Source organism: Lycium barbarum, chromosome 4 (genome assembly GCF_019175385.1).
Source record: "Lycium barbarum isolate Lr01 chromosome 4, ASM1917538v2, whole genome shotgun sequence".
Taxonomy (NCBI): Eukaryota; Viridiplantae; Streptophyta; class Magnoliopsida; order Solanales; family Solanaceae; genus Lycium; species Lycium barbarum.
The window spans coordinates 136,605,062-136,677,150 of record NC_083340.1 but is presented as its reverse complement, the minus strand read 5'-3'; the positions used below and the strand labels follow the sequence as shown (position 1 = coordinate 136,677,150).

Below are 72,089 nucleotides of genomic sequence, written 5' to 3'. Positions count from 1 at the left end.
AGGTGGGTGGTTGATTTTGTAGAGGAGTATAGTTAGTGTAAGTGAGTGGTTGATTTTGTGGAGGAGTATAGTTAGTGTAAGTGAGTGGTTGATTTTGTGGAGGAGTATAGTTAGTGTAAGTGGGTGGTTGACTTTGTGGGAGAGTATAGGCGGATGATGGATTTGGTGGATTTGCGGGGGTGATCGGAGGTAAGTTGTTGTTGGTAGGTGCATTGTTTTATGGAGGAAAATGCTCAGGAACTGGAGATTCAAGTGATGGGAAACGAGGTGGGTTTGGTGCAGTATTTCTAGGTTCAGGAGGCGGACTTTGGAGTGTGATGGATAAATTGGTCAAGTCCCTAACCCGATTCAGTTCTCCACGTAGATCCTCAATTTCTTGAGTCAGGCGGGCGATATGTTCATCACGTTGAATAGTAGTTCCGTGTTCGGAAGTCTCGGGGGGATCACTAGAGATCACGATGTTTTCCAAACCAGTTGAAATAGATGCGGCTGGATCAGACATAATAATTTCTTTTCCTTGAATAGCCCAACTACGTCGCGGTAATGATGATGTCTTTGACCTTGTGAGGTAAGGATGGTCAGCCAGCTCGAGTGTCAACACGAATCAACTCTTCGGGGAATAAAAAGAAACATAAAGTGCAAATGATGTTAGTCTTATATCTAGGTAAAGTCATGATCACGTAAAGTCAAGTAAGTCATGTAGCAAATAATTCATCAAATAGAGTCAAACAAGTTGTCAAACAAGTATATCAAACAATAACGCGTCCTAATATGCATGTGACCTCTTTGTGCCAGAGGTAGGCCTATCGTTTGTTTGAAGGGTAAAGTGTGCCATAATACGTCATCCCATTGCTTTTGATTAATTAAACAAATTCTATTTCTCAAAATAAAGTACAAAAATAATGTAATATTTATTACATGTCCAATGAGTACAATAAAATGTTTCCTAATCTAAGTAAAGTAAATATGACATCTAGCTCCATTTTGTGATGCCCTTGGTCTTCGTCATTTGTTGATCACGGACGTACTTTAATGTGAAGTCCATACCTGTCATAGAAACGTTAGTCATTCCCTCCCCCTAAAGTTTAATTAGTTAAAGCAAATAGTCCATATTTAGGCACAGTTATCCTTCAAACATGCACATAAAGTATGATTAGTGTCACTTGGGGTCGTGAACCCACTTGGACGTTTGGGTAAAGTTGTCTAATGGGTTTAATACACCAAGGGTATTAAACCTCCTAGGTCATGAAATGTATGCTCTTAATGAAGGGTGTTGGTTTAGCTCTATCCTAGGTTGACTAAAAGTGGGTTTACTATGACACAAGGTTCCCGAGCAGACTACTCGAGTGAGAAGGCTACGCGGTCCCCGTTATTCGAGCACCCCGCGCATGCGCCAACTCTCCTAAAATTTGAGATTTTGAAAGAAATTTGCGGGTGCGCAAAACACACCTCGCGTGTACGTGTGATAGTGTGAATTTCCAGAAGTGGAAGAAATATGAACGGAATGACAATTTATCAAAGCAGTAACACTTAGACAGTTTATATCAAACAATAATTAATCACGCAAATAATTTATAGCATGTAAAACAGTTTAGGCAAAATAGAGTAACTAAGTTAGCACACAAAGCTTAATTAAATCTAAGTCTGTTATGGTTAGAACCTAGGTAGAGTCCCCAGCGGAGTCGCCAAGCTGTTATACCCCATTTTAACCGTGTTAAAGTAGAGTACAACATATTGGTGATTCCTATTTTTGTTTATTTTAAGGAGTCGCCACCTAATTATTTATGGTGAATTAGGACGCCTAAATTTATTAGAGTTATTTTAAAGTTAACTTTGTTTTAAAAGTCTGCGAAACTTAAGATTCTAGGTAAGGGTTCAATTAGTCTAAAGGGAAGGTATTAGGCATCCTTTAAGACCCATTAACAATGGTTAATCCGACCGGACTTATGTTAATTAATTAGACTTTAAAAAAGAATAAATTTAAAGTGTAAAACAGTTAAGGATAAATTTAAAGTGTAAAACAGTTAAGATGCTGCTAAAAGGAGCCTTAGAGAGTTGATTCCGAATTGTAAAAGATCAAATCCTTTGAGTCTGCCAAAAGTTGATTGAAAAGGTTAGGTCATGGTATTTTGAACATAACTCATAATTAGACATTTTGGGTTTATAAAGTGCCAACAAGCAATATGCTGAAAATGACCCAACAACAAATTGTTTTAAAAACGTGATCTGGGCAAGGTCAAAAGCAAGATTTAGTTAGGACAAACTACCATTTACTCATGCGTTATTTGTTTCCAAAAAAAAGTATTTTCGTAACATCTTGTATGAATTTAAGGAGTTATATATAAATTACTACTTTAAAGAAACTTGATAGATTTGAGCATGGAGTTAAAAATACGTTATAGTAATATGTTGATGATATTGGAATACAGGTTTATTCTAAAAAAAAATACAGTGAAGGAGAAAGGTACATGTTTAAAAAGATCTGATAATGCTAAAAGCTCATCTCAATTGGTTAATCCTTCTTCAAATTCAACTTCGGGTAAAACAAAAGAAAACTACTCTTTTAATTTAGCTTGATTGTTTTTAAAAAAAAAAAAAAAACTTCAGCCTACTCTTCTTAACAAACTTTCACATAGCGAAAATTACTTTTAATGACACAACGAAGCTGTCCAAATCCTAAAAACGGGTTTTTATTAAGGAAGAGATAATTAAACCGCACTTCTTTCTTAGTAAGACTACCAGCGATATAAGGGGTTTTAATTCTAGAAAACAAAAACGTTTTAGGCACCATAATCATACCCTTTCTAAGTTTAATTGATAGTATTCTAGGCTATATCCTTCTAAGAGAACCAACATGTTCAATGGACAATCACAAAAGGAACAGTAAGATCGTAAAGAAAGTTATGATGGATGCAACTTTTGTGCGCCCATTTCATTTTGTTCAGATGAGAGGTAGAGAGGAGACGAATAATGAAGGATAGCGGCTTCCAGGCAGCATGGTCTCAAACGAGATTGCTCGGACAATGAGTCTTTATGAAGACTTCTGTTGGTGCAGTGAAGTGGGACGTCAAAGCCTCGAATCTACTCTCATATTGACAGATTCGCAACTTGAGTCAATAATTAAAGTACTTTTGTCGTAGTTAAAATTCTTGCCGAGCAACGACGAAAGTTAATCGAATCGTCAAGAATTTAACTTTCGTCACAAATCTCATATTTTCAACAATTGTATTTTCTGATTCTAAACAAAATCAAGAACAGAATAAAAGAAGCTTAAGATTTGGTGACAAAAATGCTCTGTATCTAGTAATCTCCCCAATCAGTGTTCAATCCCCATTTAGAGTAGTAATGAAAAAAATAGGAAATGTTGAGGGTAATAAATTATCCGGTAGTTCCCCCCGATCAGTGTTCCCTCCAAATACTGAAAATTTTCTCCAAATCTAAAAAAAATCCCCCCTTTTTGTGAATAATTCTTGTACCTTTATAGAGTGAGGAGAGAGAGGAGCGTATGAGAGAGAGGAGCGGGGGATAGAGATGAGTGGGTGACAGAGCGTGGTGGAAGTGGCAGGGAACGAGGAAGGTGGAGAGGAGCGTGAAGTTGAAGAGGAGCGTGAAGTTGAAGAGGAGAGGTCAGAAAGAGAAATGGGGTAGGCGACTGGTTTGAAGAGAAAGAGAGGGATTAGGTTTTTCATTAGGTTTAAGGGGAATAGGGATGAAATGTGTTGTGTTGGGCCGGGTTGGGTGAAGGTATGGGCTGGACCGGGTATTGTGGTGTGGGCTGGAGTATTGGTTGTGAGTGTTGGGCTGGTCCGAAAGTTTAGGGGTAATGGGCTCAGTTGTTTGTTGTTTGGGCCATTAATTTGGCATCTATTGTGATAAATAATTAGCTCCTAGGTGATATAATTTGTGTAATGTGATTAGTAATTAATATGTAGAAAGTGAAATGATGATGAAATATCATATTGCTGGTAATGGTGAAAATAAAATAGTAAAAATAAAGTATTTAGCTTGTTAATAATTTAGAAGCTCCAGTAAATAAATTGAAACAAAGGAGGGACAAAATTGAGTGTCAACAGGAATATTATATTAAAGAATAGCTAGTTACTACAATTGTTTTTTTTTTCTTACACGGATAAATCATTGTATTGTAATTTGAATTGTAGTAGCTAGTAAGTGTGTTATTAGCAATTGTTGTTTAAATATCATGTTCTGCATAATTTGGAATTAACAAGCATGTATACGTTTTGTATGGTTGGGTATAAGTAATGTTTCATGTTTTCCAAAATAAAAAGTGAAATATGTTTTAAAAAACTATGGCCAAACACATTTTCAAACTTGAAAAACTCCACCCAAATCAAGTTTTTCAAATTTTGTTTTTAGGAAGGGAAAAGCGTCAACTATGGCCCTGAACTTTGGGAAATAGTTCATTCATACCCTTCATTATACTATTGGGTCAATTATGCCCTTGCCGTTATACTTTGAGTCCAAATATACCCTTTTTCCATTAAAATTGTCCAAGGTGGACATGAGATATGACGTGGCACTAACAACGGTGAGGTGGACACCACATGGCATGACACCTCACCACCCCAACCCATTTACCCCTCTCTTCCCCTTCTTCTTCCACCACTACCACATCTCCTCCCCTCCACAACATTTGCAACCATTAGCACCACCACACCACCAAGCGAAACCACATTCTTAAACTACAAATTAAAAAATTAATTGATGAAGAATTGAAGAAGCGATATACTGATTGCGTTTATTTTTTAGCATCTCCACTCACTTGCAAAAAGAATTTTTTTTCGATTTTTTCCCCTTTTTTTTCCATTTACATTTGTTCGAATTTCATTTTTTGTTAAAGAATTTAATTAACTCGTTGATTATCTGCAATTTCAACCTTAGTTCCAATTTATATCTCTTTTTTTTTTCATTTTTGAAACATATGTTAAATTACTAATAACATTTTACTATAAAAAAAATTTAGAATTATTTGCCTTTTTGTATGTAATTTCTTTGCTGAGTTCCAATTTATATGTTAATTTTTTTTTTCATTTTTGAAACAGTACATTAAATTAGTACTATCTGCAATTCTAATACTATCTGCAATTCTAACATGCATTTCAATTTATACAATTATTTGCCCTATTTTTATGGAATGTTCTTGCTATTTGTGTTAACACTGATATAATATATACGATAAATTAATTTCTTAAACTTTGTGTTTAGCAAACACTGTTGTATAAAGTTTTTTTCTTTCTATTATTACTCTCTTTTTTCATATGCATTTCTTCATATTTGATGAACACATTTCGCGATGTCTTAATTCGTTATAGTTATTTTCTTGACTCATTTATTATCTGCAATTTTAACCTAGGTTCCAATTTATATGAATTTCTACTGTTATTGGTTGGTGGTGCTAATAGTTGCAAAGGTTGTGGAGGAGAGGAGATGGTAGTGGTGAAAGAAGGGAAAGAGAGGGGTAAATGGATTGGGGTGGTGAGGTGGCATGCCATGTGGTGTCCACCTCACCGAGTTGTTAGTGTCACGTCATATTTCATGTCTACTTTGGACAATTTTAACAGAGAAAGGGTATATTTGGACTCAAAGTATAAAAGAAGGGTATATTTGGACTCAAAGTATAACGGCAAGGGCATAATTGGCCCAATAGTATAACGAAGGGTATGGATGAACTATTTCCTAAAGTTCAGGGGTATATTTGACCCTTTTCCGTTTTAAGAATCTATGGCTAAACGCTAGCTAAATTTCTGGTGGTACCACCTCATACATAGGACTAACTAATAGAGGAAAAAAAATCAATACGAACTAGATCTCTTCTTCTACCTACAGCTAGAATTTCACAAATACCACATACACAATTTCTTCATGACCATTTTGACCCACATGCACCAGTAAAAACCTAAGTATGTAACTTTTTTGAAAATTGCATATTAAAACAGAAAAGCAAAAAAAAAGTAAAAAATGAATGGTACAGTAGACTGAAGCTCACACATGAAATAGCAAATTTGGATAGGAATTTACATATACTAAGGTGCCGTTTGGCCATAAATACCAAAAACAAATTCACTTTTTTTGGAATTTTTGAAGTTGGAGTTGTGTTTGGCCATAATTTTTGAAATTATAGTTTTTGGTGAAATGTAGTGTAAAAAAGTGAAAAAATTTTGAAAAACAAGTTTTTCTTGTTTTTGGTATTCCGGAATACAACTCCGGAGTTGTATTTCGCATATTTATGGCCAAACGCCTAAAAGTAAAAAAAGTGAAAAAAAATTCCGGAAAAAAGTGAATAATATTTATGGCCAAACGGCTACTAAGAAACAATGCGATAAAGCCTTCGGTATATGCTATCATTCACAACGAAAGCTTGTTTGGATGGTTGTTACATGTTGTACTGTATTGTGTTGTTAGTTTAAATATAATTTTTGTTTTGATAGTTACTTTAATTTTATCGTCTCGTATCGTTAAATTCATCATTGTAACGACGAAAAGTCTCATTTTGTGTAACGACCGATTTGATGTAATCGCGTCTTTACCTTATTTCTTTATCTCATTTTGTCTTTGCTTATTGTATCTGATAATCCTATTTTATTCTTTACTCTACCTTTTTATAGTAGCTCTACCCCATGCCCTACTTTTCTTGTAGATTTATCCTTCAAATTGGCAATGTGTGACACATATAACGTCGGAAAACAATACAATCTATCCAAATATTGTATTCATCAAAACAATCCAGTACGATACAATACAGCACAATACAATATAAAAAGATATATATATATATATATATATACTAGTTTCTGGACATACGCGTCGCACGTGTGTGTCTCATCGATGAGATTCGTAAAATATGTGTTTCAATTAACATATTCCCTACGGGAAAAAAAGTCTTCAGTTAGATGCAAGAAAACATTTTAATGTTTAAGAAAAACACTTGAGAGACTATTACTAACATTTTTTTGACATAAGTGAGACTAAAGCATTTCAGCTTAACTATTTCCGGAGAAAAGGTGTAACATATTTTAACCCAAGCACATAACTCCCAAGGTGAAAAAAAAGTAGGGAATATTCCAATGTCCTAGACATGCGTTTCATAAAAATAGTACTCAATTGTGTATATTGAGTGTTTACACTAAATCAAATGATTGCATCATAATAGTTGAAAATAAAGTAAGAATACATATCACCTAACCATGATTAAGTAATAAAGTGTGTCTAAAAAAGACAGATGTCTAATATAATATTCATTGGTTTGATGTAAACATCCGATTGCGAGTAATTTTAACCTAAAAATAAGTCTTCAATTTCAAGATTATAACGTTTTGACCCAACAGTGAAACTAATTTTCCAAGAGATGTATTAAAGGTAAAAGCAATTGGGCTTATATTATTGTTGGAAGAAAGGTGTAACATATTTTAACTCATACACATGAGATGTACTCCCAAAGTGAAAGAGGATGCGCCATATTCCAACTTCAAAGACAAAAGTTTTTAGATTTATACTATCTTGTTTTTATTATTTCATCATACTCCATTGTTCTTTAATTCCATATATGAGACTATCTATGTTAGCAAAAAAATAAAATGATAGTATTCACAAAATTAATTCGCAAGTGTAGTCTGCATACATGCAAAACTACATTTCCACATAAAACGTTATCAAGCTCAATATTCACAAATAAAAAAATATAGCGGAGAATGACTATTTAAATTCAATTTTTCCCACGTTATCAAGCATATATACTATTTTAAAGGGGATCGATTTTGTATATATGTTTTTCTCCCACTATCTCCCTTTTCCTTGTTCACGCATTTCGTCAAATGGTTAATACTACTTAATGAAGTAGCTAACCTTTTTCTTTTCAAATTCTTTAATGTTTGATAAGTGAATTGATGTTTAATGTACCTGTTTTATACTCAACAAAAGAGAAATACTTAACTTGTTCAATTAGGACCATTATATCTAATGATGGAGGCTTTTAAGGAAAAGACAAACATAAAAGTCATATAGTTCAAAGAATTGCTTCAGGACCAGGTGATATGATATGTAGCAATATATTACCATAAAATAAACAAATAATGCGAGCAAAAATCTCTTCTTAAAAGATAGAAGGCCCTCTCTCCTTCTATACAAGTTATCAAAAGAAAAAACAGAAAATTAATAGGAATTAGAGTCCCAGTGTTGTTTATTAGAGTACTGTTCAAAGTGAAAACAATTACCAGTGAAAAAGTGGACACAATTGAATTGGTATCGAACAAGATGTATAGGTAGATTCCAACTCTCAGCAGCAGTCATAAGCCTCACGAGGCACGAGCAACCGCTTGAACAACACCAATGTGATCATGAAAACAACCATAAATAATGCATCTAAAAACACAAACATCTGTTGATGAAACACAAATTAAGAGTATAAAAAGACACAAATGATAGTTATTGCGAACAGAATAAATATTCAGTAAACCAAACAACGTAACATATGCACATAAAGATGGAGGAAGATTATTTGAGGGAAATGAAAACACTTTGTTGCATTTATACAGTTCTTTCATGTTGGTTTTTGGCATTCCTTGAGTTCCCGTTCATCCATTATTAATTGAATGAGTCTACTTTTAATTACATTAAAATATGACTCCTCAAATTCTTCAGGTTCTTTTTACAGCAGTGAAAAGGTTGGAAAACATATGGTGTGGTTAATGTGCTATTTTATGAAGGATTTATTTATTTATTTTTTGGAGGTTATACTATTTAATTAAATATTTTATTAGATTTTGATTTAGTGTAGGGGCAAGATGAAAAATATCCATGAGTTTCAACGTTGTAACTCCCAATTGAAGAGCCACGTTCGGATTTTAATGATTAAAATTAAAAGCAAGAAAGTAAATACATCATCTATACATAATATATTATAAAATATTATGAGTCTTTTTGGAATAAGACAAAATGGTCAATCAATTTTGATGATGGACTTTTTCGTAATTCAACTTTTAGCTTAGAGTCTTCCACTTTTAGTATTATATGATATGATATGTATATGAAGGGTGGGGCGCGGGGGGGGGGGGGGGGGGGGGGGGGGTTGAACGTCTGCTTTCTAATGAGATCACCACACTTGGCATATTTAGTGCCCGCTGCACAAGCAGTAGCAGAGAAGAACAACGTAAATATCCGCAGCATAATGCAACTATAGAACACTTTAGCTTTCAGGAGAAAAAACTCACTTCTGTCCTCATTGCACCAGGTCTATGATGCCTTTCCTTGCCTAAATGAAAGGTATAGCGAATAATGTCAATTATATGTGGTCGGATTGACTGTTCGATTTTAAGGCTGTTTGTGGACTTTCAAGCAAACCAAACAAGCCGATTCTCGATTTTGTGATTGTTGATAATCATACAATTAGCCGTTGTAGAGTATTATGAGGATATCTACAAGTTGTCAGAGGTACGATGATTTTCAATTTCTCTGTTTTTATTTAAGTTTCCAATTCCAAACTAGCTGAATATGTTAGATACAGCCTACAGGCCATAGCAAGATATATTTGATACGAGATGTTTGTTAAAATGAAATGACTGTAATCAGAATATTGCTTACTCTTTATGGTAAACATGTGCCCATTGTTATTGTTACAACTTTCACTTCAAAAATGCAAATTTAGAACTTAAGAAATGTCAATTAGAGATGTTTAATTCAAAACTCGACCACCAGGCATGACACCAGAAGCACCTATTTGTTGGGTGTGGAATTGGCCAAACAAGTCAATTCTTTTGTTCACATAGTCGTGATGTAAGCGCTTACCTCATGATAGTCGTGATGTAAGCGCTTACCTCATCATAGGAAATTCATTCCTATAAATAGGTAGCTTATGGTTCATTTGTAAAACACACCAAATTGAAGAAGACAACACATCCCAAAGAGAAAAAAAAAATCTAAGAGAAATACTCTTAGTGAAAGGCCTAAGTAAGAGAAGGTCTTTGAGAGAATTTTCTGTGGTAAAATTCTTGAGTGTAATTGGGATTGGGGTTGTGAGGTTGAGTGTTGTAAACACTTGTAATATTTCTTCTTTAATAAGATCTGCAGCAGCAACGTAGACGTAGCTCTCACATTGAGGGTGAACCACTATAAATTTGTGTGTGCTATTTATTCTTCGCTTACATCACGGCGTAAGTAGGTTCTGTCTAAGGAGGTTGGTATTTAAGTGGTCCAGCTGTGACCCTCCAATCTTTCCTGGGAACCTGCTTACAAAGGTCGGATTTGGGATTCAAATCCTAACAACTGGTATCAGAGCAACAGGTTGTGTTGTGATTTAGAAACGATGGGAGGCGAAGATGGTACGACGCACGGCATCGGTAAATTTGATGGTACAGACTTTGCGTTCTGGAGAATGCAAATTGAAGATTATTTATATGGCAGAAAGCTTCATGAACCTCTGAGTCCGAAACCAGAGGAGATGAAGCAAGCAGATTGGAATCTCCTCGACAGACAAGTTCTGGGAGTCATTCGGCTGACGCTGTCGAAGAACGTTGCTCACAACGTGGCAAAGGAGAAGACCACCGCTGATATGATGAAGGTATTGTCTGACATGTATGAGAAACCTTCAGCAAATAATAAGGTATTTCTCATGAAGAAACTATTTCATCTAAAGATGATGGAAAATGCTCATGTTGCTGCACACGTAAATGAATTCAATACCATTGTAAATCAATTGTCATCGGTAAAAATTGACTTCGATGATGAAGTGCAAGCTCTAATTTTGTTGGCATCCCTACCAAATAGCTGGGAGCCAATGAGAGCAGCGGTTAGTAATTCTGTCGGTAGTGAAAAACTAAAGTTCAACGATGTTAGGGATCGTATCCTTGCTGAGGAAGTGCGCAGGACAGATTCTGGAGAGGCATCGACGAGTTCTGCTTTTAATGTTGAAAACAGAAGCAGAAATTATGACAGAAACTACAACCGAAATAGGGGCAGATCGAAGTCAAGGAATGGCAGGGGTCAATCCAGACCAGGACGAACATTTGAGTGTTGGAACTGTGGAAAACCAGGTCACTTCAAGAAGAACTGCAGGGCGCCAAAGAAGGAGGACAACAAGGGGGCTGGAATCAACGCTGCTACGGAAGACATTGGCGATGCGTTGTTGCTATCGGTTGACAGCCCGATAGACTCTTGGGTGCTTGACTCAGGAGCGTCCTTTCATACCACCCCACATCATGATATAATGACAAACTACGTGGCTGGGAATCTCGGCAAAGTTTATTTAGCCGATGGAGAGCCGCTAGATGTTGTTGGCACGGGAGACATTAATTTGAAGATGTCAAATGGATCCTCGTGGAAGATTACAAAAGTTAGACATGTTCCAAAGCTGATGCGAAACCTGATCTCAGTAGGTCAGCTCGATGATGAGGGATATGATCTCAATTTTGGTAATGGGTCTTGGAAGGTGGCGAAAGGTGCTATGGTAGTTGGCCGAGGAAAGAAGATTGGCACTCTCTACATGACGACTAGCTGTCGTGATACTGTTGTTGTGGTTGACAACACAAAGAAGACAGATTTGTGGCATTGTCGGCTGGGGCATATCAGCCAGAAGGGGATGAAGCTGTTGGTGACAAATGGCTTAATTCCGAAGCTGAAGACGGTGGACCTTCATACGTGTGAGAGCTGCATTCTCGGAAAACAAAAGCGAGTAAGCTTCTCAAATGCAGGCAGTGAGTTGAAGGTCGAGAAGCTGGAATTGGTGCACACAGACGTGTGGGGACCTACCACTGTCCCCTCTCTTGGAGGATCACACTACTACGTGACCTTCATTGATGATTCAACCAGGAAGGTATGGGTTTATTTTATGAAAAATAAATCCGATGTGTTTAGTGTATTCAAAAGATGGAAAGCCATGGTTGAGAATGAAACAAACCTCAAGTTGAAGTGTTTGAGGTCCGACAATGGCGGAGAATACACTGATGGTGATTTCAAACGGTACTGTGCCGATAATGGGATCAAGATGATGAAGACTATTCCTGGAACGCCGCAACAAAATGGAATAGCCGAAAGAATGAACCGAACGTTGAACGAGCGTGCTCGGAGTATGAGAATACACTCTGGACTGCCTAAGACATTCTGGGCAGATGCAGTCAATACCGCGGCCTTCTTAATTAACCGAGGACCGTCAGTTCCCTTGGATTTCAGAATTCCAGAAGAAGTCTGGAGTGGCAAGAAGGTAAATCTTTCATTTCTGAAAGTGTTCGGTTGCTTATCATATGTTCATAATGATGATACGGCTAGAAGCAAGCTTGATCCAAAATCAAAGAAGTGTTACTTTATTGGCTATGGTGACACCGAGCTTGGTTACCGATTTTGGGATGAACAAAATCGGAAGATCATCCGAAACAGGAATGTTGTCTTCAACGAAGAGGTGTTGTACAAAGGCAAGTTGCAAAAAAATTCAGAATGTCAGGACAAGGAATCGGAAATAGTCGATTTGAGGGACTTCCCGACACCTGAGTCGCAGCCAGGTACAGCCGAGGCAGAGGAACAAACAATCCGAGAAGGTGCTGATGAAAGTGCTGATTCTGAAACAAATGAACAGACGCCAATCACAGAACTGCGTAGATCATCCAGGATCAGGAAGCCGCTTCACAGGTACTCTCCATCCCTCAACTACATTCTACTCACTGATAGAGGGGAGCCGGAATGTTATGAAGAAGCAATGCAAGTCGATGAATCGACTAAGTGGGAGCTGGCAATGAAGGATGAGATGGATTCACTATCGGCAAATCATACATGGGAATTATCCGAGTTGCCAAAGGATAAGAAGGCATTGCAAAACAAATGGGTTTATCGGATAAAGGAAGAACCCAATGGAAGCAAGCGTTATAAAGCAAGGCTGGTTGCAAAGGGATTTCAACAGAAAGAAGGCATCGACTATACGGAGATCTTCTCTCCCGTAGTCAAGATGGTGACTATCAGAACTGTTCTTGGACTGGTAGCAAAGGAAAATCTACATCTGCAACAGATGGACGTGAAAACTGCATTTCTTCACGGTGATCTAGACGAGGAAATCTACATGCGACAGCCGGAGGGATTCAAAGGAAAGGAGAATCTGGTGTGCAAACTTCAAAAGAGTCTGTACGGACTAAAACAGGCTCCAAGACAGTGGTATTTAAAGTTTGACAGCTTTATGAAGAAAGCTGATTTTTCAAGGTGCGAGGCAGATCACTGCTGTTACTTCAAAAAAATTTGAAGACTCGTACATGATACTGCTACTCTATGTCGACGACATGCTAATCGTAGGAGCAAACCTACAGGAGATTGATCGGTTGAAAAAAGGGTTATCGGAAGAGTTTGCAATGAAGGATTTGGGAGCTGCAAAGCAAATCCTTGGGATGAGAATCGACCGAAGGAAGGAGGGCATCAAACTCTCACAAGAAGAATATGTGAGGAAAGTTATCAAAAGGTTTAACATGCATGATGCCAAGCCAGTCAGCACTCCCTTGGCTGGACACTTTCGGTTGTCAAAGGATCAGTCGCCGACAACCGAGGATGAGAAGAAGCAGATGGACAAGATACCTTATGCATCTGCAATCGGTAGTCTTATGTATGCAATGATATGTACAAGGCCAAACATTGCACATGCAGTGGGAGTTGTCAGCCGATTTATGAGCAATCCGGGAAAGCAACACTGGGAGGCTGTGAAGTGGATATTCAGATATCTGAAAGGCAGCTCGAGTTCAGCTCTGTATTTCCGAAAATCAAAAACAGGATTGCAAGGGTATGTTGATGCTGACAACGGTGGTGATATTGATAGCAGAAAGAGCATATCCGGGTATGTTTACACATTCGGAGGTACTGCAATCTCTTGGGTTTCCAAGTTGCAAAAGATAGTAGCTCTCTCTAGTTGTGAGGCTGAGTACGTTGTTGTGACGGAGGCCACAAAGGAAATGATGTGGCTACAATCTTTTCTGCGGGAATTGGATCAGGACCATGAGGGAAGTGTGCTATATTGTGATAGCCAAAGTGCCATTCATTTGGCAAAGAACCCGGTCTACCATGCTCGAACGAAGCACATACAACTCCGGTACCATTTCATTAGATCAGCTTTGGAAGATGGAGCGCTAGTGCTTGAGAAGATCGCAGGGAGTCAGAATCCAGCAGACATGCTGACAAAGGCAGTGACGATAGACAAACTGAAGCTATGCTCAGCTTCAGTTGGCCTGCACGAAGTATGAAACTAGGAAAGAGCTGCTGCATCGATCAAAGTGTGAAGACAAATTAAAATTAGTCTTCAAGTGGGAGATTTGTTGGGTGTGGAATTGGCCAAACAAGTCAATTCTTTTGTTCACATAGTCGTGATGTAAGCGCTTACCTCATGATAGTCGTGATGTAAGCACTTACCTCATCATAGGAAATTCATTCCTATAAATAGGTAGCTTATGGTTCATTTGTAAAACACACCAAATTGAAGAAGACAACACATCCCAAAGAGAGAAAAAAATATCTAAGAGAAATACTCTTAGTGAAAGGCCTAAGTAAGAGAAGGTCTTTGAGAGAATTTTCTGTGGTAAAATTCTTGAGTGTAATTGGGATTGGGGTTGTGAGGTTGAGTGTTGTAAACACTTGTAATATTTCTTCTTTAATAAGATCTGCAGCAGCAACGTGGACGTAGCTCTCACATTGAGGGTGAACCACTATAAATTTGTGTGTGCTATTTATTCTTCGCTTACATCACGGCGTAAGTAGGTTCTGTCTAAGGAGGTTGGTATTTAAGTGGTCCAGCTGTGACCCTCCAATCTTTCCTGGGAACCTGCTTACAAAGGTCGGATTTGGGATTCAAATCCTAACACTATTGACCTCTTAATTCTGCAATACTTAACTTAGATTCCGCTATACATAATTTTTCACAATTAATTTTCAGCATGATGCTCTTTGTTTTCACTTGTGAAGGTTGAGTAGTCTTCACAGGCAAGAAGGGATAGTAAGAAATTTAGATGTATCTCGTGAGTTGCTACTTATTTTACCTTCTATTCTGTGCTTCATATGCATATTTGACGATATTCACAGATTTCTACAATTTCTGTTTCAACAGTAATATAACGAATTTCACTGTTTTTTTCTATTCATTTTACATGAGACCAGATGTATTCATTGTCGTAGCCTTTCCTCTCTGATAGTAAAGATAGGACTTGAACAACCATAGTTAGAACTGAAAGAAGCTCATTTTAAGGAATAAAATGTATTCTTTAACGATAGAAGTCTTCAATTTTCAAGAAATGTCATGGTCGCATCTATTTTCGTCCAATTAAATGAAGTTAGTACTTATACTTGCTTTTAAAGTTGATACAAATCTTTAACTTGAGGGATGGTGGTAGATGTGGTGGATGATGACATTCTATAATTGGACATTGATCTCTGAATATTTTCATTAATCTGCAGGTATGATTCAACTCTCAAATTGAAAATTTCAAAGGTCATTGACTCTGACCAAGTCTGCTAATGTGCTTTTTTCTGTAATTTTTTTGCTTTATTTTGGAGATGGGAATTTGGTGGAATGTGGAATGAAGTTACAACTTACACATACCATGGTTTTGATATTTGTTCACTGCCTGTTCAAAGCCTTCAAGTTAGTAGTATGTTAGGTTCTGGTTGTGTGAGTTGTTTGACTGCATTTTTTAGTTAGAAGTTTCTTCAGTTAAAGTTTTCATTAGTTGGACTAATAGAAAAGAAGGCACATGTAACAGCTACTCTCAATGCACTTTATTGTTCAGTTTTAGTTGTTGCTGAGCTACTCTAAATTTACTTTATTGTTCAGTTTTTTTTTTTTTTTTTTTTTTTTTTTTTTTTTTAATATTAAACCAATTCCACAAACTACCTTTGTCTATGGCCATTGGGGGGTTTGGCATTGACTCCTACCTTGTTAATAACACATTCACAGATATACATGGGAGGAGGGCTACGCCATGACTCCCTCTTTTACATATGTGAGGACTAACCTCTTTTACTACTTGCCCCTATGAGCTAGGAGAACACTACTAATTAGATTAACCTCCAATTAGTTAAGTTCTCATTACAACAGCACCTCATGGGACATCATAACTATAATACAAAAACAACCTACTCATTTTACATAGGACTTGCAACACATTCCTAATGAAGGTGTTGCCAATAGTCCAGCAAAAAATGACTAACATTCTGTCCAAAAAATCTTGTTCCTTTCTTTGCATTTGATTGATATCTTCCTTCTTCTTCTGCTTGCTGCTCCTCCTCTTACTTTTCTGATTGTAATTCGTCTTCTTCTTGTAATTCTGATTTTGAAATTTGCTAGTTGAGCCTTATCCATCTTTACTGCTCCTCTAGCCTGCCTTGGAATTTCCTGCATTGAGTTACACAAGTTAGCTATCAAACTAAACTGTGCATTACTACCAAATTTAGCTAAAGAATCTGCTGTTGTGTTTGCTTCCCTGAAACAATGTTGCACTTTGATGTTTCTTTTGTCAATGATCCTTTTCATATCTTCAACTACCTTCAAGAATTCCCAAGGGATGCCATATGTACCATCAAGCCACTTAACCACCAGAATTGAGTCGACTTCCATAATACCATTGTTGATATCATTATAATCAAACCAGTTAACACCAAAGCTTGCAGCCTGAATTTCAGCACTGTTATTAGAGCAAAAATTAACTACTTTGGCAAATGCCATAATGATGTCTCTTCTAGAGTTTTTGGCAATTCCTCCAATTCCTACTTTGTTGCTATGTACCATACTGCTACCGTCAGTGTTCATCTTGATGACATTGTTTGGAGGTTTGTTCCAAACAATAGGTAGGCTAGTTAAGACAGCTTTATGAGCTTCCATGATGCTGCATATCCTGCTCCAATTGTCTCTTAAGTCAATCTTGTAACCTTTTTTTAAGCATGATACCCTTCACATGCTGAACCACTTCATAGCAAATCTTAGCCTCGGAATACTTCTTGTTTCCATATTTTACAGAGCTCCAAGCTTTCCACAACTCCCAACAAATAAGGACAGGAATGCACTGGTATGCCACTCTTAACATAGAGTTCTTTGTGTAAAAGTTCCACCATGTTAAAAACCTTGCTTGAATAGTTTGATTCTGCATATTGATGCCCAGAGACTGACCAAAGAATCCCCAGACCTTCATAGCTAAATCCCCTTCAATGAAGACATGGAGAATTGTTTCCTCCTTAGGATGATTATAGCAAATGCACATAGGATCAGAATTATTAGAGAAATTCTTAATTCTATCATATATAGGCAGCTTATTCTTGATAATTCTCCAGCTGATAAAAGCCATTTTAAAAGAGTTTCCTTTATTCCATATGCAATTACATATAGGAGATTCAGGCATTCTTTTCCTCAGGGCTTGGAAGGCACTGGCACAAGTGAACTTTCCTGATGAATTATCGATCCAGATGGCTTGGTCCATTTTGTTTCTCTGTCCAATAGTCACCTTCTGAATGACATAGCATATATCTGGTGGAACCAACTTTGAAATATACTCCATGTCCCAATTGTCTCCTTCTAGGCAGTCTGTTACCATAAGAGTATCAGGATTACTATTAGAATGATGATAGATAGCTAGAGGACAAAGACCCGTCCAATTGTCCTACCAAAATGAGATTTTTGCTTTATTAATCCTCCATAAGATGTGAGGTTCAGTGTCTGCTTTAATTCTCAACAGTTCCTTCCAAATGAAAGATTGATAACCTTGAACATTTCTTGCAACTACATGATCCCTTTGGCAGTATTTTGCCATCATAAACTGAGACCATAGGTTATTTTATACTCTTAGCCTCCACCATCTTTTAGAGGCAAAAACTTTACAGATGTCCTCTATGCTTTTGAAACCTGTACCTCCCTCAGATTGAGGGTAACACATATTTGTCCAAGAACTCCAATGATACCTCTTTTTGTTGTCAGTCTGTCCCCAGAAAAAATCTGCAAAATACTTTTCAAGCTACTTTATTATCCCCTTAGGGGGGGGGGGGGGGGGACATTGCTGCTAGAGTATGAAGGATCTGGGACTGGAGAACACGTTTAATAATGATAGCTCTTCCTCCAGATGATAGAATGTTGCCTTGACATCCTTGAGCCTTGTTTATGACACTTTTAGCAATGTCAGCAAAATAGGATAATCTCTTCCTTCCAGGAAAAATAGGACATCCCAAATACTTCATGGGAAAAAACTGATGTTTGTACCCAGTGATCCTGCTAAGCATCCTTCTTCTATTCTCAGGTGAATGAGTTGCAGTCAGGAAAACACTTTTTTCAATATTGATCTCTTGTCCAGATTCCTTCTCATACCGCTCTAAATTTCTAGTGATCATTTTGATCGTTCTCTTGTTTCCAAATGAGAAAATGACTATGTCATCTGCATAACATAGATGATTGATCAATGGCCCCTTCTGTTGCATAGTGTAACCAATATACCTTTCTTTGTTGTGTAGATTATTCAGTGCCTTGGACAAAGTCTCAGCTGCCAAAACAAAAAGTCCAGGTGACAGAGGGTCACCTTGCTTAAGACCTCGGGTAGAATGAAAGAAACCATGTCTCACACCATTGATCATGGTTGAGTACCAAACCTCATAGATAAGTCTATGAATGCCACAATAAAAATTTCAGAAAAAACCCATTTTTCTGATAGCAACTTTGAGAAAGAGCCAAGAAACTTTGTCATATGCTTTGGCCATGTCCAGTTTCATAACTATATTCCCATACTTGTTATTCTTCTTGATGTCCTGAACTAATTCTTGAGTGAGTAACACATTTTCAGTAATCAGTTTGTCTTTAATGAAACCATTCTGATTTTGAGAAATCAGTTTAGGTAATAGGTTAGTCAGTCTGTTAGAAATAATCTTAGAAATTACCTTGTTTGAGAAGTTACTCAAACTAATAGGTCTCATCTGAGAGAAACTACTAGGGGATTCCACCTTAGGTAATAAGATCAGGCAGGTATGGGTAAAAAACTTGGTGAGTTTTCCCCCTCTGAATAAATCCCTTACCATGTTATGAACATCATCTTTGATAATCTCCCAAGTAGCTTGATAAAATTTACCATTAAAACCATCAGGCCCAGGGGCACTGTCAGGATCCAGGAAAACAATAGCTTGGTAGGTTTCCTCCATACTAGGAATAGCCACAAGATTCTTATTATCCTCATTAGTCACCTATTTCTCAATATTATCCAGGATCTTAAAATCAGTGAGTTGATCAGGCTGTGAGAACAATCTATTGAAATGTCTGATGGCAGCATCAGCAATTCTATCATCCCCTTGGATCCATTTATCAACCTCATTTTTGATCTTGTATATATGAGCTTTCTCCCTCTTATGTCTGATAACACTATGAAGTATTTAATGTTACTATCTCCTTCTTCTTGCCACTTAATTCTGGCTTTTTGTCTGAGAATAGCAGTTTCCTTGTTCATCCAAAGTATTTGCTCAACATATTTAGCATGGAGAAGACTTCTATTTTGGTCAGTGTTCTGAGATGTATATAGAATTTCTTCCCTTTCCACTTGACCTTCAAGATCCTTCACGTTATCAAAGACATTGCCAATTTTTCAGTTTTAGTTGTTGTTGTTTCTCATTAATGTAAAAGGGGGATTTTTCTATATTTTGCACCAATTTTTTTCCTGAATAATATGATCCTCTATTGTTGGGTCCGTGCTGCGCACGGGCCCAACATTTTAAATTATAGTGTATTTATATATATGCAGTTGTGTTAGGATAGTGATAATATGTATATTTTATATTGCTAATAAACACACATAAGTTTGCACTATTTTTATGCATATATATATATATATATATATATATATATATATATACTATGCTCAAAACACGATTAATATAACATTTTGGTTTGTGCTCCGTATCTAAAACTTTATTATATTAGTGTTTAAGCATCAGATACTTTAAATTTTAATTCGATTAATTTAAAGGTGTAAAATACTTATTATTTTTTATCAAATTTTGATTTGGATAATTCTAATTCAAATTATTAAATTAATTTTACATGTTTAAAACGAAATAAAGTAGAAATTTGATTTTCTATTTAACCGAAGAAATACAATTTTTTTTTATATTTGGTAAATATTCTCGGTTTAGCTCATTTTACTTGTCATGTTGTCTTTTGCATGATTTTTTTAAGGAAACGTCAATTAAAATTATAATTTGACTAATTTACCTTATTCATTATTTGATATTATTTTTTCTTTTGCGACATTAATCTCTTTTCACATTTATTAGAGTAATAATAAAAATAAAAAAGTAATTAAATTCTATCTTCTTTTAAAATATAAATATTTTAAGTATATTTATTTTAGTAAACATAACAAATAAATGACATGGCGGAATAGCAAATACAACAGTTCAATATCTAGATTAGATCTCAGACTAATATAAAAAAAACTTGTATGATTTGGCTACTTAACCTTTTGAAGAAAAATAATAATATGGGGTCCATATTTTTTGCTGTACAATAATTTCATTTGCTCCCACTAATGGGTTGATACGCATGTGGCAATGAATCCATCATTATTGACTTAATGGGATACTTTGAAAATTACACGAATACTGTTTGATTTTTTAATATGGGATGCACTTTTTTTTTTGACATTATTACTTTACACTATATATATATATATATATATATATATATATATATATATATATATACTATGTTCAAAACACGATTAATATAAGATTTTAATTTGTGCTACGTATCCAAAACTTTATTATATTAGTGTTTGCTACGGATACAAAGTCTGCAAAAATTTGTTAATACTTTTTAAAAGAGAAGACTTTTTTAAAAGGAAACTATTTTCCTCTATTTGAGATAAAACAATAGCAATAGTTAAGCATCAGTTCATACTTTCAATTTTAATTCGATTAATTTAAAGGTGTAAAATACTTATTATTTTTTATCAAATTTTGATTTGGATAATTCTAATTCAAATTGTTAAATTAATTTTACATGTTTAAAAAGAAACAAAGTAAAAATTTGATAAACACGATTAATATAACATTGTAGTTTGTGCTCCGTATCTAAAACTTTATTATATTAGTGTTTGCTATGAATTCAAAGTCTGCAAAAATTTATTAATACTTTTTAAAAGAGAAGACTTGTTTAAAAGGAAACTATTTTCCTCTCTTTGAGATAAAACAATAGCAATATTTAAGCATCAGTTGATACTTTCAGTTTTAATTCGATTAATTTAAAGGCGTAAAATACTTATTATTTTTTTTTAAATGTTGATTTGGATGATTCTGATTCAAATTGTTAAATTAAATTTACATGTTTAAAACGAAACAAAGTAGAAATTTGATTTTCTATTTAAACGAAGAACTACTATTTTTTAATTTTTGGTAAATATTCTCGATTTAGCTCATTTTACTTGTCATGTTGTCTTTTGCATGGTTTTTTTTAAGGAAACGTCAATTAGAATTATAATTTAACTAATTTACCTTATTCATTATTTGATCTCCATTTGATATTGTTTTTTCTTTCACGACATTAGACTCTTTTCACATTTATTAGAGTAAGAATAAAAATGAAAAAATAATTAAATTATATATTATTAAAATATAAATATTTTAAGTATATTTATTTTAGTAAACATAACAAATAAATGACACGGTGGAATAGCAAATACAATAGTTCAATATCTAGATTAGATTTTAGGCTAATATAAAAAAAAAAAAAAATTGTATGGTTTGGCTACTTAACCTTTTGAAGAAAAGCAATAATATGGGATCCATATTTTTTGTTGTATAATAATTTCATTTGCTCCCACTAATGGGTTGATACGCATGTGATAATAAATCCATCATTATGACTTAATGAGGTACTTTGGAAATTACATGAATATTGTTTGATTTTTTAATATGGGGTGCACTTTTTTTTACATTATTTTTTTTTTAATATGAGATCTATTTTTTTTTTTTTTATATTGCTTCATTTTATTAATATGGGTGGAGATAATGGGTTCCACTTTTATTTTTTAAATTGTTGGTGTTTAGGATGGGATCCACTTTTTTTTTTTTTTTTTGGGGGGCGACGGACGACGATTCTATATAGTTAGAGTATTTTTTTTATTATAGAAATGACTGTTGATGGGACAAACACGACAATCCCAATTTGTACTTCCTGCTTCATCTGTATGTACACTTTGATGGACGAACACTGCATAAAAATAATTGTACCTAAGATTATATAGATTGTACGGTATTGTTGGGCCTCTCATTTTTCATGCGTGGGCCGATCCATGGGAATTTCTTGTTGAACACGTGTATGGCACTGCATTCAATTTTCCTCTTTTGAGGTGACAAGTTTTTGCTTCTTAAATTTGAGTTGCACATCTGGCTTCCATTTAGCTTTTCTTTGTGCTTCTTCACTGCACGAATGCATAACAAATGAAAGATCTACCCACTGTTTCTTCTCTCAAGTAAAAAAAACTGTTACCAACCTTTATTTCTCAATCTCTTGATATCCCATATGGGTAGCTCTTATATATTATGGGTTTATGCACAGTTACATGGGATTGAAATGCATCTTCGGAGAATTTATTGTGATATATACGTATATATACAACCTTCAATTCACATTAGTGTGGTGTTAAATTAGGGTAAATGCCGCAGATATCTCTTTAGTAATCAGTCGGTGAATTAAAGTAGATAATGAGCCTATTTTATATATGTCGTTCTTGTCTGGGGTGCTGGGAGGTCTTTATGATGATATATTCACATGTGAATTCTTTGCTAGCAAATGTTCGTTCTCATTTAAATTGAGGGATGATATGTTATATGTTGGAGCAGATATTTCCTAATATAGACTTGCAACTGAAAAAAATAAAATAAAAAGATCTCACTACAAGAAAGTATAGAAATCGCAACAATTTTTTTTTATATTTAGCAACAACTTAGTTTTATTGTTGACAAATGATTTTTTTGTTGCCAAAGAACTTAATTTTGTCGCTATAGTATTGATTATTGTTGCAAAAAGTACTTTTGGCAACAAAAATAAAAATTATTGCACGTTGTTGCAATAACAACCGTTGGGAAAAGTTCATGCGATAGAATATATTTTTTTGTTGCCAAAAATACTTTTTGCAACAATAATCAATCTATAACGACAACAAAAAAAAATTGCCATATATTTTTTCTTGTAGTGAGAAACCATAAGAAATGAATGGTGTCATTGAATTAGATGATTGTCAGTTTGTTGAAGTTGATCCTACTGGAAGATATGGAAGGGTATGTTATTGTTTCTATTCCAATTGTAAATTCTTGGAGTTGAGCCTCTTTATGAATTTGTTTCACTTTTTTTTTTTTTTCCATTTTCCCCCATCATATTGACTTCTCATTTGCTTCCTTTTTTGTTTTTTCAGTCCAGTACAATGAAATTCTTCCTAAATGGGCTTCAAAGACAGTGTATGTGCGTCTATATCTTTGTTTGTTTCTGCAAAAATTGAATCTTTACATTTTTTGCATATGGAGTACTAATTCAGAAGGAGGCATTGCGTTTATCTAATGTAAAATTTTCTTTTTTGATCTTTTTTCTTTTTTCATTTTGGGTTAATTTTTCTGCAGTTATAAAGCTTTTGATGTGTATGAAGGGATTGAAGGAGCATGGCATCAGGTGAAGCGACTCTCTACGAGGGAGTCGATGAGGTCAACATAGTGAAGGTTTTCGATATTGATTCTATGTATTTACTCAATTCTCGGGAATGAAATTATACAGGGTCTTTGAGTAGAGATGGACTCTTAGGGGTCGTTTGGTTTAAGGTATAAGCTGGGTTATCCAACACTAATTTTTATACCATATTTGGTATAAGGTATAAATTAGTGTTGGGATAAATTTATACCTTATACCAAACATGATATAAAAATTAGTGTTGGGATAACCCAGCTCATACCTTCTTAACCCATTTATACTGGGATTATTTTATACCATCTTTTAGATGTTATAAAATAATCCCAATAGATGAGATAAATTAGTCCCGGGAGTATGAGTCCTTAAACCAAACGACCCCTTAGAATCATGGATATTGCCTTTTTTATTTTCTTTCACCCTTTTCATATTTCTCTGTTGGATTCTTCATGTAGAGCCTTTACATAATTGCATTTCCCTCTTTCTTCACAATAAGTTTTGCTTAAAACCTAGTGGTGAACAACAATTCATAAACTTATAATGTTTTGTTTTCAATTTTCTTTTTACTTGATGAATCCTAATGAACGAGCTTTATAGTGGAAACAGCCCTATTCCTTCTGCACTATTGCTCTAAGTGCATTCTTTTAGAAATACGCACTTTATTGATAATGAAATTATTTATCTCTGATTCAACTGGAGGGTTTCACTGATTAAATGGTTTCCAATTATGCACATTTAACAAGAAATAAAAATACGAAAGAGTTTAGTTCTCAAATGATTTCCAATACGAATATGTGCCTTTTTCAGTTTATAAGAGAACAACTATAGTGAACTCAATGTCCTTGTTCTTTTTCCTGGTTTCCGGCAATAAATAGTTGTTGGGAACACTAAACTCCAAATCCCTTATGAATGAAGGGTGTCTTTATTTTAAATTTAAATTCATAATGAAGAAGGTATATTAGTTCATTGGTTTCTATATAAATCTGTTAAAGATCAAAACCTAAATTTGCGGGAAGTTGATCATCGTCAAATTTTATGAGTAACTTTGTCCTTGTGGTTTGCAGTCAGAGTTAGTGTGCTCTTTATAAGAACAAGAATAGAGCACAAAAGACTTGTCTTCTTTTATTGAATCAATGCAGCCTTTATATACAAGAAGGAATAACCACTTCCTAAACTAACTCCTTTGAAAGAGGAGGACTAAACTACTTGCTAAGCTAACTCCTAGAAAAGGGAGATATTATTGAAAAGATAAAAGACAACAAACTCCTAATGACTAGCTAAAGAAGTGGTCAACTCAGTTCTGATCAGCAAGTAACATGTGCTCCAATACGCCCCCCTCAAGCTAGGCAGTGTGTAACAACGCCTAGTTTGAATAAGTGTCTCTCACATGCTGGCTTTGGTAGAGCTTTGGTGAGTGTGTCTGCGAGCTGATCCGTAGCATGCATATGAACAATGCGCACTTGTTTCTGCTGAACCTGCTTTCGAACAAAGTGAAAATCCACAGCAATATGCTTCATACGGCTGTGGAAAACCGGATTTTCGCACAGATACGTTGCACCAATATTGTCACAGTAGATGATTGGTGCTTGTGGAATTGAAACATTTAGTTTGTGCAGCAGATTTGTCACCCAATTTGTTTCAGCCACTGCACTTGCAACTGCAAGATACTCAGCTTCAGTTGATGAGCGAGCAGCTGTCCGCTGTTTCCTAGATGACCAGCTTACAGGATTTTGTCCGAAAAATAAAATGTATCCAGTAGTGGAGGCGCGATCACTGACATCGCCAGCCCAATCTGCGTCAGAGTACATGTGGAGTTTAAAATCATTGGCTTTCTGAATGCGAAGACCAAGATGAATTGTTCCTTGCAGATACCTAAGCACTCGTTTGAGTGCTTTCCAGTGTACTTCAGATGGGGAGTGCATAAATTGTGACAATTTATTTACTGAGAAGCTGATATATAGACGAGTGAACGATAAGTATTGGAGTTTTCCAAGAACTTTCCTGTAGCGGTGGAATCAGTCGGTTCTGCTCCATCATTTAGTTGGAGCAATTCAGTGGCACTCATCGGAGTTTTAGTCGGCTTGCAGTCCTTCATGTTTTCTTCAGAGAGGATTTCATTCACGTAATTGGACTGTGATAATGTAATTCCATCTGCAACACGGAGCACCTCAACTCCTAGAAAAAAATTAAGGTTCCCGAGATCCTTGATGGAGAATCGTCCAGCGAGACACATTATAGCCCATCTACATCTGATGTAGTGTTCCCGGTGATGATGATATCATCAACGTAAACCAGGACATACAAAACACTATTCGACACTGTGCGAATGAAAAGTGAGGCATCAGATTCCGACTTGACAAATCCCACATAAAAAAGAAACTCCTTCAGTTCATTATACCAAGCCCGAGGAGCTTGTTTCAGTCCATATATTGCCTTCTTCAGATGACAAATATGAGAGGGGAACTGCTCGTCCTCAAAACGCGGTGGCTGAACCATGTACACTTCTTCTTCCAGATGTCCTTGCAAAAAAACGTTGTTGACATCAAGTTGTCGCAGAGGCCAATTCTGCTGGACAGCAATTAAAAGCATCATATGCACAGGTAGTGATTGTGCTGGAGAGGAGACATTTGAATTTCTTTGGACAACTGTTCGAGCTGGCAACGGGGGATAAGATTGGGGATCATTGAGAGAAGGAGGAGCAACAGAATTTGTTGGGGAAGAAGAGGGAGACGTACCTGGAGCAGACTCTGTGGGAGCGCAGGCAGAGGAGACGGTATCTTTGTGAGCGTTATTGTTATCTACAGTTGGGAGAAGTATAGGGTTGGGTAATTCACTTATTATAAGAGGAGAAAAAAATAGGAGATTGTGTAGGGTTAGTTTCAGTGGGGTTTTCCCACGTGAGAGTTTTAAAAGTTGAAGAAATATTGGAAAATATATGTTGAAAAGGAAAATTATTTTCAAAAAAATTTACATCTCTAGATAAATATATTTTTGAGGACTTCGGATCAAAACATTGATGACAATAATATTTTAAAGAAAAACCTAAATAAACACAGGGTGTGGAACGTGGCTCTAATTTATTCGTGGAATATGGTTTGAGCCAGGGATAACAGAGACACCCGAAATTTTTTAAAGAACTGTAATCCGGATTTTGACCAAACAATATTTGAAAAGGTGATTTATTCTGTAAAAGTGAGGTTGGTAGGCGATTGATAAAATAAACTGCATGTTGACAAGCAAAAGACCAAAGAGTCAGTGGTAGCGATGCTTCGTGAAGTAAAGTTCTTGCCGTTTCAATAATATGTCTGTGCCGTCTTTCGGCAAGGGCGACTCTTCGGGGGGGTGTATGGCGGAGATAAAAGATGTTCAATACCTTGAGAACTTAGGTATGGATCAAGACTTTTATATTCGCCACCACCATCTGTGTAGATAGAAAGAATTTTCGTATTAAAACGACGTTCCACTGATGCTTGAAAATTTTTAAACATCTCTTTAACTTCACTTTTATTCTTTAATGTGTAGAGCCAAGTATATTTAGTGTACTGATCAACAAAAATGCAGTAATATAATTTTTTTTCAATCGATAGAACCGGAGAAGGGCCCCATAAATCATTAAATATTGTTTGAAATGGTTGAGTACTTGATAAAGTAAGCTGCTGAAAAGGATGGCGATGAGCCTTATTTGATTAACACGAATTACAAACTAGGAATTTTTCTCGCGAGCAAGGTAGCGAGAATTTATTCAAAATATAATTTAAAACTCTTGCGTGTGGATGACCCAATCGACGATGCCAGGTGAAAATGGATGTGTTGGTGGTGGCCAAATGCGCTTTAGGATAAGGTTTGGAAGGTGTGGGTGGCCACTTATAGAGACCATCTTTACTCCGACCGTGCACCAACGGAGTCCGCATTTCCAGGTCCTTCACAGAAAAATGAAAAGGGAAGAATTCAATAGAGGTTAGGTTATCTTGACAAAATTTAGAGACTGAAAGTAAATTGCGTTTAATCTTAGGAGCACAGAGAGTGTCAGAGAGTTTGAAAGCATTGTTTGATGCATGTAATTGAGTTAAACCAGTGTGAGTAATTAGTATTTTGTTACCATCACCCATAGAGACCCCTTCATGCCATTGTATTCCTGCAAGTTGTGAGGTTCAGTAGTTATGTGATGAGTTGCTCCAGAGTCGAGAATCCAAGGATTGGCTATTGTAGGGGTTCCTGAAACATAGTGAGCCTTGGCCTCCAAATGATCGTGAGATTTGGATCTACAAACACTTGCAGCATGATCGTGCTTGTTGCACAATTGGCAACGAACACCATCATAGGAGTTGTTGCTGTTTGGGGATCGCCACTGGTTGGGTGAATTAAAGCGATTGTTGGATCGCCATTGTTGGTTGCTGCCCGTGTTATTATTGGGGCGACGATTGTTGCGATTGTGCGAGGTACCAGTCTTGTTGAATGTAGCAGCAGCAGCAGTAATCGGGCTAGGAGCTTTCTTAGACTCTTCATGTTTAAGGAAAAGCTCATGATCAAGAAGCTTTTCATAGAGTTCTTCATACGTGATAGTGGAGTCATGAGCACGGATTGCAGCTGAGATCTCACGAAATTCTGGACCTAGACCACTCAAGACTTTAACAATAAGTTCAGATTTTGTGACCGGGGCACCAGCAGTAGATAGTTCATCGGAAATAGATCGAATCTGCTGCAAATAATCAGTGACTGGTTGGGAGTCTTTTGTGCTCTATTCTTGTTCTTATATGGTATCAAGAGCCTCAACACACTCTAACGAGTAAGATCCTAACTTTTTTTTCCAAACCCACCCTCCACAAATGGCCATATTGGAGCACATGTTACTTGCTGATCAGAACTGAGTTGACCACTTCTTTAGCTAGTCATTAGGAGTTTGTTGTCTTTTATCTTCTCAATAATATCTCCCTTTTCTAGGAGTTAGCTTAGCAAGTAGTTTAGTCCTCCTCTTTCAAAGGAGTTAGTTTAGGAAGTGGTTATTCCTTCTTGTATATAAAGGCTGCATTGATTCAATAAAAGAAGATAAGTCTTTTGTGCTCTATTCTTGTTCTTATATGGTAGCTAAAGAAGTGGTCAACTCAGTTCTGATCAGCAGGTAACATGTGCTCCAATACTCTTAAGGTCGAGCTTTGCTCCATCAAGGTAATTGCTTTGTTAATTTTTTATTTTTTTTAATTGAGTTGGTGATTGCGATTGTATCATACGGTGGTTCTGTAACTATTGGGTAGGTACTTTTGTAATTTGAGGATGTCAGAATGGTATAAATTGCGAAGGAGCTTTATAATCATATTCAAAATATAGAAAAGGGGATGTGGTTCAATTGGTAGAGCGCTCATTTTGCATGCAAGAGGCGAGGTTCGATCCCCTTCATCTCCACTCTACTTTCATCATGAAAAAAAAAAGGCTTCAGAATATATAACTTGCAGTAGAAATTAATACAAGTTAATCTTGTGAATGGATGCTGGATAACTTCTCCATGTGGTCAGAACTATGGCTCTACTGGTTAAATTTCACTTACATTGTAATTTCATAATGGAGTGTATGTGTTAAAATCTACATGTTATAGACGCACATTCTTGCTTGCAGACGCAATCGCACATACTCATGGAGTAGAAATCAAGATCTTAAAGATGGTCAGGCCTTATTAGATGATTTGTCTAGGATGACGTCTGTCACTGATGCATTCTCATATACTGTTGACGGTTAGGAGATTTATCCTTTCATCTTTGGGCAGATTGTTGATGGTTAAGCGCTTAATCCTTGCTCATTTGGTGTATTCATTCCAATGATGCAATGAGTATGTTTAGGTGTATATGTGGATAGATCGGTACGCTTGCACTAACATGTCTTATCTTTGTCTATCTCAAACATCAGTTGTTTCTTCTGATTAAGGGCAAAGATATAGCTGATCACTTTTGCATATTTGGAGCAGGTAATTGAATAAGCATGGTGTTGAACTCTAGATTGCGTAAAACAACCATACTTAAACGAGCAAATGTTTATATTGTTAGTGTCAACATTAAGAACATGTACTAACTAGCATATCATCGCAGAGAGACGTTTGTTTTTATTTAAGCTTAAAGTGATTTCAGTTTGCTGTGATTTAAGCTTAAAGTTGTTTTGAGACATTTATTCTCCTTAGTTTAACATTTGTAAAGCTACAACATTGGGTTGGCAGAACATTTATAAGTTCCCCAACAATTGGTGCCCACTTGTGCACACCAAAATCTGAGGGCATACTTGTCAACTGAGGCCAAGTTTGAGGGCCTGTTTAGGTATGCCATTATTATACGCTCAAAGCTATACAAAAAGGTATACTTTGTGGAACCACAAGAATGCAACATGAATCAATAGGATTTTGTTTTGACAATGGCACAACACAAGCTATTTGTAGGCCATCAGATTAGTCATTTAGAGTAAAGGAGTTGAGTCTTGCACCTTCACATTTTATAATGAAGTGGTGACAACTAGAGTCATGCCTTCTTCTCTGGCTTTGAACTGATAGCACTTGGAAAGAAAGTGGCTCAGCGTCACTAATTGAGCTGAATATGCAATACCAACTTACAAGACAAGGCAACCGTATAATAAGTGCTTTTGAGCAACTATACAGTTCAACGACATCAAGAGAGTGGAACAACCTTGCACGTTCAACGGAATGCAATGAGTGGAACAACCTTGCATCAAGTAACAAGTCGAAAGATGATGCTGTAAATGAGGGTATAGGTTGGTGCTCGACTGTACTTAATTATGTCCGTCTTTCCACATACATATTGTAGAGAAGAAGCGGATTATGTACCCAAAACAAGGTCGTCCATCAATAGTTTCAGAGATCACGGACAAGATTTCCAAAACGTTAATACGTCTTTGCTCAACCAGGCCGTCCATCAATAGTTTTAGGGATCACGGACAGTACAACTATTTGCTAGAAGGGCACTGCTTATATGTATTTTTTGGCACCTACTAATCAAAAGCCAAGTATTGTATTGAAACGGGCAATTTGTAGAATTGGCCTTCTTTTGGGTGGTCTTTAAATTTGTCCCTCAAATTGCTGGTCTTTTAGTTTTGTCCTTCTTCTAAAACTCATGGGTTCTGGGTTCGAACTCTCGCTCAGTCAAAAATTTAAAAAAAAAATCGCAAGGTAGAGTTTGAATTTCGCTCTGCCACCTCCGGCAGACTTTTAGTTATGCTTAACTAAAAGTCTGCCAGACTTTACCTTGAGGCATATATATATATATATATATATATATATATATATATATATATATATATATATATATATTTATATTTTTTTTTACTTTTCAAGGCAAACTTTTAGTTATGCCTTAAAGAAAAGTTCTGCCTTATGGGGCAGACTTTTAGTTATGCCTTTAACTAAAAGTGTGCCCCATAAGACATAACTAAAAGTATGCTCCCTAAGGCGGAATTTTTCCTTAAGGCATAATTAAACGTTTGCCTTATAAGGCAATGTCTATGCCTTAAGGAAAAGTTCTGTCTTATAGGGCATACTTTTGGTTATGCCTTTTAAAAGTCTGTCCCATAAGGCATAATTAAACTATGCCTTAAGGAAAAGTTCTGCCTTATGGGGCAGACTTTTAGTTATGCCGGATCCGGCATAACTTTAGTTTTTCCTTAAGGAGTGTATGCCCGCGTCTCAGCCTTGTCTTGCGATTTTTTTTTTTTTATGCCTGAGCGGGGGTTCGAACTCAGAACCTCAGGTATTTGCCCACCTTTTTAAGCGAAGGGAACTTAAAGACCACAAATATGAGGAGCAAAATTTAAAGACCACCCCAAAAGAAGGGCAATCCGCGCAAAAAAAATAAATTGAAGATAAATCATATCGGGCAAAATTTGGTACTCAAAATGGTTCTGACATATTCCACCAAGAATTGGACCCTCTAATCAGGGGGCCCTTCGTCGGATTTTTTTTAATACATGCATGATGCATATAAATAATATGAAGAAAAATAAAACAATATAAATGGAATGAAATGACGCTGCTCGACAACAAAGACTATTTAGTTTAGCGGTAAAGGGAGCCTAAGGTGTTTGAGAGATCGGGAATTCAATACTCTGCTGTAAGTACAACGCTTTTTTTTATATTCTTGTCGTTTGTAATGAGAAACGAAACCAGTTTTTAGCTCCTATTTGCCTTGTATGATTTGTCTCACTATTTTTTCTTCTTCCTAATTAAATTTCTTGAAGAATTCATTGTTTTTAGTTTGTTTGTTGAAATCTATGAAATTATTTAGAATTTATCCAAATTATTTTTTTAACTAATTCTAGGAAGAGATATTCTTCTAAAGTATCTTCCAAACTTTTAAAATCAAACTTAATATCTCAAAATTCATCTAGCTTGGAAGAAAGGGTGAATTATAAGTTGGAAAAAACATTGATAACGTGAGAGAATTGATTTAAATTCTTTAAAAGTTTATCCTATAAAAGATTAGCATTCGAAAATATTATCTAAATAAGAAAAATATGACTTAAAACGTACATTTTAACCTTGAATCACAAATTTTCTCTAAAAAAATAAAAAAAATTATGGTCAATTGCGTCGTTTTAATCTTCGATGGTTTAATTTGTTGAGATAGATTTGACGATAGTGCTACAAAAGATGCAATCTTTTAATGTGGTGTCATTGTACGTAGCGATTTATTCATTTGTTTACTTCTTTAAATGCAACCTCTCTTATGAAAAATGCTGCCTACGCCACTACTTTCAATAATCACCAATATGTTAATTAGTGGAGACACTAACAGCCTTAAGCTGCAGAAGATCATCACTGATACTGCTCATATTATTAACAATGCAAATGTTCAGGTTTCTCATTGACTTTGAGAGCTAACAGGGCTGGTGATTTTCTAGTAAAGCCGACATCTTCCAGTTGAATCAACACTTTTACCATTCTATGTCTCAATTACCAGGAGAGGTGAAGGGTTGGTTCAACTAGATAGATGAAAAGTGCCTAATATAAGAAGATATGACAAATATAATTTTTTTTTAATTAGTTGGTTATTTGACACTCTGTAGATGAAAAGGTTCGTGTTAGGGGTGGACATAAACACCGAAAACCAAAAAACCGGACCGAACCGAATTAGTTCGGTTTTTCGATTTTTCGATTCGGTTTTGATTTTTTTTAAATAAAAACTTCGGTGTTCGGTTCGGTATTCGGTTCCGGTTCACCGGTTCTTCGGTATTCGGTTAAACCGAAAATACCGAAAATTTAGTGCCCAAGTTCGATTCCCAGAAATTTGAGGCTCAAATATGATCTTGATGGCAAAAGAGAGAATCTCAAATGCCAACCATCCACTGATTTGCCAGGCCAAGATACAGGTCAAATTGTCCAATGTCCATATTCAGCTAGTCCAAAAAGTGAAACATCATCATTGCTGCCTCTTCTGTACAATTGCACAAGAGCAGAAAAAACAAACTCACCTGCTAACCATGTCGCTCCACACAGAAAGGAGGCTGAGATTTGCCTACCCATGGCTGCAAAAAGCAGACGCCATTGTGCTGCTTATCACTATGGGATAATGAAGTATGTGCATGTTCAGTTCTCCTCTAGCTTTCTTGTGCATGAAGTAGTCATTTTACAAGTAAAAAACCGAATTAGAAAAATCGAAACCGAACCGAACTTCAAAAAATCGAACCGAATCGAATTAATTCGGTGCGGTGTTCGGTGTCCACTTTCAAAAAACCGAAACCGAAAAAATCGAATCGAAATTTGAAAAATCGAACCGAAGAACCGAACGCCCACCCCTAATTCATGTAATTGATATCCCTTTCGCACTTTTGAAGGTTGACTTGTTCAATCTTATTATTGTTTTTGAAATATAATCATAAAAAAGAATGAAAAAGTAAGCATACAGAATGAAAAAGTAAGCATACCCCCTCTTTCCATGTTATTTTATTCTTTTATGGAATAGACATTGTTGGGGTTATGTCAAACCCCACCAACTCATCCCCACCCCACCAAGGGCACTGTCATATGGTGATGGTTTAATTAGAAAATAATTTATTTAGATATTCAAATTATGGTATGTGTGAATACTTGAACATATGATAAAATATTTTTATTATTAGACATTTTGCCTCAATTTTTGAAACAAATTTGCGTGTTTTCTCAAATGTCCATTTGGCAGTCCCTAAAATATGCTACCTTCTTTCATTATATACGTCAAAATCAATTAGAATATGACGTTTTACGGACGCGCATAATCTTTAAAACATGTCATAGTTCGAGTATTTAAATAAAATTTACGGCTATTAATGTATTCGTCTCTCTCTTTCGTCTCATTTGGTAGAATCGATTTACTTCTTTCTAAAAGTTATCCTTAAATACGATGCAAATAGCAATTATGCTTATGAAATCGAAGCTGATATAATCCAAAAGATGGGAAAAAGTTGATTTAATAAATCAATTCACCGGTCATTTCCTAATGAGTATATATTACTAATAACAAGAAAAGACCATTATTAAGAGAAAATAATATAAAAAAGGATCAGACCGTGGGAGTTGTTTTTTGATATAGTTCTATGAGTCCGGAATCTAAATTTTTTTTACTAATAAAAAATACCCCAAGAAAAAAACTTGATACCAAACTAGCCTTAACGAAACAATAGAAGTTAAATTTCGACCATCGAGCTTTCTTCCCCACCACTGGTCCTCCACCCCCATTTTTTAATGTTGAAAACGCCATTGAAGGATAAAATCCGTGGGCCCGCATTCTAAATATGGACATTTCGCTTCAAATTTCATCCTTAAAGTCATGATTCTCGGTATATTCAAGTTAAGGAACAAGATTCGAAGGTTAGATTCGGAAAAAAGCGACGTAAAGCTCGATTCAAAACCCTACAAGAAGCTTCGATCAAGGTACTTTACTATGAACTTTTTAATTATTTTGTTAAATACATTATAATTCTAAGCATGATCAATGTTTCATCGTCACGAATTTTAAAAAAAAAACTTTTTTTTGCTATGTTAATTTTTTAAAATTAATTGTTAATTTTTAATTGATTGTTTAATTAGAAAAATATAGTAATCTCCTATTATTTGTTAATTATGTCATTGTTAATTTATTTATTTGTGAAATTAATTATCCTATGTTAATTGTTAATGTGCTAATTGGTTATCTAATTTTATGTGTTAACTGTTTAATTAATCATTAATTAGTTAGTTAATATAATTTCCCGTTAAATGAATTAGTTCGTTACTACTTTAATTATAGGAGAATAATTAGTTAACAATTGTTAATTAGTAATTAATTAGTTAATATAATTTTCCGATAAAGGATTAGTTAGTTAACATAATTTCCCGTTAAATAAATTAGCTATTTAATATAAAGTTTTAGTTAAGTAATTTATAATTAGATATAATTATTCACAAAAATATAATACAGCATAATTCTCATAATCCACAAATTTTGAATAAAGAAGGACAAACTAAATCCTGAATAATGAATAACTAATTAAATCCTGAATAACGAATAACTAACTAAATCCTGAACAACGAACAATAAACTAAATCCTGAATAACGAACGTTAAACTAAATCCTGAATAACGAACGTTAAACTAAAGCCTGAATAACGAACGATAAACTAAATTCTTAGTTTTGGATTGAAAATCATTAATAAAAAAATTCTATAAATGATTAGTTAGTTAATATAATTTTCCGATAATGGATTAGTTAGTTAATATAACTTTCTGATAATGGATTAGTTAGTTAACATAATTTCCCGTTAAATAAATTAGCTATTTAATATAATTTTTTAGCTAAGTAAATTATAATTAGATATAATTATTCACAAAAATATAATACAACATAATTCTCATAATCCACAAATTTTGAATAAAGAAGGACAAACTAAATCCTGAATAATGAATAACTAACTAAATCCTAAATAACGAACAATAAACTAAATCCTGAATAACAAACGATAAACTAATTCCTTAGTTTTGGATTGAACATCATTAATAAAATTTCCCTATAAATGATTAGTTAGTTAATATAAATTTTTGATAAAGGATTAGTTAGTTAACATAATTTTCCATTAATTTCAAGAATAATGAATAATTTAGTCTGTACAGATACGACACCTCCATGGATCTCAATGTTCACCTGGGGCCCGAGAATAAATCAATACTTTCTCTACAAGATAATCATCGGTCTGAGCTAATATGGACTAGGGTATACAGATGGGGCCGTTGCTACATCCCGTAGGCTGGCTATGGTGTGGAGTCTTTTAAGCGAGCGCCCCCCACCTTCCCGCGTCTTAGAGATATTGTATCAGGTCGGTATTTATCGTTGCGTCTCCTTTGGTGGGGTACAACATGATTGGGCGCTTGTGACGGCCATGGTTAAGTGGTCGAGGCCGGAGACACACAACTTTTATCTTTGCACTGGTGAGGCCACAATCACGCTTCAGAATGTTGAGGTCATGTTTGGATTGCGGGTAGATGGCGACTCATTACATAGTCGGGCTGAGCCTCCCCCTGGTAGTACATAGACGACGGAGTTGACTGGGCTCACCGATTTCGTGCCTGTGGGCCCACCACTATCTCAGGACAAAGTCGAGTGAGGATTAGTGCCCTCTGTGCTTATATACGTTGCTTGGATCTTGTTCACGATAGCACTGAGCAGGTGGTTGTTGATCGTCATGCCAGTTTGTAATTGCTCATTATATTCGGGGGCATCCTGTTCCTAAACGCATCGGGTGCCTATTACAGCTTACGGTATTTGATCTTCTTGGAGCATCTGGATCGCTTGGGAGACTACAGCTGGGGCAGTGCTCTTTTTTGATACGCCTGGACATCGTTGAGGACCACGTGCCCGACCGCGTCTTACGACAGTTTAGGCATCGACAGAATATACCCCGCCGCGTTCATTATGAGTTCCGCCACTACGTGCAAGACGATTGATCGACCATTGATGACGCATTTCTAACTTTCATGAGTGTTTAGCTCTACCATTAGGAGCACAGGTTGCAGAGTTTTGCGGAGGTCGGTCATGCGACTCCCGTCAAGGATTACATGCATTGGTACCTAAAGATCACACGCGGCTTGATTAGCAACCCCGCTTTACGTCCCCCGAGGGATATAGGATACGCAACATTCGCGGGGCAGTATGAGGCGTTGGTAAGTTTATCGCACTTGGATTGATTTAATAGTATTAATTATTACATTAAAAAATTAACTAACAAATGCAGCTGGTGACCGTACAACGACTGTGCATATTGGGGATAAACCATATATCTAACCCCGAGCAGGCGGGGCTTGCTGGGGAGGTTGTACGGATATCCGAGGATGGTATCCGGCTGGCAGAAGATATTAGGCATACGCATGATCCTGTTCAAGAGGGTCAGTATCAGGCGACGCGAGGAGGCGGACAAAGAGTACAGCCAGGCAGAGGAGGTGGCGATAGAGGACATAGTGGCAGACAAGGTGTTGATAGAGGATGTGGTGGCAGAAGGGGTTCGAGCCCAGCTGCAGCTCAGCTTGCCCGTCTACTTCATCCTGACCGTCGACACCAGTGTTTACGCTGGCGTGTCTATTTGCAGATATACCCGAGTCTTCATCTCTGCGGAGCCAGAATAGGTACCTTGGGATACGTGATGACATTAATTGGGCTGGTCTTAACGCATCATTACGTGAGGAGCGGCCAGTGAGAAATGTAGACGGTCCCAGGTTTCTTGATTTCTCGGAGTTTATGTTTGCACTTTCCAAACACTTATGGAGGTAGGATGCTAAAAGATAAGTCAATGAAGAACAAAAGGGTAAAGCTTGTAACATGGTTGCCAAAGAAAAGGTTAAAGGCTCTAAAGGGGTTGACTAGGGAAAATATGCAAGGGTGGGAAATTAAGGGCACAAAAACAATCCAAAAAAGGCCTAATGTCATTTTCCAAACTAAGTTAATCTAGGATTTCGCCTTAAAACACATTCCGGGCAAGTTATATACCACAAGATATGCAAAAGTACTCACAAATAAACCTCACCACATGGCACATGAAAACCCAAGTAGAATATGTATCCAAAACCCAATTGAAACAAATGAACTCAAAAAGTTACTTCTAGTCTACAGAGACTATTTAGTGAACAAAAGAGCCAAAAATTGAGTCTAAAAGTCACAACAAGAATCCTTACTTCAATCATTTTTCTTTTTCAAAATTCAACAATTCATATGCTAATGTTTAAATATGTTGGTACCAAGCAAGCCAAAAATTGACCAAAGTGCAAAAAGCACATCCCAGCACCATTCCTACAACTAAACTAAAGAAGCTAGTCAAAAAAAAAAAAAATCATACTAATTTAAATGTCATTAAAAAAATACCAAAATAAAATCAATCTACCAAATTATCATCCGACAATATCACACTCATCCCAACATATCTATCAAAATAAAGCCTCCCCCAACTTAAAAATATTTGCATTGTCCTCAATGAACTATATAATTAAAGCAAAGTAGAGGGTCTCCCTGAGAAATATGGTGTCTGAGATACTCCCTTGTTTCTGCTTCCCATGAATTGTTTCAAGTGCATGGAGGCCATTTAATATCAATAGTACCTCAACATCTTCTCCAGTTTGCACCAGATTCCAATTAAAACTCAAAGTCTCCATACAGTTGGACCATGCTGCATCATCACTTTTAATTCAAGAAGACCAGATGTTAACTCTTCTCTCCGCAAAATGCAGATCAACCACATAAAATCCATGACCTATATTATTAAAGTGGTTCCAAAAAAAAAAAAAACTCCAGTACGTGCAGCTTGTATACATGAAGGCCAAATAGTCTCCTTTAGTGTAAAAACTCAGAATATCACCATCCATTTTTAAACATGTAAACTATGCCATTTTCTTATCTCAAACATCAACAATGTGGTAAGAAATTATACCCATCCAACATGATCATTGATTTAAACAGAATGATAACCTCATCACTTCCGTGGAGAAACCAGCATGATTCATTTCATTCAGTTAGTTTCAAACTCATAGAGCTACTACGGAACAAGCCACGATGAAAAATCGCAAGCCTAGCTACACTTTGAGCCCGTTTGGATCTTATAAGATGTTTTCAGCTTTTTTGAGTGTTTGACTGGCCAGCTTAAAGTCATTTTGTGTTTAAAATAAACTCAAAAAAATAATTGACCCCATTTGATTTAGCTTATCTAAAGCAGTTTATAAGCTAAAAGCAGCTTATAAGCCAAAAAAAAAAAATAAGTTAGACTATTCCTAACTTATCTAACTTATTTTTTTTAGCTTATAAACTGCAAACAGCTTATAGGCATAAGCCCATCCAAACAGGCTCTTTGTTGGCCAACAGGGTGCCATTTTCAATTGTTGCATTGTACAACTCATACAATTTGCACAAAACACTTCAAAATACTCCACATTTACTCCGACATGTCTCTTAATATCGCTCGGTTGCTCAGACTTTCCCTCTCAGACAATTCATCGAACAGGTTAAGTGCATAAATTTAGGCAAATCATTTGTCACAGCTAGGAGCTTGAATTACCCTCCCAAGAATATGGGAATTATAGTTCAAAGAGTCGCTCTTACATCTCAATCAGCCAACAACAAGAATCGCACAATTTCAGCACCAAACTCCTCATAAAACAACCCATAGAAAAAGAGAAAAAAAATCTGCAAGCAGAGAGAAAGTGAGGAAGAGAGGGGATTGCGCTGGTACATGGTCTGCAGCGTTTCTAGAAGCACTTCACGGTTGGAGAAGGTCAGGGTTGGGATTGCGGTGCGTGCTACTGTGTGTTGTGTAGAAGCAGTGCACGTTTCTTGTGGTTCTTTTTTTTTGTTACAGAGGCAAGTCTAGTTACTTGAGCCCAACTTAAGAATAACCATCCGAAGCAGTTTTTTTTTTGGCCTTTTTGCACTTCTAGCCACTCCAACACCTTAACTCATGTCCAATTCAATTTCAAAAACCATGAATCTTGGTAGATTAATTAAAAATAACAAAATAAACTTATATAAAAATTAAAATCACAAAATTGAACTAAAAATTAAAGAAATATGGGTTGCCTCCCATAAAGCGCCACATTTAACATCGTGGCATGACATGAGTTAATTTTACCACTTTTTCCTCCAGTCCCAACTTTGAATCAAGATTACGCTGAAGCTCATGGGGCGGTGGTAGAAAAGCAAAGAGGTCAACTCTCAGGTGTCGCATTTTGCACTTCTTGGCTTTCAATGAGGAATGTCATTTTGCCTTCTTGGGTTCTCAAACTTCGAAATATGTGGCTTTAGTCTTTCCTCTCCGCCCTCCATCACGAATTCAGGTGTTTCAATTCCCATATCACCACACAAATCCAATATTGAAAAATGATTAGTATGAGACATCAAGCTTCCAACTTTTGATTTTTCCCAAGTCTTGACATCCTCTCTTTCCCCCGAACTAGAGTCAATATCAACCATATTTTCCGTGACACCAGTCAACTCTAATTTCTTTACTTTTTCTTCAGCATATCTATGTAGCATGAAATTGGTTGGCAGATTTTCAATTCTTGATTCCTCATTTTCAAGATTGACCACCAACATGGGCATTATCTTCTCATATTGAGCAGTTGAGAATTCTTCTTAATTTTGTGCAAATGCCCATGAAGGATTTTTGTGTTCAAGTGCCAAACCATCTTGGAGACTAGTTTCCAAGTACTCCTCCAAGGCTTTTTGACTTTTGTTTCCTCCTTCAAGTAGGCATTCCATCATGAGCTTGAGCTCTCCATTTTGACTATGCTCGAATTCTCTCACTTCCATATCCCTATCATTATCACAATAAAAGAATCGTCATAGTGGGGGCTCGGGGAGGGGAAGGACATATAAGCACAATTAGCCCAATGACTATTTTGATCGCCACACCTATCACATATGCTCCACTCATGGGTTTGAGATTGTGCGCACAATCCTCCTCCGGAAGACTTTAAACAAATTTGCCAAGAGTGGGGTCCTCCACAATAAGGACATGGGTCATCAAAGTATGAACAACTACCATCCGATCCATTTTCATGAAATGATGCCATTTTTCAAATAAAAATAAAATAAAACAAAGAACACAAACAAAGACAAAGAAAACACCTACACAAATATTCACAAGTTTGGATCACAGCAAGTACGCTTAAATCTCAAACTAACTCAAATACACCAAATTGTTCCCCAGCAACGACGCCAAAATTGATAATGTCAAAATCCACTCCTTAAAGAGAAAGTGTACACTGTCGTCACAATATAATTTACCCAACTATGAGTTGGGGTCGAATCCACAGGGAAAACTGATCCTATATATTCCACGCGGGTAAAATGATCAATGGCCACAAGCATGGATACAAGGGACTCTCAAGTAATATATTTTACGATTTTACAACTAAGAGAAAGTCTATGTTAATAGATAATGATTTCTAAAATCTCATTAAAAGTCTTCCAACCTAATCACTGAATTTCACTTCACTCTAAGCTTTTCCAAGCCATAGAGTGTGATATTAAGCACAACCAATTGAATCTCAAGTTAACTTTACTATTCCTAGCTCAAGTTATTAGATGAGGTTTAAAGCCTCAAATCCTTGTTAATTAATCTTTCTCAACCTCAATTTTCCTCTTTCGAGCTTAAATCGAAGTAAATGGGCGAGTCCTGGGGTTAACTAATCCCTTAAGAAACATTAAAGAACAAGATTAATTGAAGAAACAAAGAGCCACTTCAATAGAAATAAAAATCATTTAATACATAAGCAAAACAAGAGATTAATCCAACACTTGATAATGAATATTCTCATAAACAAAATTCTAGTGAAAGAATAAAATACTACACACTTAAAAATTCAATACAAAGCAAGGAATTAAAGAAATGAAGTAAAGGTTCAAGAAATTGCTCAACCAAATCTTCAACACCCAAATGTAGTGTAACAACCCTAGCTCCAAAAAGTCTTGTAGAAATGGCCAAAGATGTGGGAAATTTCCCCTAAATCTTCCTCTTATAATTCCCCCATTTTCCAAAGTCAAAATATGACAAAATAAGCCTTTAACTTTTAGTTTTGCAACTCTGATCCGTTTTTGCATTTTTAGCCACTTTTTTCGTTTTCATCAATTTGGCCTCTTTTGACTTGTTTTCTCTCCCGATCACTTCTAAATCACATAAACATGTAAAATAGAAGTAAAAGACATTAAATGAACTACTTTATCAATCAAACATAGCAAGAATCTAAGATTAAAGAAGAGATTTTTACCAACTTATCACGTACCAGTAGTACGAGATCCCAAGAAAAAGTACGTTATACTCAAGGGTGCAAGGGGGAAGGGAAAAGCGGATGATCATGGCTTAGAGCACCCTGTTATTAAGAGGAGAAAGGGGTATGGGGATGATGGCGAAGGCGGAGAGGATGGTATTAGCCTTAGGCCTCAGGATAGTCTCAAGCATATCACATGTGGGACCTATTCATGATAGTGTATATGCAATTAAGTTCTGCAATTTAAGTAAGTATTATATATATTTTTTGAGTATCTATTCATATTTATTAATATTATCTTAGTCGTTATTATCATTTATAACTAACTTATGTGACATCCTAAATTAATCATAAAAAAAAATCGTGACATATTCGAAATAAAGTTACGCATGAATTTAAAAATAACACGCTTATATTAAACCCTAAAAATTTTAAAACTTAACGCTAATGATAACAACTTTTCAAACAAAAACTTACTTTGAGCACTTTTCAACCACTAAAACAACGACCCGAACTTTTGCGTTTCCTTGATGTATTGAGCCTACATTATTAATCGCACAAAAAAAAAATAGGGTTCTATATAAAATATTGACGTTCCAGAGTCTCGAAGCATGATTAATCTATGACCAAAGTACGGAAAAAGTGTGAAAATTTAAACAAAAGAGAGTAATTAACCCCAAAAGAGAATTATCAAGGCCAAATAACGCATCAATTTGCTGCGTTAAATGACGTCATTAACGCAGTAAATTCCGGAGTTAATCCTGTTGTTACGTTTAACTCCTTTAATGCATAATGCAAGAATTTCCTACTTTAAAGATGCTATGGTAACCTTTTTTTGTTGTTGGGATATTTTGGTTTAACTTCTCTTTTGTTGAGTCATTTGGGTTCCGGACGCATAGTTCTATTAATGTCGATATATGAGAAAAAAAGATAGTAGGAAAGAGAAAAAAGAAAACAACTAAAACACAAACAACCGAATAACACGAGTAGGGCTGCGTATCGAGTGGTTTTGTTCTGGTTTGAAAGTTATCGGTTAAATTTATCGGTTATCGGTTTGTAGACATGTTAAACCGTTAGGGTATTGGTTACTGGGTTATCGGTTAATCAGTTATTGATCGTTATTAGTTCAGTTATCGGTTTAACCGTTAAAGATTTCACAAGAAATTTTTTCAAGAAGAAAGAACCCATAAAAATAATGGCTTGACCTACAGCTACATAATAAAAAAACAAGAACAATAGCACAAAACTTAATTACAGACAATTAACCAACCAAACTAAACTTCCAATTCAGTCAAATACCTCTACTAATTCTTACTCTTACCATCTTTGATGGCATTATCTACAACAATTACTTTGAACTTTTTGTACTCATCAAATTCCTTACTAATACTTTTCATTACTGCAACACTTTGTACAACAACATAACAGGCTAACAACATTACTTGCATTAGCTACTGGCTTGACCATATAAAATGTACCTCATGAAATTGCAACAACTTTCTCACTAAAAGCTTCACACATGAATTGATATAAAGATCAGGCCACTTGAGAGTTGAGACTAGAGAGAAAAGGGTAAAACTGAAAGCGACGTTTATGAAATGGAAGTCAAGTAACCCTAGTCCAACTGTCCAAGTGACTTTATATACGAAAGGGTAAAATTGTAATTAAATAATTAGTTATCGGGTTATCGGGTAACCCGATAACAAAAATGGCCAAACCATCACCTGATCCAATAAGCCAATAACCACAGGGCACCACCCGTTACTCGAATCATTAATCCATTAACCCAATAACCCATTAACCGATTTGAGTTATTGGTTTAACAGTTAATATGCACAGCCCTAAACACGAGAGAAAGTTTTCTATTAATGTCGATATATGAGAAAAAAAGACAGTAAGAAAGAGAAAAAAGAAAACAACTAAAACACAAACCACCGAATAAGACGAGAGAAAGACAAACTCAACCACTATAAATCCACCAATTACACTGGAAAAAGAACAATAAGAAGACACCAAAAAACTTTTATGTATAGACAAAATTCAAAAAATTTGAATGGACTAAATGGGAAAAAACGTACCAATGCAATGGTTCCATCCAAATTAAACATACCAAAAGTATTGACCATTTTCAATATTTACAATAAATCATCAAAATATAAACTCTCTGGAATCTCGAACTTCATAAAATTACTACAATAGCTATCTCTCTCATCTTCTACACTACTTGACAAAGGTGTTGATGACAAAATTGAATCGAAGCTGAAATTCTGTTCGCATGCGTTTTCTTTTAAATTTTGGCCATAGGTTTGCAATGGTAGCATCACTTTTTCAGGTAACTTTTGGTCACTCACCAAATATGGTCCCACGTTTGATTGTGTGCATGTTGGTATTTCTTGAGTCTGATTATTATTAGGTTGGAAAATAGTTGGGGTATGATTTTCTAATGGGGCATTTGAAAATTGATTTTCTTGAAACTTTTGTAGCAACTCTTCTTGCCCTTCATGGTTTTGAATTTGTGTGTTCAAAAATTGGGTTTCTTGAAGTTTTTGTAATAATATTTCTGGATTAGTTTCAGTGTGAGATGCAAAAACATTAGAGGCTAAAGTGGCAAGTCTCATGACTTGAGGGTTTACAAGTGCTTGTAGTCCAAGTAAACTTGAAAGGTTGAGTTGTGTGGAGTTAAGGAGTGATGATAAGTCTAATATATCAAGACGAGGGCTGTGAGTAACTGGATCAAGTCCCATCTTTAAAAGTCTTTTTCTTATATGAGTATTCCAATAATTTTTTATTTCATTGTCCGTTCTTCCCGGCAAACGAGCCGCTATGGCAGACCACCTGAAAAAACAATAACAAAGGATAAGTTTTAAGGTAAATTTTAAGTAAATTACTCAGTCTTTTTTAGTTTAAATGACGGTGTTTGACTAGCATAAAGTTTAAGAAAGAATATTTTTTGGCACATACCAAAATTATCCTTAGAACTTGTGATCTTAAATATGTCACAATATTTTCATGGAAATAAGAACATGTCGTCATTAGTAAAATTAAAAGGTTTTAAATATATAAAAGCGTCATATTTTAGAAAGAGACTAAAGAGATTAAAGGGTGTCATAGAAAATGAAATCCAACGAGAGAAGAATTAAGATATCTTACTTGTTGCCAAGAATACTGTGAAGTTGGATAATAGTTTCTTCTTCCTCAAATGAGAATCTTCCTCTCTTAATATCTGGTCTCAAATAATTTGTCCAACGAAGACGACAACTCTTTCCACACCTTTCAAGTCCTGCATATAATTTTTCAGTTAATAAAAGATTAGAATAAATCACTTGTTATCAGATGAAAAAAAAAATAGGACATGCAATTCATATACCAGCATTTTTGGGGAGGCTACGCCAGTTTCCAGGACCATGAACTTGAATATATTCTATGAGCTTAACATCTTCCTCTTGGGTCCATGGACCTTTCTTGAGTCCATTTTTATCATTACTAGTTGGTGATCTTCCCATTTCTTGTGATTTTTTCCACTTGTAAATATTTAAAGATTACTTATACGGGTGTAAGTGTTTGAAGGAAACAAATAGAGTTTTTATAGATGAGCTATGTAAACAAAAGTGCACTTTTAGGTTCCTATGGGATGAAATTAAGAATCTTATTTATAGATTTGAAGGAGGTGGAAGTCAATGGTATTTGGTGCCGGCCTTATTCTATGAATCTACGTCAATGCTTCCTTCATTTTGCTGTGTGCCTAGGGTGAAATGTTTAAAAAGTTACCTGAAAATAACACGTATGTTGTGTTTGTGTATAATCGAACAAAAAAAAAAGACGAGTTTTTCCTTTAGAAGCTTTTGGATTTATCTGAGAGAAGCAAATTAAAATGTGAAATGTTAGAGGTCATGGACAAGTGGCAGCTAACTAATGGTTTTGACCTTTGCATTAAAGTCTTCCAAATTCAAATAGAGGCTGATTAGTAGGTATGGTTGTTAGACTTCCCCTACCAATTATAACAATGCATGGTACTCATGGGGTTTTTCAATAAGGATACAGTAAGCTTGGTTATAAGTTGTTTGGTCAAATATTTAAAATCTTCTTATTTGAAAAGTATCTTTGAAAAATAATCATTTGTGTTTGATTCATCTATTTGAAAAATATATTTTTGTTATTATTAAAACAGTAATTTATGAACGACTAAAATTCAGCTTCTGAAAAATAACATTTTCTACTTACTAAAAAGATTTTTTTTTCTTGCAAGGTTGGCCAAATAGAAAGCACAACAATAAAATAATGCCCGTGTGCCTCAAAGATAGTATAGAAAGATATCGTCTTCACAGGGATTGGACTAATTGTGCCTTTCCAACAGAACAGACAAATTTATGACTTTTGGAGGCTCGAAATGTATGGGGAAGGTTAAAGTATACGTGACGTTGCAATATGAATAATTGAAAAAGTGTCATTTGACCCAACTAGCGAATCTGTTTACTGAGTCAGCTTAGCACGCTAGGAGTGATAGCTTCAGGTAGAAGGCAAAGTGTGAAAAGAGGTTGGTCGTAATAAATATTCTTGGCTAAAGTGAAAATATAAAGATTTGATATGTTTTTTGTAAAGAACTAAAACAAAACGTAATTGTGCTCTTATAGTTAAACTCATAATCACAGAGTTTACGAAGGGAAAAAGAAAAGATAGAAAACTTGATTTGAGATAATTACTAAAGAACTTGCTCTTGTTGATTAATGTACTTATTATTGATCACTTATCTCGAATATAATCGTCTATCCCAAGAATCAATTAAACTAGTATTCTCTCGAATAACTAAGCAATAACACACACACACACAAAAACAAAAAACAAAAACAAAAAAAACAAACAAAACAAAAACTTTTGACTTCTCAAAGTCAAACAGCCAATTAGTATCCTTACTAATCAAGAATTAACACGTGCCAATGATTCAATGGTGTCAAAAGTGTGTTCATTAAAAGACGTTTCACAAGGTGATACGTATTACGTACATAGATTTAATTTGTAATTATCTCATAAGTCATTTGTTGTGTAAATATTTATACAATATCACAGCTAGCTTAAGCTCCTCTATTAATTACGTTGACTATCATCAGCATATCACCTATACACAGAGGCGGACCCAGGATTTTGAGTTCGGGGGTGCTGGATCCAGGAATTTTGAGTTCGGGGGTGCTCTATTAACTATTTATATCTGTTTTCTTTATATTTTCTATATAGTTATACACTCCGTAACTGAATTTAATGGGTGCCGGAGCACCCAAAAATTCTACATAGATCCGCCCCTGTACAACATCTAGTTTTTCATCTCCGTGTCACTTTTTAGAAGCTGCCAAATTTCAACCAAATCTTGGAGACAGATATTTGATCAAGTGAATTGAAATATACAGTAGTCATTTTACAGTCTTTGCCTTGTATACTTTACAGGAAGCCACTCTAACTCTGAGATTAGAATAATTAAAAGGGGAAACAAGTGCGTAACTGTGAGAAGAAATTTAATTATTCCTCATGACTTGCAGCCACTTTTCTAATGTAAATAAATATTTTAATCTAATTTCTTTCAATTAAACAACACGTACGTATTTATGTGGATGTGTGAGACACAATTTCTATATGGGAGAGGTTGTGCGGTCAGCCAATACAGGACCATACACGTACCCAGGGGCCGATCCACCCTATAGCTTGGAGTGGCATGGCACCCCCTCGATTAATAAATTTTTTATATACTTATGTTTTAATTTGTTTAAATTAGGTTAAATATTTGATCCTGTCACCTCAGTCATAAATTAGACAAAGGTGTCACGGCTGGTAGACAAGCTTGAATCTATCTTGAACATTTTTCGACTCTCGTTTTTCTTTGCGCTTTTTACTTCCTTTGTACCAGTAATTCCCTTTTTGGCCCTCCCAATTTTCTATTTATCTTTTTATTGTTTATATTGCCTTTCCTCTTTTCTATTATTTTATCAGTGAACTCTAGCGAGAACACACAAATAGAAACTTCAAAATCCCTTAAATTAAGCATCTCTTAATCTCAAATCTGTGAGTATTTAAATAAAAAAACTTGGGTCTCATTGAGATCAAAATCCATTTTTTTTTATAATTTCTTTTGTTTATTACTCCCTCCGTCCATGTTTACTTGTCTATATTTGACTTGGGACACTCTTAATAAGCAACAAATAAAATGAGAAATGAATTGGAGTACTTAATAATAAGGGTAAAATAAGTATAAAATGGTAAATTATATCTTGGTTTTTCAAACTATATAACTTACAAGTAAAAGTGGACATATATTTTTAGTATAATGGACAAATAAAAATGGACGGAGAGAGTGTATTATTAAAATTTATGCTATTCTATAATTGTTAAATTCAATTTAAATCACTTACTACTTAAATTGTGATGAAAATTTAGTAAGTACTGCTTAGAAAAAACATGAAATTTATAATTTATTTTTGAGAACTTGTAGTATTTCTAATTCTACATTTACTTACAGGGAGTATTTACCCATTGAAGAGTTTTTCTATTATTTTTCTTATTTTTATTGGTGTAATTCCCTTATTGAAGATGTTTTGTGCAAATTCATTTTTTAATATACATAAGAGATGCAAGTCCCTTGGTGAAAATGTTGATTTTACTTCTGTTGTTAATGGGTGTTAATGAGTGTGATTCCTTGTTTAAGATGCTAATTATATTCCTTTTTTGATTTTTGATATGTAATTTTCATATTTGTAAATTAAAAAAAAAAACCTATTAAGTTGATTCGAATAAACTAAAAAGAGATGAATCCGACCCATATACACGTTCCTAACAAGATGTACATTGAAGAAAATTGTGACACCGGCCATCTTCAATTCCTAGATCCGCCTCTCCACACCCTAAGGTAAATTTTTTATTTCTAACTTCTAATTTCCATATATTACACATGGCTCAATGTTGTTATTTTTAGTTATCAGGCCATCAATGTGGATATATCTTTCAGACGTTCAACTTTATTTTCAATTTCAAGCATAATTGCAATTTGCATGTACCGTTTATAGTCGTTTTCGAAGTCGTGCATAGCTTTGCTTCTTTACAAATGGTTTGGAAATAAGACTGCATTCACTTTTCACATAGCGTCCGTCCCTTTTGACTTTTACTTTATTGCACCTAGGTCAGCTAAGTTAATTTTATCCATGTATCATAAAAAGTTACTATTAAATCACATAGAGGGTGTTTGGCTAAGCTTATAAGCCGGTTAAACCCGCTTATAAGTACTTTTCGGCTTATTTTTGTGTTTGGTAAAAATAAAAGTGTGTATAAGCTAAAAATAAGACATAAATCATAAGTTGGTCTCCCCAAACTTATTATTTTTGAGTTTATAAGCACTTTTAGTTTGACCAAACCTTTTACTATTCTATCTCTAATATTATTTCGTAATCCCTGAAATACCTTTACTCTAATAAAACCTTAACCCTCTCCATCACATCACTTCCTCACCCCACGTCTTTAAAACCCAACAGCTCTCCTCTACCAACATTAAAAACATACCAGAATTTCATAAATACAAACATTGAAAATCCAGAAAATCAATGAGATAATACCCTTGGATGGCTGCTGGTGATTTGATTGCTCAAGATATTCATAATAGTTGAATGGTTGCTCGTGATTTAATTGCTTAAGATATTCATAATAGTTGAATGGTTTGATTTAAGTAGAAACAAACAGAATTTCATTAATTGCATATGTGTTTCTTCAATTCAAATATTGTGTACTATTTGAGCATGTTATACTAACGAACTTTAGTATAATTATTAACTATTTTTTATACCTTATGATTGTAATTTAGCTTATCATAAAATAATTTATATTCTTAAGAAACAATTTTATCTAATTAATTTTGTATTTAAATAAGACTAGGCATAAATTATTTCGTATTTTAAATAATTTGGTATTTAAAAACTTATAAAATTAACGTTCTTATAAGTGTAAACGATTTTAAGGGTATTTAAGTCATTGTAACAGAAAAAATGTTTATCAACACTTTTTTTGCAAAACATTTCAGCAGCTTATTATCAGTTTCAGTACTTTTATCCAAACGCGTAACTGTTTATTTATCAAATCAGCTTTAGCACTTAAAAATACTTATCAACTACTTTAAATCAGTAAGCCAAACGGGCTCTTAATTTTGCCCAATATAATTAAAAAGTCACTAGTGATCACAACACCTTCTCATGCCTGAGTATAATCAGTGCCTTTAATTGTTTGATACTTATGCAAACTTGAGTAATTTTTAATTACAAAAATAGTTTAACGAGTTTTGTAATACATAAATAAAGTTGAATGACTTTTTTATTACAAAAAATAGTTTAATAGCTTTAGTAATAAAATGAATGATAAGTGATTATTGTTGAAATATGATGTATATTGGAGCACATATTAGTGTATATCGAGTGTAGCGTATATCAATGTATATCACATGTATATCGCGTAGTGTATTGAAGTGAAGAGTAGTTAGTCGAGTTAGTTAGTTTGTTAGATGATCACATGTGGTTGATGGCCAGCTGTATCAGTTACCAACTACAAATACTCCACTCTCTTGTAATGATTAATTCAATTCAATGAAAATTCTCCTCTCTTCTCCTCTAACTGTTTTCCCCTCCAAAATGTCAATTCACCATGGATGAACTTGAAGATCAATTCATGGTTGTAATTCAATAATTTCATATAGTATCAGAGCGGAGATCCTTAGATTGATATATATGAAAATAAAAACTCCATTGGAAACAAAATTGAAAGCTCGAATTAAGCAAAATCATGACAGAAGCAGTAGCAGTCACTGTTGATCATCATCATCCATTATATTTGCAATCATCTGATGTACCAGGACTTGTGTTAATTCCAACTAAACTCACAGGTCCTGAAAGCTACACATTGTGGAGGAGATCAATCAAGTTAGCATTAAGAGGAAAAAGTAAACTAGGATTCATAAATGGCACTTGTATGAAGAGCAAGTATAAGGGAGATCTAGAAGAACTGTAGGAGAAATGTGATGCAATTGTGTTAACGTGGATAGGAAATACAGTTTCGAGTGAATTGATGCCTAATATCATGTATGCTACTAGTGCTAAGCAACTCTGTGAAGAATTTCAAGAGAGATTTCATAGGTTAAATCTTACAAGGATCTATCATCTCTGCTAAGAAATTGTCAATTTGAAGCAAGGTAATGATACAATTACTAGTTACAATACTAAGATGAAGGTTTTATGGGATGAATTAGATGTAATGGTTCCATTAACATCTTGTTGTGCTGTGTCTAAGAAATACACAGATCACCTTAAGTAACAAAGGTTGATACAATTTTTAATGGGATTGAATGAGAGCTATTGTAGCACAAGAAGTAACTTGCTTGCAAAAGGCTCTAGTGTTACAGTAAATGAAGCATATGCAGTTACTGCACAAGAGGAGAGTCATAGGTCTATAGGAGTAGTTGATGTGCATAGAGAAACACTGACTAAGCTAGCAGAAAATACACAAGGATATAGATACAAAAAACCAGTTCAAGACCAACTGGTGGAGAGTGTGGTTACAAGGGTCATAGAACTAAAGATTATTACAGGCTAGTTGGATACCCTGCTGACTTCAAAAGAAAAAGAAGAATGGACAAAGTTCTTCTCAGATGAAGCCTTTTGCCAACTCAACTATAGCTGGAGATATTAGAGAATCAAGTAGACCACATCACAAAGGTGGAGGCCTGTTTACACCACAACAATACCAGGAAGTGTTGAACAAACTGGATGAGTCTGCTTCTAAAAACTATGTTGCTAATATGACAGGGATATCCTCTCTATTATCCAATGTTGTAGTATATAAATGAATAGTGGATTCACGAGCATCACACCACATTACACCTCGCAAAGAGCTTTTAATTGCACTTAGAAGTCTAGGAACACAGAAAAGTAGCAGAGTGCAAATTTCAAATGGCGACAAATCACACATAGTACATGCAGGGAATGCTACTATTTTAGGTAGTCACACAGTTAAGAATGTGCTACTTGTGCCAGACATCAAATTCAATTTGTTGTCAATGTCAAAATTAACCAAGGAACTATGTTGTGCAGTATTTTTTTGGCCTGATTTCTGTGTGTTACAGGGCCTTTTCAATGGAAAGGTAATGGGGATTGGTAGAGAAAGAGATGGATTGTACATTTTGCAGGATTCTGATCCAATAAAAGTTCCAACAGCAAGCAGCTCTCTAGTTACAAATAATACAGATGGACACCTTTGGCACATGGGATTGGGTCATGATTCTTGATGTGCCGCGGATTTGTGGCACATTCGGCGCCTTTTTACTATGACTTTTGGTTGTTTTCAAGTAATTCTGGTTCTTGTTAATATATTTTTGTTGTGTTTTAGGAAAACAATGGCCCAAAAGCAAAAAAAACAAAGAACAAAGGAAAAATTGGCCAGTAATAAAGAATCGACGTCCCGTCGATCAGCCGACGGACCATCCTTCGAAGCGTCGATAAGCTCGATTTTCCAGTGATGACCTTAGTTGAAGACGACAAAGGACAGAGACATCGACTAAGCGTTGAACTGATCGACGCTTCGTCATTTGTGTCGTCAATCAAGATCTGTCAACAAGAAGAGAGAAAGACGGAATACTCGACGGAGCGTCGAACTGGTCGACGGCACCGTCGAATGGATTACATCGCTGAAGATACAAAGGACGGAGGAATCGACGGATCGTCAGTCGCTGCTGTGCATTTTTGGAGCCTATTTAAAGAACATTTTAGGTTATTTTTAGTAGCCAGTTTTCATTTTATGCACGTGAACAAAGTTCCATTAGTGTGTGAGCATTGATTACTCCACTTTTGGAGCTTAGTGAAGACAATAAAATTCCATTGTCCATCATCTTTATCACACTTTGTAAGCTTTATGTCTCACTTATTGCTTACTACTTTTGAGACCATCATGTGTGAGTAGTTTCTTTAATCAAAGTTGTGGACCCAAATGATGGGTGTTATGTAATGGGTGTCTAACATTGTGTGTGTGTATATATATATATATAATGGGTTGTGATGTGTTTTATTATTTCTCACATTCATTGTTAGTTAGTGGTTGCAAACACTTGCTTATGCACAAACCCTAGTTTATTTGGAAAGATGAACTAGGGTGTGATTTGAAATAATATAATAAGGACTCGGGGCGCTAACCCTCATTTAATGAACTCACTTAGGGATAAGATGAGTTCTACTTGGCATATTTAATCGATCTTACTTACAACTTTTCTACATTTGGGAAAATCATGAAAAGAAATACTTTCTAACTATTGGAAAATATTAGAAAGTGCATTAGAGATTAAGTGCATACAAAACCTCGACCCATTAGAAATATATCATATTGATACCCATAGCATAACATCTAATCACCGCGGGGACACAACTTTGGTTCTCTTAATCCAAACAAATTCCAACTACTTCAAAATAGCGAATACAAACCAAATCTCTCCTCTATACTATTCGGAATAAAATTAAAGTTTCTAGAGATTAGTTACATAAATAATTAGTACCTTTTTCGCTCCATATTCCCTGTGGGATTCGACCCCAACCTTGTTTGGGTTACTATATTTGACAACGTCTGCTTTACGCCATTAATAGGTGTAATTTGAGCGTATCAAATTTTGGTGCCGTTGCCGGAGAATACGATTTTGAAATTATTGATTGTTGTGTACTCTTCTTTAAAACTTTTTCTATTCCATCACACCTTGTTTGCTGTTGTGGTGAACCAGGTGAACATGGTAGGAAGACAGAATCAAAATCAAGGAAACCAAGGTGTACTCCAAGTGAACCCACCTGCACCAGAAGAGGATGAATATGAGAATATATTTGCGGAATTCATCAATGAAGTTGATTATGCTTCTGCTGTGGTCCCTCCTAGGACTGGAAATGCTACTTTCAAAATTGATAGTTCTATCTATCAGCTACTGAAACTTGAAGGCTATTTTTGAAATTCTTCGGAGGATTGTCCACTCCGACATTTGAAGAACTTCCTGCATGTGTGTGCTCAACAATCCCAAGGTGCTGTTTCTGCTGATGCACTTCGGTTACGGGTCTTTAAATATTCCTTGGCTGGCCAAGCAAGGGAATGGTATGAAAAGCTCCCCAACAATTCTATTCACACCTGAAGAGAGTTAGCCAATACATTTTTGAAGAAGTGGTTCCCACCAACCAAAAAGACTGAACTTCGGGATAAGATCTTTGAGTTCAAATAACTTCCGGGGGAACAATTATATTCGGCATGAGAGCATTTCAAGTACTATCTAGCTCAATCTCCAACTCACGGGTTTCCGGATGCTATTCTCACCGAGAAGTTCTACAAGGGGTTAGATACAATGAATCAAATTGCTGTCAATACTGCAGCTGGGGCATGCTTCATGGACAAATCATTTGTTAACATCACCAGGTTGCTCGATAAGCTCACCACCCACAATCAAGCTTGGCACTCAAATGATAGTGAAATCTTGTCATATGGTAGTCCCTCTGTTGCCGCGGTGGCCAAAGAAAATCATGAGCGAGATCTTGCTTTTGCTCAATTATAAACCACCGTGGATTTTCTGTCAAAGAGGCTTGCGGAGAAAGAAGCTAAAAATGTGAATGTTGTCGAAGAGATGCCATCTCATGCTCCCGGAATGTACCAAGTCTCGGAGGAAACTTATCTAGAAGGGCAGCCACAACGTGAGGATGCTAATTATATGGATAACCCTCAAGGGGGTTATCAAAAGCAATAGAGACCCCAACAACAAAGCAATCAATATGGCCGAAATGATTATGGTGGTTCGGATAGGAGGGATTACAACAACAATAATTATGGTAATCGAAATTCCAATGACTATGTTCCACCAAAGGGCCGTTCTTCTAACTCTCAAAATTGGCGAGAGGGTCCTTCTAATGATCAAGGGACCTCTCGAATGGAATCTATGCTTGAAAAGATATTGGACAACCAAAATAAGTGTGACAAGAAGATGGAAAATTTGACCGAAGTGGTAGGCTCTCACACCGCTTCGATTCAAAAACTTGAGTCACAAATGCGAGATCTTTCTCGTAAGCGACATCCACCACAAAGAGGAGGCCTTCCTAGCGACACAATTTCGAGCCCAAGGGGTAGTGGAGGTGATCACATTGCCTCATGCGAAGCTATTTCTACTAGAAGTGGAAAGATCCTTAATGCGGTGAATCAGAGAGTGGTTGAACCTATCATTGTTGAGCCAATTGTTGATGAGGTTATTGAGTAAAAAATTGAAGAAAAACTAGAGGCACCAATTGAAGTGCCTATTATTGTTGAGAAAGAGAAGGAGGCACACCCTATTGTTCTCGAGGGTGATGAGGAGCCAAGTGTTGAAAAAACTACAGGGGGTAGCACCCAAAACAGCAAGGTCACGGGGCAATTAAACCCTTGACTCAAACATATAAATATCCTCCCCCGTTCCCACAAAGATTGATGAAAAGAACAGAGGATGCCAAGTGCCAACGCTTCTACGACCAATTGAAAGGGTTGTCAATGAATATCCCATTTCTTGATGCATTCCAAGAAATGCCAGGATTTTCTAAATACTTGAAAGACTTATTGACGAAGAAAAGACCAATCACGCATGATACGGTAGGAGTCACCCACCGTGTGAGCACTATTATTTCGTCATCAAAGGTTGAGAAGAAGGGAGATCCCAGGGCTTTCACTATCCCTTGCACCATCGGTCATCATGATTTTGCTCGTGCTTTATGTGACAATGGGGCTAGTATTAATTTGATTCCACTAGCCATCTTTAAGCAATCCGGTTTGGGAACACCTAGACCAAGGAGCATGCATCTCTAAATAGCCGATAGAACCATCAAAATACCGGTAGGGGTTGTTGATGACGTCCTTGTTAGAGTGGGGGAATTCTTATTATCGGCAGATTTTGTCATCCTTGATTGTGCGGTTGACAAAGAGGTCCCAATCATCTTGGGAAGGCCATTTCTTGCCATTGGGAGAGCTCTAATGGACTCGAAAAATAATGAAATAAAATTCTGGGTCAATGATGAAGAGGTAATTCTCTTATTGGCCGGGGTTCGTACTCTTATGAGCTGAAGAAATTATCTCTTGATCTTGATAAAAGAACTACTCCTCCGGCTAAGCCTTCGATTATTGAGCCTCCAAAACTTGAGCTCAAGCTACTTCCCTCTCATTTGAAGTATGCTTTTCTTGGCCCAGATAATACTTTACCAGTTATTCTCTCATCTTTGTTAAATGAGGAACAAACTCAAAAGGTGCTTGAAGTGTTGCGGGCTTATCGAAGATCTATTGGGAGGACTATTGCGGATATTATGGGGATTCCCTCCGGTATTTGGGAACATAGAATCCAACTTGAGGAGGATAGTTCATCAAGTGTAGAGCATCAAAGAGGGCTAAACCCTCCTATGCAAGAAGTGGTCAAGAAGGAGATAATCAAATGGTTGGATGCGGGTGTTGTATACCCAATTGCAAATAGTCCATGGGTTAGTCCGGTGCAATGTATGTGTTATATCCCGCATTTTCAGAGCATGAGCGTGATACGTGCTTCCTCAAAAACATTGACAATCATGTTGTTGCTACATAATTTAAGCTCACGTTGATAGTGTTGTATCCCGTATTTTTGAACGTCGGATTATTTGTAAGCTGAGGTGGGGCCCACACGTCAAGATTTTTTTTGGAACATGTGATAAGTTATATGAATCACATATGTAAAGTTAAACACAACTCATGAAGGACCCTTGGGCCAAATCAAAGTGGAAGCCCTCCAAACGAATATTTTTAAGAAAACGTTTTCGGGTGACCTGACTTCGAGGGGAAAAACGGTATTATAAGTTTGGAATTTGGAAAATTACCAAGAAATAGAAGTTGTAGATAATAGAAGTAGCTTTCCAACCATAGGTGGTGGGTTCCCAGGTGACGTCGGTACAAGGAGATATGAATGTTATAAGGTCGAAAGGTCAGTGGGTTAGGCCCAAGTCGGGCCCAACCGGGTTTGGCCCATGACCCATTGTTATTTAAGTAAAATTTCAGCCTTTCCCCCCCTCATTTTCACACCTAAACACCCAGAAATTTCTGGAGGAAAAGAGAGAAAAAATCTTAGAGAGAAAAATCAATTTTTGACCAAAATCCGAGCCCCGAATTCCGAAGCCCATGAAGAGAAAAGTGTTGTACGTCGCGTTGTCTTCAATTTGAGCTAAAAATCAACCAAGGAGGAGAGTGATAACGTGGTGGCTGCTTGCTTAAGGTAATATGAAGGTTCCTTTTCATTGTTAACAAGTTTATTTAAAGATTTAACGGATTAGAACGGAAGAAATAGCGATATAAATTCGTTTGCTGATGTTGATGTGGTAGCCGTATAGGGGGATTTTTTGGTGGGGTATGGTGAGCTAATTTTATTTAGTATTTTGATTGTTGTTGTGTTGTGGATTTTATGTTGTTAAATGAAGATTTAATGGCTTGAAATAAAGTTGTAATCATTTGCGGATTATGGAAGAAGTTAACATGATATTAGTATGGTTTCTTATAATTGTAGGAAGATAATGTTGTTAGTGTGAATTTGGAAGGAAAGAAAATGTGTTGTCATTGTTATTGTTGCACCTTGAGGAGTTTTCGGGTGAATTATGAATTTTGGTGGAATTTTTGCATATTTTGTAGAATGATATGAAATACTTTCGAATTGTATTTGAATGATCTTGAATTAGTAAATGAATATGAAAACGTTGATATTGGTTTGAAAGTGTGAAGTTGGAGTAGAAGTTGTTGCATTATGTAGAAAGGAAGACTACTTATGTTAGAATGTGTTTTGTATTGATTGTTGGTGTTGTTGGTATTGCTGTGGGTGTTGTTGTTGACATTTTGGCCGAGTTAAATTCTCGGGGATGTTGAATTTATAGGGGAGATGCTGCCCAAATTTTTGTAGAAAAGTATGGATTTAAGATTTGATTTCTAAAGGCTTATAGTTAACATTTGGTAAATGTGACCAATTGGATAAGCGTAAAAGGCAAATAAGGTATGTAAAGCTTTACCTTTCCTTCTCTTGGCATGTCTTAGACATAATAGGTTTGGATACGAGCCTCGGGGACGACTCTATTCCTAGAAATCCAAATTTGAATTTGACCCTTTTTCATTCAATAGAATTGAATTAAATATGTTATATCCCATATTTTTATACATTGGAACGTTTTAAACTAAACGCGACAAGTTAAAGACAAGACTATTTTAGGATACGAAGTAGAGACTTTAACTTCCGGTTTCGTTTCAAGTCACAAGTTACCTACAAATTTCGTTTGGTATAGAAGCATTAATGGGAAATTGGGATTAAATTAACCATGATTAGATTATTAAGTGGGATAAAAAGAATCAAATCAGTCCATTAAAAAATAGCCATAGTTGGCCGTGTAGTTTAGTGGGATGGTCAAAGATAATTGACCCAAAATTTAAGTGGGACACATGTCCAAGTCTTGTAATGCATATATAAGGCAAAATTCTGATTCATTCTACACTACACAACTCATTCTTCACATTACAAAGTCAAGAAAGTTAAGAGATAGAGAGAGAGGCTCTCGGCTACAAGCTAGCCGAGAGTGAGGTGCTCAAAAGTTGATCCAAAAATCAGTTTTCCAAGCAATTCAACTCCCTTATAGGTGCATAATAACGTGTAGCATTCATTGGGGTAGCAAGAACAAGTGTTAAAATTCAAGAAGTGAAAGTGAAGGGCTAGCCGATTGAAGTGTTGAGTTACAAGGTAAGAATTGATCCCTTCTCATGTATTTTGTGGTGAATTGAATGTTTATGATGTTGCATGTTGGTATTGGACTGTTTTTCTTGAAGTTGTGGTGGGTCGTGTGCTGTAGACTTAGATGGAATAATGCTTAATCTTCTTGTGAATATATTGGGAATGAATTGAATGTGTTGTAGTATGGATAAATGGATGAAAATCATGAAGTTGTTGTAGTTGTGTTGGAGCCGTGTAGGGGACTGATTTAAGGGAATTAGTGGACTGTTTTGTGTCATGTTTTGAATGTTGTTGTTATGGACATTGTGGTATACTGTATGCCTTATGAATATGTGAATTGAGGTGTAAAAGAAATGATTTATGTTGAAGTATAAAAACAGTCCAAACCGTGGACTGTTTTCATGAAGGGGGTAAATTAGTGTATGTTGAATGCTGATTATTGTTATGAACGTATAGTGAAAGTGAAGTTTAATGATTCAAGTTGAAATTGAAATAGTTTGTGGGCTATTGTAAGAATAAATATGATGCTAAAACAGTTCCAATAATCGTATAAGAAATGTTGTAAACGTGTTGTTGTCGTTGTAGTTGAAGTTGGAAAATTGCGAATTGAAAATGGTAATGTTGTGGGTGCTGTTTGGCCGTGAATAAGGGACTGTTTTGAATGATGTACAAGCTGTCCAAAGTTCCGTTAAGTCATGTTTAAACAAGTTCGGATTGATACTTGAAAGTATGATTAGCAATATTAGTTTGTAAGTGCTAGTTGGATTGAATGCGAACGAAACGTCGTCTAAATGTTTAGAAAGGGATTTATAACGTGAAAATACATATTGAATTCCCTCGTAGACTAATCGTAGCTCTTGATATCTTGATATAGGATAAGTACCATTGGGCAGCAAGTACAAGTTGTAATACGACTAAACGGTAAAGGTATGTAAAGCCTATTCCTTCTTTTTCTTGGCATGTCCTAGATGTAAGTAAGAAATGATATGAACCTTGGGGTAAATTCTACTCTCTAGTTCCAAGCATAACTTATGATTCTATTCATTCCTTAATATTATTGTCCCGAGCCTACTATATGATTGAATAATAAATGATGTATAGAAGTTCCTACTCTTAAGGAATTGCATAATTAGAGGCATACTTGGCTTTCAAAAGCTACACCATGTTAAATTGATACATGTACATGAAATCTGAAACGTTCCTTGCTATAGTTTGTAATGAGATTTAAAAAGAACTGAATATGATCATAATCCTGACACTTGAGAGCTGGTTAGTTACTTATCTATTGAGTCTCTAAAGATGATTTGCATGTATGTGGTTGCTTATTATTTTGCTCGTGCTTATCGTTACATCCTTCACTGAGTTCCGGGCCAGGACACGTTTTCGTGCACATATTTACTATATTACTCACCGAGTCCCTCACTAGAGGGCCGGGACACGTTATATATATATATGATGATATGATGATATGATGATATGGGGATGGCGGCCAGGAGGGCATATGTTCATTATTCACCGAGTCCCTCACTAGAGGGCCGGGATACGTATATGTATATGTTTATGATGCTATGATTTTAATTACCGAGTCCCTCACTAAAGGGCCGGGACACGTTATATATGTTATATACAGAATGATTATTCAGCTTTGATTACAAAACTCTATATTGATATTGATATGAGAACGATACAAATGAAATATGTTGAAAGGTAAGTTTTATAAAATTCTGTTTGTTGCATTGGGTCCTACACACCTTGTCTCAGTATGAGTCTATTACTATATTTCATGCTTGACATGCTCAGTACATATTCCGTTCTGACCCCCTTTCTTCGGGGGGCTGCGTTATTGCCCGCAGGTACAGACGCTCGTTTTGGAGATCCGCCAGTCTAGGATATCTATTCAGCTACTTTGGAGTGCTCCTTTGTCCCGGAACCTAGCTTGTGGTATAACTCCCTTTTGTTGTATGTATATGTGTTTATTCGGGGTACGGCGGGGCCCTGTCCCGTCATATGATACTGTCATTACTCTTAGAGGTCTGTGGACATCTGTGTGGGTCCGTATATAGTTGTTGTTACGTTGTATGAATACAACTTATGTTTGGGGCGTACCCATTCGTAATGGCATCCTTGTCGGCTTGCATATATATATATATATATATATATATATATATATATATATATATATATATATATATATATATATATATATATATATATATATGTTTGGGATGTTGCGTGTAGTGGCAGCCTTGTCGGCTTGCATAGATATATATGTTGTTGTTGAAAATTTTAACTCCTCAGGAGACAGGTGCCTATGACACACAGAATTGTGACAGCTTTAAAATAACGTCCTGCCTTTTTATGCAAATAAGTTCACGATATGCTAGCTGTAGATAATTATCGTTAACAGGTGATATGAGTGTCCAACTCGGGCACTAGTCACGGCCTACGGGGTTGGGTCATGACAAAAGTGGTATCAGAGCGGTTTAATCCTCAGAGTGTCTACAGATCGTGTCGAGTAGATTCTTGTTTATCGATGTGTTGTGCACCACATTTATAAACAGGAAGCTACAGGACATTTAGGATGTCATCTTTCCTTCTCATTCTAGATCGTGTGATAGAGCTGTATTATCAGGATAATCTTTCCCTAACAGATTGTTATATTTACAGCGATGCCTCCAAAGAAGGCAACAGCCGCCCAGAAGGGCAAGTCGGTAGTTGGAGAGACCAGTCAAACTCGGAGGGTTACTAGGGCTTATGCCCAATATGGCTTGAAATTAGGCTTCAGTCAGCGAGCTCCGCTACACCACCATTATCAGAGGAGCCTAGGGCAGCAGCAGCTGCAGATCAGAAGACAGATTTACCACCAGCTCCTGAGGTTCCAGCACCCGAGCCTCCAGCTCCCCAGCCAGGGGCGGAGGATAGGGCTATGCGTGACGCAGTACAGTTATTGACCAGGTTGGTATCGGGACAGGCTCGCAGACGCGGGTTAGGAGGTGAGTATGCGGATAGACACGATAGTTTGAGGGTCCGTGATTTCTTGACTTGTAACCCCCCAGAGTTCTATGGGTCAAAGCCCGCGGAGGATCCACAGGAGTTTATTCGACAGATGCTGCGTACGTTGCGGGTGACTAAAGCTTCCGAGATTGAGTCGGTTGAATTGGCTTCATATCGGTTGCGTGATGTAGTAGTAAATTGATATGAGTCCTGGGAGTTGTCCAGGGGTGAGGATGCTCCACCAGCAGTATGGGACGAGTTCGTGGAGGCTTTTCTGGGTCACTTTCTGCCTCCGGAGATGAGGCGAACTAGAGTTGACAGATTTCTACACCTGAGGCAGAATGGCAGAAGTGTTCGAGATTATAGCCTCGAGTTTGATTCACTGGCTAGGTACGCGCCCACTATTGTAGCTGACATGGCAGATAGGGTGCATCATTACGTAATGGGGCTGGATAATTACTTGATTGATAGCTGTATGGCAATGGCTTCTCAGCCCGATATGGATGTCGCTCGAGTGCAGGCATATACACAGGGGGTTGAGGATCAACAGAGAGGGCGTCGATTTGATAGAGAGCAGGACAGAGGTCAGCATAAGAGAGTTAGATCAGCTAGGTACTTTTCTGGTGACTTTCGGGGCAGGCAGCCCCAACATCAGTATAGTAGATATCCTTCCCAGCCGGCACAGAGTGCACCTTCACGATTTATTGGCAGGAGGTTTGATATCACGGGGTATTCGGGAACTGGTCAAAGCTCCATGACTTCAGGTTCCCAGATGCACAGGAATACAGGCCAGATGAGACCACCCATACCTCCGTGTCCTCTATGTGGCAGACGCCATCCAAGGGAATGCCGTCTCATTACTGGTGCTTGTTTCTCTTGCGGCCGTCAGGGCCATACTATGAGGGAGTGTCGATTTGGGGGTGGTGCAGGTGGCGCAGCTCAGCCTACGGGATCAGTTGCCGGTTCTTCCTCTTCGGTGGCTATGCGCCCTATGGGGCAAGGTATTCTGGCACCAGCAGGCCGTGGCAGAGGCCGTGGAGGGGCTTCCAGTTCTGGCGGTCCTTCAAACCGCTTATATGCTTTAGCCAGCAGACAAGATCAGGAGGCGTCGCCAAATGTGGTCACAGGTATACTATCCATTTTCTCCCGAGATGTATATGCATTGATAGACCCAGGCTCCACATTATCATATATTTCCCCTTTTGTTGCTAGTAAAATTGGGATAAAATCTGAATCTATATAACCATTCGAGGTAGCTACACCAGTAGGGGATTTTGTTTTAGCAAGACTAGTGTATAAAGATTGTTCGGTGGTCATGTGTAATCGCTGCAGCAAGACATATTTGATAGAACTAACATGACTGAGTTCGACGTGATTATGGGGATGGACTGGTTAGCTTCTTGTTATGCTAACGTTGATTGCAGAGGCAAAGTTGTTCGGTTTCAATTTCTAGTGGAACCAATTATAGAATGGAGGGGGAATACAACAACGCCGAGGGGTAAGTTTATTTCATACCTCAAGGCAAGGAAGATGATTAGAAAGGGCTATATTTATCATCTGGTTCGTGTGCATGACTTGAAAGCAGAGGCACCGACTTTTCAAACAGTCCCGGTAGTTAATAAATTTCCAGATGTATTTCCAGATGAACTTCCAGGCCTTCCTCCTGAGCGTGAGATAGAGTTCACTATAGACGTATTGCCAGGCACTCGGCCCATATCTATTCCTCCTTATAGAATGGCACCTGTAGAATTGAAAGAATTGAAGGAGCAATTGAGAGATCTATTAGAGAAGGGCTTCATTAGGCCCAGTACATCACCTTGGGGCGCACCGGTATTATTTGTAAGAAAGAAGGATGGGTCGCTGCGGATGTGTATTGATTATAGGCAGCTGAACAAAGTAACAATAAAGAACAGATATCCCCTCCCCAGGATTGATGATTTATTTGACAAGTTGCAGGGTGCTAAATGTTTTTCAAAGATAGACTTGCGGTCAGGTTATCACCAGGTGCGGGTAAAGGAAGCAGACATTCCGAAGACTGCATTCAGGACCCGATACGGGCATTACGAGTTTAAAGTGATGTCTTTTGGGCTGACCAATGCTCCAGCAGTGTTTATGGACGTGATGAACAGGGTATTTAAGCCATTCCTTGACTTGTTTGTGATTGTATTCATTGATGATATTCTGGTCTATTCAAGATCGGAAGAAGAACATGCAGATCACTTGAAGACAGTACTTAAGGTCCTCCGGCATCAGAAATTATATGCTAAGTTCTCTAAATGTGAATTCTGGTTGACTTCAGTAGCATTTCTGGGGCATATTGTTGGAGCAGACTGTATTCGGGTAGACTCGCAAAAGATTGAGGCAGTCAAGACTTGGCCTAGACCTACGACGCCTACTGAGGTACGTAGCTTTCTAGGGATAGCAGGATATTACAGGAGATTTGTAGAAAAGTTTGCTTCAATTTCAGCGCCTTTAACAAGGCTAACACAGAAGGCAGCTAAATTCCAGTGGACCGATGCTTGTGAACGAAGTTTCCAATTATTGAAGGATAAGTTGACTACAGCTCCAGTTCTAACTCTTCCTGAGGGGCCTGATGGCTATGTTATTTATTGTGATGCTTCCGGTGTTGGGTTGGGTTGCGTGTTGATGCAGCATGGCAGAGTTATAGCCTATGCCTCCCGACAGCTCAAGAAGCACGAAAGATATTATCCTACACATGACCTGGAGTTGGTGGCGGTGATACATGCTTTGAAGATATGGAGACATTATTTATATGGCGTGTATGTTGATATTTATACAGATCATAAGAGTCTCCAGTATATCTTGAAGCAGAAGGAGCTGAATTTGCGGCAAAGGAGGTGGCTAGAGTTGCTAAAAGATTATGATGTCGATATTCTATATCACCCAGGAAAGGCTAACGTTGTGGCAGATGCACTCAGCCGTAAATCTATGGGTAGTTTGGCAGGTGTACAGCCAGGAAGGAAAGAGATAGTCCGTGAGATTCATCAGCTAGCTAGTCTTGGAGTTCGTTTGGCTGATTCTGATGATAGCAGAATTTTTGTGCGAGGTGTTGCTGAGTCCTCTATTGTAGAAGAGGTAAAGAGACGTCAATATGAGGATCCTATTCTTGTACATTACAGAGATACAACACTTCAGAAGGACGAGACCCCATTCAAGGTGTCATCTGATGGAGTATTACGGTACAGAGACAGATTATGTGTACCTGAAGTTGCAGGATTACGACAACAGGTAATGGGGGAAGCACACTATGCTCGTTATTCTGTTCACCCAGGATCAACAAAAATGTATCATGACCTTAGGTGTTTGTATTGGTGGGATGGTATGAAAAAGGACATAGCAGAATTCGTGGCCCAATGTCCGAATTGCCAACAGGTCAAGATAGAGCACCAGAAGCCTGGAGGACTGTTGCAGGAGATGGAGATTCCGACCTGGAAATGGGAGGTAATTAATATGGATTTCGTCACAGGTTTCCCTCGCACTCCACGGAAGTATGACTCTGTCTGGGTCATCGTTGAGAGATTGACGAAATCAGCCCACTTTCTTCCAGTCAGGACTACGTATTCAGCTGAGGATTATGCCAGATTGTATCTTAAGGAGATAGTGAGACTTCATGGAGTTCCCATAGCTATTATCTCTGATAGAGGGGCCTAGTTTACAGCTAATTTCTGGAGATCCTTCCAGGAGGGATTGGGAACACAGGTGAGTCTCAACACAACATTTCACCCTCAGACTGATGGACAGGCCGAGCGTACCATTCAGACGCTACAAGATATGTTACGGGCCTGTGTCATTGATTTCAGAGGCAGCTGGGATGATCACTTGCCGCTTATTGAGTTTGCTTATAATAACAGTTACCATTCTAGCATTCAGATGGCACCGTACGAAACTCTATATGGCAGGAAGTGCAGATCACCTATAGGCTGGTTTGACGTTGGTGAGACTAAGCTAATAGGCCCAGATATGGTTCAGCAGGCTATCGATAAGGTGAAGCTTATTCAGGAAAGATTACTGGCAGCCCAGAGTCGGCAGAAGTCATATGCAGATAATCGACATCGACACTTGGAATTTTAGGTTGACGATTGGGTGTTCTTGAAGGTGTCACCCATGAAGGGTGTTATGAGATTCGGCAAGAAAGGGAAGTTGAGCCCGAGATACATTGGACCTTATCAGGTTATCCGTAAGGTGGGCCAAGTTGCCTACGAGTTAGATCTACCAGCTGATCTAGGAGCAGTACATCCGGTCTTCCATGTGTCAATGCTTCGGAAGTATATAGGCGATCCTTCCAGGGCGTTCCATACAGATGATATCTAGGTAACAGAGGAGCTATCATACGAAGAGCAGCCTATAGCCATACTTGATCGACAAATCAGGAGATTACGAAAAAAAGATGTGGCGTCTGTTAAAGTGTTGTGGCGGAACAATAACAGGGAGGAGATGACTTGGGAGGCTGAAGAGGAGATGAAAAAGAAATACCCTCACTTGTTTTCCACGCCCACAGGTAATTTAAACTCCCTTGCTTGATTGTGTTAATTGTCTGCTCAATCTAAATGTTAGCGATAAGGAAAACCCTTCCCAAGACTCTTATAGAACCCGACGGGATAAAATTTACATTCGAGGACGAATGTTCTAAAGGGGGGAAGGATGTTATATCCCATATTTTTATACATTGGAACGTTTTAAATTAAACGTGACAAGTTAAAGACAAGACTATTTTAGGATACGAAGTAGAGACTTTAACTTCCGGTTTCGTTTCAAGTCACAAGTTACCTACAAATTTCGTTTGGTATAGAAGCATTAATGGGAAATTGGGATTAAATTAACCATGATTAGATTATTAAGTGGGATAAAAAGAATCAAATCAGTCCATTAAAAAATAGCCATAGTTGGCCGTGTAGTTTAGTGGGATGGTCAAAGATAATTGACCCAAAATTTAAGTAGGACACATTTCCAAGTCTTGTAATGCATATATAAGGCAAAATTCTGATTCATTCTACACTACACAACTCATTCTTCACATTAAAAAGTCAAGAAAGTTAAGAGATAGAGAGAGAGAGAGGCTCTCGGCTACAAGCTAGCCGAGAGTGAGGTGCTCAAAAGTTGATCCAAAAATCAGTTTTCCAAGAAATTCAACTCCCTTATAGGTGCATAATAACGTGTAGCATTCATTGGGGTAGCAAGAACAAGTGTTAATATTCAAGAAGTGAAAGTGAAGGGCTAGCCGATTGAAGTGTTGAGTTACAAGGTAAGAATTGATCCCTTCTCATGTGTTTTGTGGTGAATTGAATGTTTATGATGTTGCATGTTGGTATTGGACTGTTTTTCTTGAAGTTGAGGTGGGCCGTGTGTTGTAGACTTAGATGGAATAATGCTTAATCTTCTTGTGAATGTATTGTGAATGTATTGGGAATGAATTGAATGTGTTGTAGTATGGATAAATAGATGAAAATCAGCCGTGTAGGGGACTGATTTAAGGGAATTAGTGGACTGTTTTGTGTCATGTTTTGATTGTTGTTGTTATGGACATTGTGGTATATTGTATGCCTTGTGAATATGTGAATTGAGCTGTAAAAGAAATGATTTATGTTGAAGTATAAAAACAGTCCAAACCGTGGACTGTTTTCATGAAGGTGGTAAATTAGTGTATGTTGAATGTTGATTATTGTTATGAACGTATAGTGAAAGTGAAGTTTAATGATTCAAGTTGAAATTGAAATGGTTTGTGGGCTGTTGTAAGAATAAATATGATGCTAAAACAGTTTCAATAATCGTATAAGAAATGTTGTAAACGTGTTGTTGTCGTTGTAGTTGAAGTTGGAAAATTGCGAATTGAAAATGGTAATGTTGTGGGTGCTGTTTGGCCGTGAATAAGGGACTGTTTTGAATGATGTAAAAGCTGTCCAATGTTCCGTTAAGTCATGTTTAAACCAGTTCTGATTGATACTTGAAAGTATGATTAGCAATATTAGTTTGTAAGTGCTAGTTGGATTGAATGCGAACGAAACGTCGTCTAAATGTTAGAAAGGGATTGTTAACGTGAAAATACATATTGAATTCCCTCGTAGACTAATCGTAGCTCTTGATATCTTGATATAGGATAAGTACCATTGGGCAGCAAGTACAAGTTGTAATACGACTAAACGCTAAACGTATGTAAAGCCTATTCCTTCTTTTTCTTGGCATGTCCTAGAAGTAAGTAAGAAATGATATGAACCTTGGGGTAAATTCTACTCTCTAGTTCTAAGCATAACTTATGATTCTATTCATTCCTTAATGTTATTGTCACGAGCCTACTATATGATTGACTAATAAATGATGTATAGAAGTTCCTACTCTTAAGGAATTGCATAATTAGAGGCATGCTTGGCTTTCAAAAGCTACACCATGTTAAATTGATACATGTACATGAAATCTGAAACGTTCCTTGCTATAGTTTGTAATGAGATTTAAAAAGAACTGAATATGATCATAATCCTGACACTTGAGAGCTGGTTAGTTACTTATCTATTGAGTCTCTAAAGATGATTTGCATGTATGTGGTTGCTTATTATTCTGCTCGTGCTTACCGTTACATCCTTCACTGAGTCCCGGGCGAGAACACGTTTTCGTGCGCATATTTACTATATTACTCACCGAGTCCCTCACTAGAGGGCCGGGACACGTTATATATATATATGATGATATGATGACATGATGATATGGGGATGGCGGCCAGGAGGGAATATGTTCATTATTCACCGAGTCCCTCACTAGAGGGCCGGGACACGTATATGTATATGTTTATGATGCTATGATTTTAATTACCGAGTCCCTCACTAAAGGGCCGGGACACGTTATATATGTTATATACAGAATGATTATTCAACTTTGATTACAAAACTCTATATTGATATTGATATGAGAACGATACAGATGAAATATGTTCAAAGGTAAGTTTTATGAAATTCTGTTTGTTGCATTGGGTCCTACACACCTTGTCTCAGTATGAGTCTATTACTATATTTCATGCTTGACATGCTCAGTACATATTCTGTACTAACCCCCTTTCTGCGGGGGGCTGCGTTTATGCCCGCAAGTATAGACGCTCGTTTTAGAGATCCGCAAGTCTAGGATATCTATTCAGCTACTTTGGAGTGCTCCTTTGTCCCGGAGCCTAGCTTGTGGTATAAATCCCTTTTGTTGTATGTATATGTGTTTATTCGGGGTACACATGCAAATACCATAGGCTTGCCCTTATTTTCTATGTTCTCATCCTAGGCTCGTTCGGTTGTGCTCACATTAGGACTTGTTTCGGCTTGTAATGTTGGTTTAGGGACGGGTCAGATACGTTTTGGATATTAGTGACTCACCCTCCTTGAACACTACAACATCTTGTCACCTTAATTCGCCTCTTTTCTTTCCACCCCTTTTATTTTCTTTCAGTTTTCGACCTCGATGTGGTTTTACTCCTAACCAACTTACAAATCTTTTTGTGTTACAATTTTCTGATTTTATATATATATATATATATATATATATATATATATATATATACGCAATTACCACATCGAATCTCCACTAGCAAACTCCACCACCCCCAACTTATGTTTTTAACATCTATTCCACATTTTAATTCACCCCCAACTTAGGCATTTTGCCTGTTCTAACTAGTAGCATCATGGAGGGAACGGGTGCGAAGATGGATTAATTGCACAAAGGGTAAGGTTTCATAATTGGCTAGCCAAGAAAAAGGTTAAAAGGTTCAACAAGGGAAACTAGGGGTATTTCAAACTTTTGTTAAGGCTTATTTAGGTAAAGTGACTATTTCAAAAAAGAAAGCCTAAGATCATCTCATAACCAAACTAACTTTCGGATTTCATACAAGACCAACCGGGCAAGTTCTAGATTATACATGCATAAACAGAATCAAACTAACAACTTACACACACATTGGCATAAAGACAATTATTTTTACACTTGTGACCTCCTAAGTAGTCATTTATCACACACAATACCCCAATAATAATAATGTCATATAAAGAATCAATCATGTCAATCAATCCTGTTCTCAGTATGCATTTTTCAAAATTTCGAGGGGTCCAAAATTTCCAACAAACCACAATACATGCCATTAGTTACCAAGTAGTACCAAATAAGACAAAATTACTCTACTCAACCTAAGTAACATCTTAAACATGCCAGTTTCAACAGAATAACACCCCCCTCAAGAAAAGAACACTGGCAAAGAAAAGCCGAGGGGGTTCCTAAACACATATGTACACTATACGCCTATCAAGTCGTCCCACCCCCAACTAAAGAATCATGCACTGTCCTCAGTACATCACTATAAGCATGAACTAAACAAGGGATAGGGTTACCTGCGGCACACTAGGTGTGATGCTACTCCTGCTGAGCCTCCACTGTATCAGTCGCAGTGGGTGCGGGGTCAGATATGCTGCTGGGAGGCTCAGTCTGAGTCTGCGGAGGTGGGTCCGCTGGTGGAACACCAGTCTCGGCCTCCTCTGGTACCCTAATGCTCGGTACCGTCTGCCTAACAGGGGGCTCCAAACTGCTCGAGGCCCCTGTGTAGTGGAAGTCGACCATAGATTGTCGCGTGGCCAGCCGCAGCTGGCGCTCTTCTAGCTCCACTATGTCGATCTCTTCATCTTCTTCTTCGTCTTATCGCGGCCTCTTGCCTCTATCCTTGGTTGAGAGTTATTCCCCAGAAAGTCGGACCACCGGCACCAAGGATGCCAAGTCAATCGGCATGGCTGATTGGGGAGGACTCTCAAACCTTCCCCCCTCCTTCACCTGAAGTGCAAGGACATCATCCTTGAGCCGAGTAATATCCTTCTTGACTGCTCTCAGATCTGCTGCTTGTGATACCCTCTCCAACTCAAGCACTCGCCTCTCAATACCATCGATTCTGGAGTGAATTTGACGGTGAGACTGGGTAAGGGACTCCTGTAGCGGCTCCAGCTCCTTCCGAACTGCCCGTGCTATAACTGCCTCTAACTCCCCTAATAGGCTAGTGATCTGTCGATCTGCTCTGTCCGCCTTTACATATGAGTCATGGAAGTTCTGCCTGTTAAAAGGAATCATTATACCTCCGGGAAGTGCTGTAGATGTGGAAATGACTCTAGGAGTAGGTGGTGCAGTCGTGAGGACCGGCTCAGTAGCAACCCCAGGGGCTGCGGAAAAGGTGGGATCCGACGATGTCTTCGGACCTGCTGTAGGAGCTGGTACTGTTGTGGTGGCAGTCTCAAAACCCTCAGTAATGTCCTCTAATGTTGTGTCCTCATCTACATGCTGATCATACTCCGATGGCACAAATTCTGGGGCTGCCACACCACCTCGCGCTGCTGCTAACCTATCCTTCACCTCTTTATCTTTACTCTTTATCAAGCTGTAGATGTGTTTTGCCTCAAACTTATGATCCCAGTAAGGAAAAGGTTGGATGTCAGCGTTCAGACAAAGGGCCGTAATCAAGCAGGGGAAAACCAACGAAAGGCCAGGCTGAGTTGCCCGCACTCGAATCTCATCAGCTATCAATTTCCCTACATCAACTGCATACCGGGATATGATGGAAGCCACTAAAATCGCCTGGGTTATAGTGAGCTGATTATCTGTCTGAGTTGGTTGTAGTCTGTGCATTAGGACACTCCACCAGAACTGTGCTTCCACCGAAAGATCTTTCTTTTTTATCGGGACGGTAGAATTTGTGTGCCAAGCCGAATTTCCTCTAGCAATCACTGAGGCCACCCACGGTACTTCTCGCATTTGGTCATGCTTGTTCCCCGCCAGTCTATAATCTAACTCATCAGTGTTTGCCGGCGTTCATAGTTGTCCCCAAAGTAGAATCTGTTGATGGCCTTGCTGGATACATCAATCTTTGCGCCTCTAATAGTCACCTTGTGGAGCCTTACCACTATTTTTGCTTGTTGGGATGGCCTGTACCTGTTGTTTATCTCCGCTGCATAGTTGGCGTAGAACTCTCTCACAATAGATGATACATATGTGCCGAGTGGCTGGCTAAGGAATTCCCATCCATGGTGGTCAATAACAGCTTGAATGGTTGGGAAGTGTTCCAACCCTTCAAAATTGATCCGCCTCTCCTCGTAGATGTTCCGACGAAAACCCTGTCCTCCTTCCTTTGGCTCTAGCCCTTTATCATAGATTTCTTTCGAGCCTGGGACCGTGAACCTAACAGCATGTTGAGACCGCTCCTTCATTCTGTTCTCACTTAGGCGTGCCGCCTCTTCAGCATCAGAATCTTCCGGTGCATTAGTCGCCTCATCTCGACTGGGCAGGTCAGGAGAGCTTGATGAGTGCTCTCCATCACTGCTGGTCCCCTTATCAAACGGGGGTTGAGCCGAAATTTGGGCTGAACTTCGCAGCCTTGTGGTTCGTGCGACAGG

At 37.0% G+C, this 72,089-nt stretch overlaps 2 protein-coding genes and 1 long non-coding RNA gene across 3 annotated transcripts; 1 reads left to right on the top strand and 2 right to left on the bottom strand.

Annotated features, from left to right (window-relative positions):
- Nucleotides 1–16,880: 16,880 nt before the first annotated feature.
- Nucleotides 16,881–18,579, bottom strand: LOC132637867 (uncharacterized). Its single transcript, XM_060354891.1, has 3 exons — nt 18,046–18,579; nt 17,867–17,933; nt 16,881–17,542 (listed from the first exon to the last, which is right to left on the bottom strand). The coding sequence occupies exons 1-3, from the start codon at nt 18,577–18,579 to the stop codon at nt 16,881–16,883; spliced, it is 1,263 nt and encodes a 420-aa protein (XP_060210874.1).
- Nucleotides 18,580–21,767: 3,188 nt separating this feature from the next.
- LOC132638665 (uncharacterized) lies at nt 21,768–24,238 on the top strand. The gene is made up of 3 exons (XR_009581846.1): nt 21,768–22,640; nt 23,403–23,445; nt 23,605–24,238. It is a non-coding gene; the product is annotated as an uncharacterized LOC132638665 (long non-coding RNA).
- A 19,712-nt stretch (nt 24,239–43,950) lies between these two features.
- LOC132638664 (transcription factor MYB41-like) lies at nt 43,951–45,511 on the bottom strand. Its single transcript, XM_060355469.1, has 3 exons — nt 45,277–45,511; nt 45,060–45,189; nt 43,951–44,744 (listed from the first exon to the last, which is right to left on the bottom strand). The coding sequence occupies exons 1-3, from the start codon at nt 45,410–45,412 to the stop codon at nt 44,045–44,047; spliced, it is 966 nt and encodes a 321-aa protein (XP_060211452.1). The 5' UTR covers nt 45,413–45,511; the 3' UTR covers nt 43,951–44,044.
- Nucleotides 45,512–72,089: the final 26,578 nt, after the last annotated feature.

Coding starts and splice junctions, on each gene's coding strand:
- LOC132637867 (XM_060354891.1), bottom strand. CDS start 18,579: ATGATCAATGGTGTGAGACATGGTTTCTTTCATTCTACCCGAGGTCTT. Junction 17,934..18,045: donor GAGCTATCATTATTAAACGT/GTTCTCCAGTCC, acceptor TTCTGGGGACAG/ACTGACAACAAAAAGAGGTA. Junction 17,543..17,866: donor TTACCCTCAATCTGAGGGAG/GTACAGGTTTCA, acceptor TTATGGTAACAG/ACTGCCTAGAAGGAGACAAT.
- LOC132638664 (XM_060355469.1), bottom strand. CDS start 45,412: ATGGGAAGATCACCAACTAGTAATGATAAAAATGGACTCAAGAAAGGT. Junction 45,190..45,276: donor TAGCCTCCCCAAAAATGCTG/GTATATGAATTG, acceptor AATTATATGCAG/GACTTGAAAGGTGTGGAAAG. Junction 44,745..45,059: donor CACAGTATTCTTGGCAACAA/GTAAGATATCTT, acceptor TTGTTTTTTCAG/GTGGTCTGCCATAGCGGCTC.